This window comes from Rosa chinensis, chromosome 7 (genome assembly GCF_002994745.2).
Source record: "Rosa chinensis cultivar Old Blush chromosome 7, RchiOBHm-V2, whole genome shotgun sequence".
NCBI classification, from domain to species: domain Eukaryota; kingdom Viridiplantae; phylum Streptophyta; class Magnoliopsida; order Rosales; family Rosaceae; genus Rosa; species Rosa chinensis.
The window spans coordinates 26,194,775-26,266,863 of record NC_037094.1 but is presented as its reverse complement, the minus strand read 5'-3'; the positions used below and the strand labels follow the sequence as shown (position 1 = coordinate 26,266,863).

General features: G+C 37.2%; 3 protein-coding genes across 3 annotated transcripts; 2 read left to right on the top strand and 1 right to left on the bottom strand.

Moving 5' to 3' along the window:
* The first annotated feature begins 31,143 nt into the window (after positions 1-31,143).
* Positions 31,144-35,872, top strand: LOC112176513 (protein NRT1/ PTR FAMILY 7.3). Its single transcript, XM_024314470.2, has 5 exons — positions 31,144-31,274; positions 31,502-31,622; positions 33,563-33,780; positions 33,946-34,508; positions 34,622-35,872. Exons 1-5 carry the CDS (start codon positions 31,248-31,250, stop codon positions 35,490-35,492), a joined length of 1,800 nt encoding a protein of 599 aa, XP_024170238.1. The 5' UTR covers positions 31,144-31,247; the 3' UTR covers positions 35,493-35,872.
* Positions 35,873-36,442: 570 nt separating this feature from the next.
* LOC112176514 (pyruvate kinase isozyme G, chloroplastic) lies at positions 36,443-48,697 on the bottom strand. Its single transcript, XM_024314471.2, has 12 exons — positions 48,176-48,697; positions 47,484-47,765; positions 47,147-47,312; positions 46,450-46,584; positions 44,833-44,943; positions 44,617-44,705; positions 44,435-44,497; positions 39,058-39,233; positions 38,362-38,464; positions 38,085-38,233; positions 36,847-36,955; positions 36,443-36,755 (listed from the first exon to the last, which is right to left on the bottom strand). Exons 1-12 carry the CDS (start codon positions 48,398-48,400, stop codon positions 36,630-36,632), a joined length of 1,734 nt encoding a protein of 577 aa, XP_024170239.1. The 5' UTR covers positions 48,401-48,697; the 3' UTR covers positions 36,443-36,629.
* A 1,073-nt stretch (positions 48,698-49,770) lies between these two features.
* On the top strand, positions 49,771-50,940 carry LOC112177693. The gene has a single exon (XM_024315956.1). It carries the CDS (start codon positions 49,771-49,773, stop codon positions 50,938-50,940), a length of 1,170 nt encoding a protein of 389 aa, XP_024171724.1.
* The last annotated feature ends 21,149 nt before the right edge of the window (positions 50,941-72,089 follow it).

Here is a 72,089-nt window from a genome sequence, read left to right as displayed (position 1 = left end):
GAGTCACTTGTCATAAGAATGCTTAATTTTCTTTTACTTTGTTTCTTTTTCTTTTCTGACTTCATGCCTTAGTTGGAGGAGTTTGTAAAACTCATGTCCTAGGTCTAGTAAGTTTATCTCAAACAATGTCATCAAAAAGAAAAAAAAAAAGGGTTATCTCAAACAAACAAACAAAAAATCGCAAGTTTGAAAGTATATATATACTCTCAATTACAAGAGCTACAAACTCTCACTATTAGTGTGCCTAATTCATATTTTACTATATATCCAAATATCATTTTCTTCTAGAACATTTATAACCTTTAAGAAATAGAAGAGAAAACTAAAAACATAACACCAAGAATTCTCATCCTAAATTTGGGCATCCATATACGTAAACACAATGGGTCAAATTCTGAAGTATACATAAATTCTAATTAGACTCATTCATGTAGCATTTTGAGAATGATATCTATTTCTCTCTAGACTTTCTCAAAAAAGACACATAATGTTTTTGGTTAAATTTCAATCCGTCTTCTTCACATTCATTATTATTGTTGCAACCACTATACTCAAACCAAATGACACCGACACTATTCTCTAACAAAAACGACGCAGACATGCCCACCAAAGATATATATCCACTACTCAAGACAATGTTATTAGGGAAACCAAAGCTTTATTTTCCTTCCCATGAAAGATGGAGTTACTTATTGGGAGCGTTGCCAGTTACGAGTCCTATATATAACAGGTTGCAGTGACAGTCCATTGTTAGTCCAGTTTGGACAAATTAACTTATATTAAACTTGTTAAGCAAACAAAATTATATTAAACATGATTTTTATCTTGATCAAGAATGTTGGTCCATATCTCTCTATGCCAATTACCAATGATTCAGGATGGGTAACTTGTTATCTATGCACGTATGAAAAATAAGTTTTCATTTTATGATCTGATCAAAACTGACATGGTTTCAAGGATCCTAACTGGTCAATTCCCTAAAATCTTAAATGCTGCAAACTACTTAAGGAAAAGCTATAACTAATGTGTGTGTGTGTGTGTGAGAGAGAGAGAGAGAGAGAGAGAGAGAGAGAGAGAGAGAGAGAGAGAGAGGGAGGGAGGGAGTGTTATTAAGGGAAAACTATGATACCTTCAATTACTGTCAAATCCTGACCTAAGTTTGTAAATCAGTCGGTGGAAATGTGATTCATGCCAAAATCCTAGAGCTAATATTATCCCGAAAATTGATGCTTCGAGATATGAACCCTCAACGAAATGCTTGTGTAAACAGTTACCAAGTGGTGGGAACAATTTAAATTGCTAGATATATAATAACCAACTTCTTCCATTTAGTTTATAAGTTTGCTTATGCGATTGTTGCAGGCAGCCGGTCTAGTTAGTAGATAATTGTTTTTGTCCTGACTTTCGCCCTAGGTTGCGTGTACTTATATTCCATTGTATTGTCCCTTGAACTTAATGTATGTTCAATTCAATTCTTAAAAAAAAAAAAGAAAAAAAAAAAGATATATAATAACCATGGGTTCCTTTCAAACTTAACACCACGATGTCTAGAAATCAAATTAAAACAGGTCTTTTTCATTTAAGCTTATACACCATTTGAAATTATTGGTGCACTGCATTGCAGATCTGTAGCTGCCACAGAAGCCAGAAATCCACCAGTATAGCCGTGGCACAAAGCAAAAGCCAAATATTAAGGAAACAAAGAGACATGTTTTTGCCTCTCCTTCGTGGGATGACCTAACTGAAATGATTGCTGTGAATTGGCTAATAATTCTTCAACTTCCCCCACCTTTCATATGGTTAAGACAGGTCTGTGTCTACCACTAAACGCCCATCATCTGTTACATCAATAAAATAGAATAAAAGTCATGCTAAGCTATCATCTATCATTCATTACCATGTTAATTATTAAAGATGAAAATGTAGAGGTGCTGGTGGCGGCGCTCCAAGATAGGATTGTGCGCATCTAAATCTATCCGAGTACGTATTATTTGATTCTGAGAGGTCTATACATTAGAACCTGTCTACTTCTATTTATGGTTTAAAGCTGTATCCAAACCAGATTTCCTCTATGATCTAGTCTAAGCATGCGCAAATTTAGTTAATTAATTTCCCCAAATTGGGCTTCCCACACGTGGAAGCCTAGAAGAATATACAGTTGGAAAGTTTTTTGTTTTTATTTTTTTTTTTTTGAGCATATCAATAACTAGTCTTTTTGTGAGTTGAACTCACAACCTCCCACTTACAAAGAGGAGACTTATGCCACTAGACCCTCCCACTTACAAAGAGGAGACTTATGCCACTAGACCAAATGGTACTGAGTTTTTTTTAACCTTGAGCAAAAATATCTCCCTCACAAAAAAAAATTATTATTATATTTTTTATTCACATTTTATATATTGTTCATGGTGCATTAATGCATTATCCATAAAAATATATATTGGTATAGAGAAATTGGGTCGTGACCACTTACCCAATTTTAGCCTAAAAATTGTCCACTTACTCCCCTAAGAGTTTTTTACTCACATTTACCCAATTTAAACACAAGTGACATTTTTATCCTCAGTCTAATTAATAAACTTCTCTCTCTCTCTCTCTCTCTCTCTCTCTCTCTCTCTCTCTCTCTCTCTCACACACACACACACACACACACACGTCAACTGAGCGAGTGACCACCATCTCCGTCGACTCGAAGACGCCGAGTTCACTGCCGTCTTCGTCGGACAAGGATTGGACAGCGGTTCGTCAGGAGCTAGGCGTTGGGGATTGGACGACGGCGTCCATCCATGGAGGCTTCGTCGTTCCTTAGCAGATCCGCAACCGACTCGAACAGCAGGTGTGGCTGACTCGAAATTGCAGCGATCGGAGCCGGCGCTGGAGCTTCTTCAACCTCCAAGAAAGTCAAGTTAACAAATCGATCGACGACTTATATGATCACCGACTCGTCGTCCAGACCCGAATTCGGGTCGACCCGAACGTCGACCGACTTATAACCTTCGGAAGTCGGAGACGAAGCCACGGTGAGTGATTAATTGGGAAGCAGAGTCTTGATTTTTGTGCTGCGGTGGAGGTAGGGTAGGATTTTGGTGCCTCGGTGGATGTAGGGTAGGTTTTTTTTTTTTTTTTTTTTGGGTAAACTGTGAGCTCCGATGATGGGGAAGGAGAAAAAAATGAACATGTAGAACTGAACATATAAATTGATCAATTATGCCTGTATTATATTCATTTTGGTTTTGGGAGTTTATGCAATTCAATGGAGGGCAAATAATAAGATTATTGGGAGGCAATAATAAGATCACTGGGAGACAATAAAATATTTATTGGGGCAATAATAAGATTATTTATTTGGATAAACCTCCTAAATCTTTCCAAATTAAAAACATCTTCATTTTTCAGTTTTCACTAATTATTGATCCCCAATGAACTTGTTATTGGGAGGTAATAACTTTTTTATTGGGGGGCAATAATATGATTACTGGATATTATTGAGAGGTAAAAAATCAGACGCTGGAATCCAGTCACCGATCCGGTAGTCCGATTCGGAATTCCAGTGACCGGTTGCAGGATTCTGGTCACCGGAGTCCGGCAAGGTCTCATATGACTTCTCTCTCTAAGTGACAAAGAAGGAGAGGCCAAAATTGTCCCAAAAATAAATAAAAATGAATAAAAAAAAACTTAATTGGGTATTAGGGAAATGATCTCTTAGAGTGTTTGGGTAAGTGGACATTTTTTAGTCTAAAATTGTGTAAATGGTCATTATCCCTAGAGAAATTATGTTATTTCAAGAAGAAAAAAAATTATGTTATGGACTGCACCGTCATGCATACTTTGATATGGATTAATGTGATTGGTAAATATAGCAAACACTTGTTTTTGATTAGTGCACTTAAGATATAATTTTTTTTTTGTCCCATGTATATCTTCACCTAAATATATCATCCTATTGGCCCAAACTGATAAAGTAATTTGGGGTTTGCATCCAAAACCAATTGGCAATGTCCCAATTTTCCCATGTGAGATTTATATTCACAACACGCCCCCACATGTGTGATGAATTTTCAAGCCATACACGTGAACAACTTATATTGAGTGCACACGTGTGATAACCCGCTCTAGTACCATGATAAAATAATCTGGAGTTCGCATCCAAAACTAATTGGTAATGTCTCATTTTTCCCATGTGGGATTTATATTCTCAACACAAACCACTATTTGACAACACTAACGGTTGAAAAATGTAAGATTATGGTATGTTAACATTTCTTATACATATCCAATTTTATATAATATTTATAATTTTGAGGACTCATGTTAACACTTCAACTAATGTGGTAAGTAAGAAAAAAAAATTCTTAAGATAAATAAGGTTCTCATTTGAATAACTAAATTATAAAATTAGTAATTTTATGTATGTGATATGTTAACATAATAAAGAATTTCCCTCCAAAACTATAAAATAATTATTTTGATAGATACATCATGATCCATAGTTAACAGAAATCAACCATCGAGGAGAATTAATGTTAAACTAGTACGTAGCTACACCTATCAATCACATGAATTTGGATGCAATTAGGATCGGGAAACCAGAGCCGGACCTGACATGAGGCCCGTGACTCTGCCTTCTCAGGCTCAGTGTCTCGTCGGGGCCTAATTTTTTTTTTATGGGGATATTTAAAAAAAATTATTATGTAAATAAAATGTATTTTTTTTATTAAAAAAAAAAATGGTTTAGTTTGCAAGTTGCATTCCTTTCTTTTATGTTACTCCTAGCCTACATTCAAATCCCTTTTATGTTGTGTATTTACTTTTCTTTTCAATTTTTTAAAAAATATTTTTGAGCCATTTTTTTCTTTTCTATAAAAAATGTAGGCCTATTTTTATTTTTTGCCTCAAGCCTCAAAATCTCAAGTCTGGGCCTGTCAGAAACACACCGAGTAAGGTCATTAAACTATTTGCATGGGGGTTAGCCCTAGCTCGCCTTTATGTCATTAGAGACAACAAACAAGAAACAACCAACAAGGTAACAAGCACGAGCGAAATGCACAAGCCCCCCATTACAGATAAGGGCACAAGTTTGTTTATGTCAATTGCAGCTCCCTACAATTAAATTGAGAATGGGTAGTGATAAATAGGATTGAGATAGCTCAAGATAGGTAGCTAGCTAGGTGCATGTAGGATAAGATTAGTGGTAATTATTGCTGAAATATTTATTTGCAAACTAGTTAATAAGATATTTGGGATATCACTTAAATAGCACAAGAATGTGAAATTGTGAAAATTGTTCAAGTAAATCCTATTTGTGTGTTTGGCCCAAACTCTAGGTTACTTGACCTAGTGGTAATAGAGTTTTAATTAGAGAGAATCTCGGAGAATATCTTAGAGATATCCATTCATTGTACGGTTACCTTTCCTTGTACAATTCAGATTCTATGCATTGTAATCCTCTATATAAAGAAGCGCCTATTATCAATGAGAAAAACAGCAATTCTCTCTCAAATATCATTTCCCTAAAACACGTTATCAGCATGTAGCCCTAACCTTGAAACCCTAAAAACTTAGCCTTCAAAACCCCGCAGCAGCCCCCGCGTCACAGCTCATCACTAACCCTACCTGGTTAGCCTCGTTGCCCTTGTAGCGCCCGCGAACGCTCGCTACCCCGCGACCCTACGATACTTTGACCACGTGACCCCACGAGTACGAATTGCATCTGCTGCCCCACAGCATCCTCGCCGCCACGCGGTATCTCAGCAACATCCTCGCAGCCCCGCGGCATCCCCGCAGCATCCTCGCGGCCACGCGGCATCCCCGCAACATACTCGTGGCCTCACGGCATCCCCGCAACATCCCTTCAGCCCCTGCAGATACCCAGCAGCATTGCTGCATAGCCCAGCCACCACCTTTGGCCACCAGATTCCAGCAACTTTTCAAGGTAAACTTTTATAAAAGTTCCCGTTTTTGAAGTTTTTCATTTTTTTTCTTCTTTTCTCGGGGACTTGCAACCTCCCTTCTTCTACCCCCCCCCCCATTTTCTCCATCATAGGGGAGACCAATAGCCGAACTGTGGGGGTTCGTGCTCACTCCAAGCTTGCAGCTTGTTGAGATCTCCAAACATAGAGTTTGTAGAGAATTTATGATCGACCACTTGCGTCATTGTTTCGATCTAATCCAATATCTCTTGGAATTGACTTTCTTGAAAGCAATTATGCTCAGAAATTCCTAATTCTTGGAAGTGATTACGCTCAGAAATTTTATATGTTTTCGTGGTAGCTTTACGCTCCGAAAGTAACCCTAATTTCTTGTTCTCTTTCAGGATGAGTAACCTGAACAAACTGGACTTCGCTCCATTGGGAACAATTGGCTCTGGATATCACAGGTGGGTTCGTGATGTCCGCCAACATCTCAATTCCAATGGAATTTTGGATACGATTCTTGAGCCTAGCCAGAACGTGCTGACTGTTGAGCAAGCTCAAACTTTAGAAGCAAATAGAGCAGCCTTAGAGGTAAATAAGGCGAAAGCCATCATCCTAATGACTTGTCATATGGATGATTCGCTCCAGTATGAGTGTATGAATGAAGAAGACCCCAGGAGGTTGTGGGTCTTACTCGAAGAAAGACTTGGCAACGTCTGCGACTCTCTGCTTTCTGACCTAGAAGTGAGATGGCATAGCCTCTGCTTCTGTGATTTCAAGTCAGTTCTCGACTACAACTCGGAAGCACTTCGCATTAAATCCTTAATGGAATTCTGTGGTAAAGAGATCACAGATGCGATGTTAATTGAGAAGACTCTCTCTACCTTCCCAGTCTCTGCATTGATGGTTGCTAAGAACTATCGAATTGAGGGTACTGCAGGATGGATCACAAGGTTTCATGAGATCATTGGAGCTATGAATATCGCTGAAAAGCATGACAACATCCTTGTGAAGAACTATAATTCGAGATCCGTGGAAACAGAACATATTTCGGAATCCAATTATAGTCGCACCCCAAAGAGAGGGCGCCAAGAGTGAAACCCTAATCTTAGGGATACTTTTGGACTTTCTGGTCCATATAATCGCTCTACTTGGGAAGGTAATCGCCAACATAGGCGAACACAGAACCGAAGAGGACAACGTGGAAAGAGAGAAGGAGGCAACGCCTCTGGTCATGTTGGTGACGCCACCAACACTAAGAGCCATCTAAATGATACTTTCAAAGTGCCTCAATCAATGGAGTCTGAGCAAAGAGATGTATGTTCTCGATGTGGAGTGTCTGATCATTGGGCACACATTTGTAGAGCTCGTGAAGAACTTGTCACCACCTACAAAGCATATTGTGAAGCAAGAGAAGCTCACTATGTGGAACAAGAAGATCAAGAAGATGATCTACAGTGAAGGGTTGAAGACTAAATTTGGCTGGGATCAATAGATCGCCAATTCTGTTTAAGTCTTTATTTTTCCAAGATATGTAATAGGCAATTGCCATATACTTTGTAGTAAATGCCAATGGCTTAGTCTTTCTTCAAAGTAAACTCACCCAAAGTAAGTGTGATGTCTAGGAAGGTTATGAGATTAGTGGTACTTAAGCGAGCCTTGCTCCACCGGTATCTCTTTACTCACCTGGTCATATTTATTTTGGAATTATCGAAATAAGTTAGACGACTACCATTGTTTTGCATTAGCTAGCATTTTGGATTAGATTTTCTTTGGTTAAAGAGACAATGATGTAACTCCGTTGGCTTATGAATAAAATTTCGAGTTCTTTTCATTATGACTCAATTTTGATTATGAGCATATTACTTTTGTGACTATGATGGCTGGGTCATCAGTATTAATTCAAGGACATGGAATAGCCCAAGTTCCCCTTGCCAAAAGGCACCTTTATTACTGTCGTAAAAACTCTCTACGCTTCTAGCGCAAATCGCACCTATGAATTGCCAACGGATTCCATGCAAAAACGCATGTAGAGAACGGAAATGAGTTCCTTTGCAATACCTCTAATGATTGCGAACAAAGGCGCATCTTAGAGAAGTTTATGTGTCTCTCTAGTGGACTCTATGTCACTATTCGAGCTATTAAATCCAATAAAGTTATGAGAGAAGATCTCTTGGATTTAGACACATATTGGCTTTGTCACGACATGATAGGTCATCCTAGTCATGATATGATGATCCATCTACTAAAGACTTCACATGCACATCCCTTCTCTCGAGCGACATGAAGCATGAATCAAAAGCTGATTCCTGAACTAAGTGTGACCGACGTTGCTGCCTAGGGCACCACCTCTATCCACCACCAGCCTAGGGCTGGCGCAGTCCCTATCTATAATGCCATGGATGGAGTCCATCATGGTGATGGCGCCCCAGGTGATGCTGCAATCACCAACTTACTTCAAATAGCGTTTCAGACACTCATGCCTAACCAAAATTCTCATTGGTTGCTTCTAAAGCCTCTCGCTTGTTTTACAAAACCAGTTCCTTAGGGAAATTAGGACTAAGACCAGCCTATGCAAAGGAAATGAACATACTCATTCTGTTCTTACAAAGAATCCATGGGGATTCTGTGGATTGATTCAACCAACTTGCGGACGCTTAAATATTTCATGATGTTGGTTGACACGCAAACACGCTGGTCACGTATTGTGCCATTGTCCACCTATAAATGCTGCTTATGCTACACTCCTAGTACATATCATATGACAACGGGCTCACTCCCCGGATCATCTTATTCAGTCAATTGGATTTGACTATGCTAGAGAGTTTACATCGAAAGACTTTCGATGGATATTGTAATGGGACTGATGTTGGACATCATATTCCCATGTACACACCCAAATGGTCTTGTGGAAATGACTATGATGGTAGTCCGGACATTGGTAATGCTAACCAATCTCCTTATATCCGCTTGGGGTGATGCAATATCGCATGCAGCTATGCTAATTCTTCTACAAACCACCTCCATTCACTGTACCTTTCGTTACAGCTAGTGACTGGGTACAAGTATCGTACTTACGCATATTTGAGTGAGCCATTTATGTACCAATTGTGCCACCACAACGCTCTATGATGGGTCCTTACAGATGAATGGGCAACTAAGTTGGATTTGAGACTCCAACAATCGTCCGCCACTTAATGCCCTTGCAAGGCTATCTCATTACCGCTAGATTTGCGGGTTGTCACTTTGATGAGACAGTCTTCCCGTTGTTAGGAAGAGATAAGAACACGGATGTTCAGCAGGAACGACAGGAATTGTTGTGGTCTGTCCCCACTATGTCTCATCCCGATCCCTACTAAAGTGACAAGATCACACAAATATGCTGCAAACATGCCTGCAAGGAAGGACATCCCTACGAGTGGACGTAGCGCCACCCTACACAGAGGTAGGCATGTCGTCAATTCCAAAGAGAGTGGCACTCCGGCGTTATAGGCCATGGCCCTAGCTAGGATGTATGGGAGGCTCGTGATTTCGAAGGATACTTTGGCACATTCCAATCCTTTGATCATCGACACTCAAAATCCGTCTCATGAGTATCTTCCGCGTTATGGTTATCGTTGGGGGACGCCTCAACGTCAGAACCTATTCTTGAGAATATAGAGCTCTATGAAACTTACACTAGTGTACATGAGACGCGGGATAGAAACTCCATCATAATGGATGATGTAGTCACGCATTTCGTTGCCCATGAGTTTGTTGAGTCTGATGATATCGAACCACCATCCGTTGATGAATGAATGCCAACGTAGAGAAATTTGGCCTAAATGGAAAGATGCGATCCAGGTTAAGTTAGATTCTCTAACGAAGAGGAGGGTTTTTGAGCCAATGATGCCAACACCTCCTAAATAAAACATGTTGACTAATGGGTCTTCATTAGAAAGCGTAGTGAGAAAAAGAAATGGTAATCTCGCCTTATGGAGCAAGGCTTCTCATAAAACGCCCTGGAATTGACTACGATTAGACACAGTCTCTCGTAATGGATGTCATTGCACTCCACTACCCTATCAGTTTGGTAGTTTCTGAATAACTGATTATGCAGTTTACAAATGTGGTCACTACGTATCTCTATGAGGGTCTAGATACGGAATATACATGAAGGTTCATGGTGAACTTCATTTACCCAAGTCAAGTGGCTCTAGACCACAGAGAGCGTTTACAAAGAGGTTGAAACGCTCGCTAAAATGACTACTTGATTGCGAAGGGATATGCCCGCACGTTTCCATAACAAGTTTTTAGATTCCATTGCGGTTCATGTTGGACATGATCTTCATTAGAAGCCTTTAAAGAGTTAAGGGAAACCGCTTAACACTTCAAATCCGAGTTTTAGATGAAAGATTTTGGGAGAACACGATTATGCCTCGGTTTGGAACTTGAGCATCATGTTGATAGATGCTTAGGCATTTTGACAAGGTCAAACCTTCAAGCACCCCCATGATCGTCCTTAATCTTGATCCTGAAAAGGATCCTCTTCGTCTGAAGGATGATGACGAAGATGTGCTAGAAGCATAAGTGCCCTACTTGAGTACAATAGGCGCATTATTGTACTTAGCTCAATGCACAAGACCGGACATCTCATTTGCAATGAACATGTTAGCTAAGGTATAACTCTGCGCCAACGCGACGCCATTTGATTGGTGTAAAAGATATCTTTCGGTACTTGAGATGTACGATTGATATGGGCTCGTTCTATCTCTACAGAGAGATGATGGATTCAGACTCATCACACACCATGAACGCCGCCAACATTGGCCTGCGTCCACTATCCCCATCCCAAAACAACATAAGTGTTATGGAAGGGTATGCTAATGTTGGGTATCCTTTTGATCCATACAAATGTCATTTCCAAACTGGTTAAGTGTTCACCATGGGAAAAGACCGTGATATCTTGGAGGTCTACAGAACAGGCCTTAGTCGCTATATCTTCGAACAATGCAGAGATTATTGCTCTTCACGAAGTGATTCGTGAATGTATATGGATTGGATCCATAGTTACGCATGTTCGAACAATTGTGGTTTGAAGTCTACCACAGATGAGCCTACGAGCATATAGGATAATGCTACTTGTTTTGAAGCTAGGCTATATCAAAAACGACCACACCAAGTATAATCAGCAATAACAAACTCTCCTCAAGATCAAAGTGAACTAGGTTCGATCTGAGGACAATATGGCAGATTTGCTCACTAAATCATTGCCTAAATTTCACTTTCGAGAAACATGTTAGTAGCATCGTTTGCGGAAGTTATCCGAACTCCAATGACTGTAGTCGTCAGGGGAAGATGCAGACATCAAGGGGAGGTGTTTACATGTATGGTCTCAAAACGTGAAGGATGTGTTGTGCTCTTTTTCCCCTTCGACCGAGGTTATTTTTGTCCCACTGGGTTTTTATTACTCGGCAAGGTTTTTAATGAGGCAACGAGAGGAGCACCACGTTTGGGCGACACAAGGGGGAGTGTTCAAGTAAATCCCTATTTATATGTTTGGCCCAAACTCTAGGTTACTTGACCTAGTGGTAATAGGGTTTCAATTAGAGAGAATCTCGGAGAATATTTTAGAGATATCCATTCATTGTATGATTACCTTTCCTTGTACAATTCAGATTCTATGCATTGTAATCCTCTATATAAAGAGGCTCCTATTATCAATGAGAAAACATAGCAATTCTCTCTTAAATATCGTTTCCCTAAAACAAAAATTCAATTTTCAACCAAGAGCATCTCTAACAATGTTAGCCATTTTTTAGTCAAAATAGCTAAAATGTCATTTTGGCTAGCCATTTTTAAAGTATGTCTGTATCAGTTTCTCTTTTTTAACTAGTTTTGTATTTATATTATTGACTGAATGAAGAAAAAATAGTTTAAATGTATTTATAAATTACATATATATATATTTTTCGAATCAAGGCAGAAAAGCCACTATATTGATTACAAGCCAAAATGACCATTACATACCCTCCTGCTACCAATTAGAGGCAGGCAAGAAGTTGTGCTAGTACCCACAGTGGTACGTAGAAACTAGAGCACTCATTTGACATTAAATACATTCGAAATAGCACGAATCTTCCTTCGGTACTACTCCAGAAGATCCGCTAGAAGCACAAAAATTGCATTGGTCCCTAAAAAAACTTAGGGAATTATTGGAAGTAAACTAAGCTACTAACATAATGCAAGCCTAAAGCAACTAGGCCCAATTTAATCAAGCCCAAAAGGGAACAGCCCAAGGACAGCATCACCCAAGTCATAACAAACCAGCCCAAACTAGCCCAAGTCGTCATCTTCTGTACGTGCCGCCGCCCCTCACCATCTCATCTGGCGCCGCCGTTATCGTTGCTACTCGAAGCCCCGTCACAACAATTCTGATCACCGTGAACCCCAGACGCCTGAAAACCAAGCAAACCCGAGACGCCATGCCCTAAGATTACGCAGAAACCATATCAATACAGTTCACCTAGAACCACCATCGCCGTTACCGACCTCAAATTCACAGTAGCCAACCAAGCAAAATGGAGATGCCGCACCACACCTCCATGAACATAGAGATGCCGCACCCACCGCCGAGGTAAAATCTGCCAAAACTTCGAGCACGCCATCCAACAAAACTACCGCCCTAGAGCCCGCCCTTAGGTCACCCTTCCGGCAGCAGCATAAAGAAGCCGGTAGAGCCCGGAGGCCCACTCGATATCGTGCGCCCCCGGACGAGCGCAAATTTGCAGAAGGAGTCAGTCACAGAACGAAAAGCTCTCTACCGCTCTCTCTCTAGGATAATCGATAAAAATTACATATAATAACTTAAACGGAATGTTTTAAATTAACAAAAATAATAGAGGACCTCGATCATCTCACTCTGTATATTTAGGAGCGAGATATCTAAAAGTTAAAATAGAGAGTCACTTAAGAAACTGGTGCAGCTGCTAAAATTGATTAAAAAAACTAAATATACTCTCCAAAATAGTTAAAAAGCTAAGATAGAGATTCTGCTAAATATGTTCCTAAGAGAGATGAAACCTTAGCTAAATGTTTGTATGTGAAGATGGACCAGACTGCGATCCAATTAGGCCTCAGGAGACATTTGGCGGTGGAATATATGGTACCAACTGTCTTGGGTCTAGTTTTGGCCTAGTTCACTCTGGTTCAACTGAGTGACCACCTCTACCCTTCCCTTGGTAACAGACGGGGTTGCCCATTGAGAAGCAAGAATAACTCTAAGGAGTTCGGAATCTCTCAAAGACTTAGCGAGTGATAGTGGTCATTGCTCTCAGTCTTGGTGATAGGGTATTTCTATCCACCTAAATAGATGCACAAAAATGCCTATAACTTAACCCTACAAGAATGTCAAAAGTAGTATAGATAGATAGAGATCGTTCCCGCAAGAGATTGTGGTCTAATCACTAATCTAAAACCAAAACAATGTCACAAAAGTGACCACCATTCCTAGCGAACAGCAGCCGAAAACATAAATAATTACCTTACCTAGACAACTCTAAAAATTACGAAATTAAATAAAGACTTAATACACACATAAAGAAACCAGCACAAAAAATTTGGGGTTTTTAGGAGTTGATTTGATATGGAAATAAAAATAAACAATAACGAGAACAGAAAGTTAAAAACAGAAAACAGATTTTATGGTTGAGAGAAGACAATGAAGAAAACTATATAGGAGTGCTTCCACCCCCAAACAATCATTCCAAGGATAATATATTCTAATCTAAATTCAAACAGTTGGATGACTATGCTCACGATAAGCCTAGTGTGTTATGGTCAAATCGTTTTACGTTTTCTTACTTACCTTGCTATGTGAAGGGTGTTATCAATCATAGCTCTATTCCCAATTAATTGACCTAGAACGGTGTTATCTGAAGCCTAATTAACTGAATTCATGAAGTTCTGAAAACGTTTGAGTCGATAGCAAAAATCCTAGCACAGGGTGTTAGATAGTAGGTCATTAAGAACTTGGTTTACACAAACAAGGCTGAGTTGCTTAGTTGTTTCTTGTAAAACATGCATCGATAATGTGGTTGCCTACATGCCTCAAATAATAGATCCTAAAATATGCTTCTATATATGCATCCACAGAAAATAGATAAAAAATTCATCAATGATAAACTAGTAAACCAAATTTCATCCAACTATAAGTATTTAGAAAAAGAAATAACAATCATCCTATGAAAATCAAGTCTAGGGCTTCCACAACCCCAAACCTAATAACTTAGTTAAACATAATAAAATAAATTAAAGAAGAATATGGAGGGAGAGGGAAGAGATAAAGGGCTCCTCCCTTCAGATGTTGAACAGCCTTTTTATATATATTGCTCCTTGAGTCCACTTTCATTCCTTTTTTGATTAAGATTTCTTGAATCGTAGAGAAAGCCAACTTCTTGATTCTCTATTTGATTTAGGATTCTCCACATCATCTGTCCAATGAGAATGCCATGTCATCATTCTCCACATCATTGTTCAAATGAGAATGACATGTCATCATCAATATTTTCTAAATATTTTCTCATTTTTATCTTCTTTTTGTATATTTTCTCCAAAATACCTAATAAACACAAAAATAAATAAATAAAATAAACTAACATAGATTAATATAGAGATTAACATTATAAGCGTTACATAAAATGCTCTTATCACTTGGCTAAGTTTGCTAGCTTATTGTTATTTTAATATACATTGCGTACTCATATTCTAATACATTAATAGCGTCAATCGATCATGTAATACGGTATGAAAGTTTTAATTAGCATCGTCCCATCTCATCATCTGGAGAATTAAGTTCTTAAACTTCTGTGTTTACGGACAACTAAAACTTTAGAATATCATAATATTAGGAAGAGGGATCAAGGTAGATAACCCTCATCACGTATGTGGTCACAATGCTACTTGTCGAAAACAAGATAGAATTTTTAGGTTAGGATTCTTAGTGGCAAACCAAAGGTCGCCCTAATTTACCCAGGTCATAATCTTAATGATCAAGTACTTTATGATCTCATCGATGTTATGGCAGATAAGACACGACCTGTCACAAGAAACAAAAAATCCGATCAATTCTCGGTGGCCTCTTGTCAAAATAGAGTACATATATACGTGGCTTTATATTCAAGTTGATTGATAAGCGAATTCAAAGATTGGCACTTTACGGGAGTGCTACTGCACCTACAAAAACTAAACTGTCAGTAGTGGTGAAAACAGGGAGAGGAAACAAATATTGACTATTAATTAGTAGAATAAATGGAGGCCACAAGAAAAATTGCTCCCTCGGTTGGAAGCTTGGGGCACACGACCAATGATCTACAACCAGTGTGCTTGTAAACATGGAGGAGAATGAGAACAGGTCGTTGTCTGCCCCACTATATATTATCCAAGGCTGATGTTGATGTTAATTGGTACATGATGATCTGACGCTCAAGAGTCAAGCTTATATATCATAGAAGCTAGAGCTGTTACAGAGTCAAATGTGCCAAAAATTTCAACGCCGAGCATTTTATATGAAGACGAACGATGAACTGACATGGTAATTAATGATCGAGGGATAAGCTTAGTTTTTGGAAATTAAACTTGATCTCCTAAACCTGCTAGCATCTGTACATCCATTCTCAATATCATAAAAGAGGTTATAGAGAACCACAATCAAGCAAGGGCCTCGGTACCTCTCCCTTATGTGGCTCCGTCATTGCACGCTAGCCCAACTAATGGATTAGCTAAAAGTGAAGAATTATGAATTGTTTGATGTTAACGTAAGACTTGATGCAAATGAGACTTTACAATAAGCCCATAATTATGCTTAAATTGTTGATGAATGTGTCATCAACGATTATTAAACCAATAGTGTATGGATTTGGATAAGTGATGATACTTACACATGAGTTCGTCGATCATAAAAGACTGAAAAACCACGTCCAAATTTCAGAAGAAAACAAAATCGTATAAGAAAATATCCACATGATATTTTTGGAACTAGAAAACAAGGAAAAAATTCTACGTGAGCAGACCTTAAATATAAGTTAGTCAATCACAAAGACACAGGATCACCTCGCGCAAACTTCGTAAGAAAATTCAGTTAATATTCTTTAACTAAAAAATGGTATTGCCCATAGATTGGCACACCTTACTAGTGCTGATTATTTAGATGATTATTGGTTAGATAAGACTCCTGTGATTATTCAGAATGCACTGTATGAGGATTAATGTACCAATACCCGAGGTTTAGGTAATATGTCCCCATCGTTGTACAATTATCCTTCAATTATTAATAATAATTTTGAGTGTGGGGTTGAGTCTTCCAGTTAAGCTGAGTTCCAAACTCCTAAATATATATATATATATATATATATATATATATATTATATATATATATATATAAAATAAAAATAATAATAAAAAAGGTGTTGACGTGAACATTAAATAGTTTGAAGTCGTCGGTTATTTTGCCAGATTTTCTCTCATGACAAGAAAACATTACTCTTGTAACATCAAATTGGATATTCGATTAATTGGGTAACGACCCTGACGCTTACTTAAGCAAACTGCAAGGTGGGATCTGACTCGCGAAAGCAGACTACATATAATAAGCCACGAGAAATGCAGCAATAAACATGGCTACAAATGATAAGCCAATCTCTCAATTTTATATCACTATATGCTACTTTTGTAGTGATATGCATGCGTAAGACAATCCCAAAATGTAATACAGGATCTTATGAGTAGTTACTGTAATTGATAAGTCAGTGCATTGACAGAATACGAGCCATTGCGTTTCACACTCAAAAATTAGGTATTATGTCATCCCTAATATTCTATGAGAACTAATCCATTTGAGCAGGTTTACTTTTGATATATACGTATAGCTTCAAGTTTCACCTACTCACTTTGCTTTTCTCTACTCATGCATGAATGATGGAATGGATTAATTTAGCAAAGCTGGTTTAGCATTGCAAACACCAAAAATGGTTAAACTGGCGAAATGGCACGCAAAATCTGAGTAAAAAGTGATATTGCCATACAGTTCAGATCTTGTCATTACATCCACACAAATTGTATGTGAATGATTGGCCCTAGCTAGCTTAGAAGAGTTGTAGAAGATTGAAATTAATTACGTCATGTTTAATGGTTGTACGTCTTCCTCTTAATAAGCTTTAGTTTCTTGTCCCCATCTATATATTGATTTATCCATAAAAAATTGTTTAATAACTGTTGAAATTTAAAAGTTTAAATTGTTAAAATGATGATGCATTGTATCTAGAGCAAAAACTTTGAAATCATGGTAAACAATCACTAGATATAAAGAAGAAATTAACAATAACATCGAACCAAAAATTTAAATCTCATCATTTTAGTATGGGTGATCATTGTCCTACTTGAAATAGAACAGTTATGGTAAAGCTAAATCTTTGATTTAGACAGTTACGATGAAGCTAAATCTTTTATTTAGGTCCTCTCATCCTTTGAAAGGATTGATGTTTTCAATTTAACCTTTTGTCATTTTGTTTTTGCCAAAGGAGACTTGATTTTCCGTTTTCACCCCCCCCCTATGTTCTACTTTTTAGCTTCTTTTTGTTTTTGTTCTTTAATAAAATTTTAAATTATAAGTAAACAAAAAAAAATCACTCGGCGTCTAAAACTCAGATTACTAGAAATTAGTGAAGGAAGTGAAATTGACACCCCCATTATTACAAACCACACTCCCCTCTATGCACATGAAAGAAGGTGTGGTTTGTAAAAAAGATCGGTCAATTTCATGTCCCATTAGTAAATACATGTAATTTGTGTCAAGCTGACAAGTTATCAATTTTTTTTTAATAGAATAGATAATTTCATTACTTATCCATGGCCAGAAGGCATGTACATCAGATGTTGTCTTATACCAAAATCATAAATAGCACAAACCCTCAAGTAAAAGATAGGTAACCCTCATTGCAAACAAAATGAGCTCACTTATTCGAACCTAAAATCAAAAGGACCCAAACCCTCACAACTAACTCCCTTTGATAGTAAATCTAGTCACATAGAGATCTCAATTAATGTACAACTAGAGAAACTAAGAATTAAGCTGACAAAGGCCCAAGACCATTTGCAGGCAAAAAAACTTAGACTAAGTTAGGGCGAAACCCACTAGAACCACCAAATAAATAGGTGCTAGACAAACTAGATTTAATGCCTAAACTCCAACTCAATCAAAGATGGATCAGCAACCCACAAACAGACCAACAACCTCTGCTCTTGCATCGCCTTTGCACCATCCCTACTGGACAACTGCCTTCGTCAGAGCAAAGCATTGCTGCAAAACTGTCGTTCCATCGATCCAAACCAAGCGCCACCTCCACCATGATCGATCTGAACAGATCATCCTCACCTTTGAAACCCCTACATATGCCCTGTCAATGAAAGACGGGAGAAGCATGCCCTGCAGCCCAAACTCAGGAACCTAGTCTGACTATTCTACCATCTCTAGACCAATCAGCGAAAACAAGACGCAGGCTTCGCCGTCTGCTGTAATTGCGTCCACCATCCTTGACCAAAGAACTTGAATGTTAACTTCCCTAGCGCAACACCTAGAATCCGTCTGTCCAAAGTCGAGTGATGCTGCCTAGATGCTTGTCTGGCGACGACATCCCAAAAAGTGCGAACGGGAATTGGAGATCACAAAAAGTCTTTTGATACCTGTGGCGTGTATGGTTTCTAGAGAATATTTGGACCTCTCCTTTCCTCAGTTCATAGTCAGTCATCCGGTGTTTCTTTGTATTGTGCTGACAAGTTATAAAATTTATTAGGAAGATAAGGTGCATATATGCATGATATGCAAGGATAATTTCAAGTGTCAGTATGACTTCAAGTTATAATTGTAAATCTGTAATATCTTATCTTATATAATTAAGCCAATTCTTGAGAGAATGGTTAAATTTTTGAACTACCATATATGCCCTCACATAATATAGGTATTAATAAATAAATTATTTCTAGATGTTAGAAGCTATCAGATGAATATGGGATATTATGGATATCTTGGTGCTCCAAAAAATGGTTTCGATCAGCTCTTTGTAAGGGTGCTCTTGCTAGTGTCCGATGAAGGATTTTAAATCTACGCTAATAATCTGGGGGATAATTGTTTGGAAAATGTTGTCTTCTCCTCAGCTAAACTGTTAATACTTTGCTAATGAAGTTGTATGTAAAAGGCACATTATATATCTCGTGTGCAAGAGAATGTCTTGGCAACTTGAAGCATATAAAACGTAGGAAGATATTTGTGCATAATTTTCAAATATGATCGACTTAAATTGACATTGAGATCGGTACCCTTTAAAAAAAGCCAACAATCCCTTCAAGAAGAAAGTGAAAAGTATATGAAAATTTTAATTAAATATCTCAAATTTTTTTTATCTATTTTTTAAAAAGCGACTGAAAGTGCATTGAGCACTTGATTGTTGATCTGGTTACCCAATGAATGATTTCATATTTTCTTTTGAGAATTAGTGTGATACAGTAATTTGTAAGCTTGATTGAATTAGTGAATTGTTGTCTTCTCCTCAATGGTACAGTAGTATATACCATATATTTATTTTTCTAAATGAAATATTGAAAGTGATAATAGCGCCTCAACAAAGTGACTATAACACTCAGAAAGTTATAGTTGTCAAAGCACAAAAACAAAAGTAAAAAATAAAAAATGAAAAAAAGATATACTCTAAAAAAAATTCTTTTTTTTTTTTTTATCTAAATAGGCCAGCTCTTTTATTAAATTCAGCAAGCAGTACAAAAACGAAACACCTCTATGGGGTCGACAGAAAGAATCGTTCCTCAAAACCTCATGAAAAGCCTATTCTAGCATAATAAAATCCCAAAAAGTCCCTAATACAGCCACCTTTTAGGAAGTCTACGCACCATTATTCTAACCAAAAACAAGAAACCTCGAAACAAACATAAAAAGATTCAACTATGACACTAATTTTTACGACCCAAACATAAATTAAACAATACTATGGGCCATAGAGACCCTATTCATAGAGGGAGTAGAAAGTGAATAATCACACTCAACCTCCATTCCAAAGACAGACCAGGCCTTAAAAAACTTAGGACCCCGTCCTCCCATATCCAGCCATGCATCAAGCCCTCGAACCAGTGCCAAGCACAGTGGGTCGGAATTGCTAAGGGCACCCCAACATTTCCACCACAGCCAAGCAAGCCGCCGCCATAATGGGTAGCCACCGAAGAGACTGCACCGTCACCAGGATCGAAACACACCCAGGTCAGCACCAAGCTCAGATCACTCGGGATCGACTATTGGTCAACATACTCCACAAACTTCAATTCCACGCACCTAGGCTTCATCGCTGCCGGTAGTGAACAGAGGATGGCAGAACCCAAGAACTTTGAGGCGCCGCCACCCCCATTAGACACTCTGGTCCCTTTCACAGTAAGACCAGATCTAATGGCCACACAGTCATCGTTTGGCCAAACGACCCCAACCGCCGTTGGAAGAAAAAGCCACACCTAGCCAAGGCAGCGCCATCTCAGTGAAAAACCAATCCGATCTAGACCACTCTAGATCTAATGATCCGCTCCCAAAGCCAGGGATTGAAGCAGCCCATGACTCAACCCGGTCAAACGTGCTCTGATGAACCACACCATGCACGAAGAGAAAGTAAGAACAAAAGCCGATTAGACAAGTAAATCGGAATACAGCCATTGAAGTCGGTAGATGTAAGGAAGAGAACATACGTCCTCCCAAAACCCTGGCAGAGGGGCAGAGCACTAGGTCAAGTTACTGTCTAATAAAAAAAAATAAAGATATATTATGGGTGGTGCTATTCACACACCATTTTTCTCTATTCACACACCCCCTCTATTTTTCTTTTACTTTAATTCAATTTTCTTTTAAAAATTACCCTAACTACCCTTCCTTATAATAAGGTTTTTTTTTTTTTTTTTTCCTATTTGGCAAGTCAATCATCCTTAAATCCTAAACCCTTATTTTCCCGCAGATACAGAGGACTTCAAAACTCTTTTCGATTTCCTATTTTCTTTTTCATCAAAAACTTCTCTAGCATGATCATTCTATCTCACTAATATGATGTTTTGAAGTTTAATCATGGTAGAACAAGAAACTTTAGACCCATCTTTTGAGAAAATTTTACATTTGATTTGCAATGAAGACATGGAAAAAAAAAAAAGAGTTCAATGATCATTCGAGCCACTTTGAATCCATTATTCCTGGTAAGATTCTAACTGAAATTATTTGGTGTATTTGAATCCATTGAGCAATTATAGAACTTTACAACAGCCTAATAATGATGGCCTTATGATTATAAACATGATTTGTTCTATTATATTATGCTAGTAGAGCATAATTTTTCCCCACATGAAGATTGCAACTCATTGCATTCAATATTATGGAGAGCATCTCCAAATTTTGTGTACATCATCAGCTGCAGTGTAGAAGCTTGTGGCTGAAGTGGATAAACCGCTGATTTCATACATACATACATACATACATATATATATATATATATATATATATATATATTGTTTTGAGGTTGATGCACCATGTATTAAGAGTCATAAACAAACAATCATTGAGTTTGGTATTTTACAAAGTATGAGGACAAACTTTACAATTTGGATTCAGTTGGCTGAAGGTGATTACCTGTGAAACATATTCTTTGTCTAATAATACAGGTCATTTCACTTAATAAATGTATTATTTTTCCTTCATTTATAAGTAAAAAAAATTGATTTATTGTATAATGATGTTTGATTCATGATTGAATTGCCAAATAGAAAAAAGAAGAAAGAAAAAGAAATAGATTTACAAAGGATGGTAGTTAGGGTAATTTATAAAGAAGATAGAATTAAAGTAATAGAAAATTAGAAGGGGTGTATGAATAGAGAAAAATGGTGTGTGAATAGCACCACCCTATATTATATCTCAACTACTATAAAGCGAGGCTTTCTTTGGTGTCAAAAGTTTTACCAAAATTTGATTTTTCTATAATGGTCATTCAAACATGCATATTAACTCACCAAAATTTACTTTCTAAGGATGAAATTATCAAATAAGAAAATGAGGCAAACAAACAAAAATTATAGTAACTCTCCAAAAAATACCCACTATAATAATCACAATTAAACTTTTGTCACGTAGTAGATACAATTTTGTCAAGATGCCAGCAGTTAACCATATATATCAGCCTTGCAATGTAACCCCAAGAGAAATTTTAAATACACACACCAAACTACTTAATACACATCCCTATTATTTTATATTTCAAATCAGATTTTATAGGTAGATTAAATGACCAAAATAGACATCTATATATTAGAAGAAAAAAATAATAATAATCATATCTTCCTTATATGATTCTATAATTATAAACAAGAATAAAGTTAGAAACTATCTAATTTAAATTTTCCTTAAATAAATTGTAATTAAATGGGGTGAGAAACCATATCATTTATAAAATCAATGGCATTAAATGTTTTTAAAACAAATCGCTTTACTCCCACTTTTAGTTTTTTTTCTTTTCTAAAAGTTATGATTAGTCAATTTATTATCTAATATAAAAAAAATCACAGGTATAAAATTTTGTAATTGTTAATTTGTTTGACCATCCAATGACAATTTCGTAGTTCCGCCATTGTGAAGAAACTACTGATACTGGTTGAATGTTCGACTCAAAATTTTATACTTGATCAATATAGTGTTTGGTGGATGAGAACTTAAATAATACAAAACCTATTTCTAAACATCTATTTGAAGGGAACAATAATAATTTCTTATGGATTTCTCAATAACTAACACAAGTAATTAATATGGTCAATTATAAAATACTAATATGTTAATATATACTAATCAAATTAAATAGTAGCCTTAATGTAGTTAAATAATAGTGTATTTCATGGTTTTTTTAGGTTAAGGATATTTTAGGTAATTTGGGTTGTGTATTTAGTAAAATCTTAGAATGAGTAATTAAATGGTTGGTGCATTGAGTAAGGCGTGTGTATTAAGTAATTAGGGATGTGTATTTAAAACTTCTCTAACCCCAAACTCTCAAAGCATAATTACTGAAAAAATTAGGTAGATCAGCAGCAGTTGATGTCTTCATTGCTCATATACAAATTTTTTGCATGAGGCTGATATCGAAGTAAAGAGGTGGAAATAAATGAATTACATCATTTTTAATGGAGAAGAATTAAAAAAAAAAACACACACACACACACATAAAAAGAAGTGCAAAAATATTGTAACCAAATCCTAAAATGCTATTCCTATATGAGGTACATGGATATAATATATTATGACTAAATACTGTTTAGTTCTTAAGCTTTTGATCAAAAAATACTTCAGTTCCTGGCCTTCTAATTTCACACGTTTAGTCCTTATACTTCAAAATTTCGGACCAATAGGTCATTTCCGTCCAAAAACTCTGTTAAGCTAGGCGCTGATACGACACTCTTTCCGCTGCGAAATGTCTATTGTACCATCACTTTTTTAATTAATTAATTATTTTTTGGAAAAGGATTATTTTGTTTTTCTTTCTTTTTGTTTGTTTCTTCATCTACTCGACTCGATTCCTCCTCCTCTCTCTCTCTCTCTCTCTCTCTCTCTCTCTCTCTCTCTCTCTCTCTCTCTCTCTTCCTGGTTCTCAGAAAAGGGAAAAGCAGCTCCCCTTTTCCATCTTCCAACCCAACACAGCTAAGAAATCTCAATCCCCGATCTCCAAATTTCCCTTAAAATTAATCCAAAGTGGCGAAAGCCCAATGCATTTCAAGGATGAGGCTGAATTGGGGTGAGTCGATTTGGTAGAGTTGGGTGACTCAAAGCCTCAAACAATCAAACTCATCTCGATCTCAATTTAAAACCCAGAAAGTCACCTCAAATTCCCAGACTTTATTGGTGCCGACATTCATCCTCCGCACTCTCTCACAATCTTACTCTCGGCCTCCAGCTTGATAGCTTGCATCAGCGTGTTCTCGTCCAATGACAATCCATTCTTGCATAAATTATTAAATCGAGCTATCTTTCTTTCTCTTTCTCTCTAATTTTTTTTTTCTCTGTGGGTTGCTTTTTATGCTTTGGAGTTGATTTCTTTGGGCATTAGCTCTATGGTTCTGGAGGAGAGAGAGAAGAGATAAACCATGGCAAGAGTTGCTTTGGAATAGAGACGAAGAAGGGCCGAAACGGGTTGCCGGAGTTGATGAACTCAATTTGATCTTTCTTGGCTTTGATGATAGACAATTGCGGTGAAGGCATGGAGGGTGGATCGGTGACAATTGCGGTGACGGAGGGACAAGATTTGATCTTGCTTTTGGGGAGCTGGGTTTTGGGCGGTGGAGCAGTGGCGTTGGTGATGTCGGTGGGGATTGGGCCATGGATTTGGAGGCAGCAGTGAGGAAGGTGAGTAGGAAATTTCTGGGTTTTGGTTCAAGAGCATGAAAATGCTCAGATTGAAGATGGAAGGTGGTGCCGTTTCGGACAGCATGGTCTCTTAGTTCTCCAACCCAAGCCCACCGCATCTTCCACCCCTGATCATGAACGCCATCTGGGTAGGAGACGATGAGGGGGAGGTAGATGTAGATTGGGGAGGAGATGTCGGATTGAGTTTGAAGTTGCGGAACTTGACGGCAGAGATTTGGTGGAGTTGGAAGAAGGAAGAAGAAGAGATAAAAAGGAAAAAAAAAAAAAAAAGAACAGAAAAAAAAAGAAAAAAAATTATTATTTAAAAAAAATTTTGAGGGCATAATAGACATTTTAGTGTCAAAAAATTCCACGTCAGCTATTTAACAGAGGTTTCAAACAGAGAGTAACGGAAAAGAGCTATTGGTCCGAAATTTTGAAGTACAAGGACTAAACATGTGAAATTAGAAGGTCAGGGACTAAAGTGTTTTTTGGTCAAAAACTCAAGGACTAAACAGTATTTAGTCCAATATATTATGCGCATCATTGTTTCATAGGAATTGAGAAAGCAAACCTATAATTCGCAATAATTAAGGTCATCCCACACTGTTGGGAGATCCTTATTCCTATTCTATTTGATGGTTGTCTCCTCATCAACTAACTAATTCCTCATCAAGTAACTAATTAAGAATATTGTTGTCGATTTTAGTATTTGCATAATTAGCTTTTTCTCTGATTCTGCATTTCCTACTTTTGAACATAGGTCGCATAATTAATCCCTAAGGAAATTGAGAAAGTTTTATAACAAAGATTGAGATATTAATATGTTGTACGATATTGTATCAAGAGAATATGTAAAGGGCAATGCATTATTTTGCATTTAATTTTGGGTGATCATCTTTTAAAATGAACTTTTAATTAAGTTAATCAAAACAGGTTTTTAATCAATTTAATCGATCTTTTTGACAACGTTTTTTTTTTTTGGAGAATGGATCTTTTTAATAACTAGACAATAATTTTAACTAATTTCAGATGAAGATGACAACTTTTACAGAAAAAAAAAAAATATTTCAGTTAAGATCATCTTTTTGAAGTGCCCTATATCTTTTTGCAGATGGATTTTGAATCCAGACTTGTTCAGGTTTCAAAAATAGGAAATCACTGAAAAAGTTCGGATTCAAAATCCGAAGCTAGTTAAAATCTCTATAATGCATCTTGTTATGCTTAGAGAATCTCCAAGAGTTTTCTTAAAATATCCATATTGTAGGTACTCAAAAGATAAAATCTTAATAATTTTTCTTCGAAGTTTTCTTTATAATTAATGAATTATCCACAATTAAAGATGGTATTATTTTCCTTTCAAAAAAACAAGAAGATGCTATTATTTTTAAAATTAAAAAACGAGAAATTTTAAATACACACCCTTAATCACTTAATACACATCCCTATTATTTTATATTTCAAATTAGATTTTGTAGGTAGGTTGAATGACCAAAACAGACATCTATGCATTAGAAAAAAAAGAAAAAAAATAGTCATATTTTCCTTATATAGAATAATTTAGGTATAAATAGTTAGATAAATACAACAAATTTCTATACATGGCCTCCTAATTTAGTATAAGAATAAAGTTAGAAACTATCTAATTTAATTTTTTCTTAAATAAATTATAATTAAATGAGGTTTTTTTTTTTAAAGGATGTAATTAAATGAGGTTAGAAGCCATAATATTTAGAATTACAAAATCAATGGAATTAAATGTTTTTAAAACGGATCGTTTTACTCCCATTTTTTAGTTAATTTCCTTTTCTTTCTTTTTTCTAAGAGATACGATTAATCCATTTATTTTCTAATATAAAACATCACATGTGAAAAAACTTTGTAATTGTTAATTTGTTTGGCCCCTCTAATGACAACTTTGTAGTTCCACCATTGGAGAGAAACTAGTGATATAGTTTTGGTTAAATGTTCAACCCATAATTTTATACTTGATCAACATGGTGTTTGGTGGATGAGAACTCAAATAATATAAAACATATTTATATGCATCTATTTAAAGGGAACAATAATAAATCATTATGGATTTCTGAATGAGTAACACAAGTAATCCATATGGTCATTTAAAAACATCAATACAGATATTTCATGATTTTTGAGATTAAGGATATTTTAGGTACTTTGGGTTGTGTATTTAGTAGAATATTAGAATAAGAAATTAAATGGGTGGTGTATTAAGTATGGAGTGTGTATTAAGTAATTAGGAGTGTGTATTTAAAACTTCTCTTAAAAAAAATTAACAAATAATTAATGATAGAAATAAATACAATAAAAAGAGAATGACCCAATCAAAAAAAAAAAAAAAACAGAGGATAGCTAGAAGAGAGTTTTCTAAAAAGATAATTCTCTATAATTTTAGAGTTTATTGTAAGTATAGATTTTTATTTTGTTCTTCATCAATTTCTCTAAAATAGGGATATGTATATGGAATACGTTGTTGGAGCCAAAAAAAAAAAAACAAAAAAAAAATCCCTAAACTAGAGAAAAAAAAAATCTCTAAAGCTCTTAGGGGGGTGTATTGTATATGGAATTAGTGGAACTTTTAAAGAAATCTATGGAATTTAAAAGTCTGGGTGTATTCAATATAGACTTTTAACAGTCCATGAAAGTCTTGAGGTATTCAATTAGGATTTTTAAAGACTTCATGAATTCCACCAAAATCTAGGGGTATTCAATTAGGACTTTTAAAAATGAATAAAAGTACAGAGGTATTCAAAATATCATTCATACTTATGGAATTAGAAAATCATGGATAATCATGGACTTTGTAGTGTTAACTATACATACCAAACTCCAATAATTTTCTAGCCTCCAAACCAAAGATTTCAAAAAGTCTATCAAAGTTTCCTCTTAAAAAAAAAAAAATAGTCTATCAAAGTTCTTCTCTTTACGCACGAACAAGTTTGTCCTTCATCATCTCTCTTTCTTAATTTTTAATCTTTTATGATATCAACATTTTTTGATACCCAACATGTTCACTGTAGTTGTTGAATGTGATTTTTTTTTTTTTTTCAATTGTGATACTTTGAACCCTAATAGCTATAAAAATGATTTATGAAACCCTAAAACTCAAATATTGTGGTCTAACCCTAAGACCTTGAACCATACTAAATTTTATCTTATTAATTAATTATTCTCATTAATTTGAATTTATATTATGGTTCAAAAAAAGGTTGAACAATTGAATTTCAATTGATTGATTATAGATCAAGACATTGACCAATATTGCTACAATATATGTTAATCGGCGAAAACAAAATTGATGAGAATAATTAACTATAAACATCAAGTGATCTATATTGTATATTTATGTTATTGGGAGATTAGGAATGAGAACAAACTCGCTAGACAGATTAACAATCATTTATTTGAGTCAATTTCTATTAGAAGATACTGGAGCATTGCTTCAAGTTATTATTTTGTTTTGTGTTTGGGCTGCATTTGTTTTATTTTTTTTTGTTTTTTTTTTATATTTTGTACATCCTAGGAAATCTGTAGAAGTCATTCATAATAAAGTATATAGATTTTCATAAATCAATAAAAGTCTGTTGCTAAAATCAATGGTTTTAAGAAATCCATAACAGTCTATCAACTTTTTAAAGAGTCTGTGGACTTTTAAAAAAGTCTGTCATTTATAAAAAGTCTTTAGAAATGCTCTCTTACTATTGTGATTCTCTTTATTGTCAATAAACTTTGTTGTCATTTTTATCAACAAAAAAAAAAAGCTTCTTGTTTTTTTTGAGCTGAAATAGAAACTTCATTAGTCTAAAATTTAAAACGGCACTTAAGTAAGGGGAACTACTACTAGGGCTGGCCGTGGTACCACCGGATTTTTTGGCGTCAGCCGAATACTGACCGAAAGTCATCGGTTTCACCAAATGTGTTGCCGTAACCGTGCCAGAGCTTTCGGTTGCCAGAAGTTCGGTTTACCGATTTCAACGGTCAGTTTTGGCCGATATTTGAAAAGTCCGATTGTCAGAATTTGGAGGATTGCAGAGATAAAATCCGGCGATAATCTGGCTCTTATGTATAATCTGCCTCAGATTTGTAACCCAAGTGAAGGAGAAGAGGATTGCAGTATGAGGAGGAAGAAGAAACAGAAAGAAGGAAGAGTACAGAGTTGAGGTGAAAGAAGCTGAGAGTGAGAGAAGAACAGCAGCCCTCCTAATTCCAGATCTAGAATTCAGTTGGAGATCCGATTTTTGATTCATATCTAGAGGTGAAAGAAGAAGTGGAATGATGAATAAGAAAAATGATGAGAAAATGGAGGAAGAAGAACAAGAATCTAGGAAGAACAAAAGTCAGAAATGAAGAGAGAGAGAGAGAGAGAGAGATAGCAGAGAGTAAGAAAACAGAAGAGGAAGAGAAACTGAGAAAGAACGAAGAAGAGAGAGAGAGAGAGTTGTCTCAAAGTAGAAGACTCGAAAGAGTTTTTAATTTTTATGATTTCTGATTCAAGTATATTTTTTAGTTTTTGTGCAATTGACAACAAGCAAGCTTGTGGCTTAGTGGTAAGTGGCTCGAGTTTGTAGAGAGATTTGCAAGGGTTCGATCCTTGGCAGGCGCAAGAGGGGTAATATTTTCGGGGAATTAAATCCAGAAATTTCTATCTCGGCTGGTTCGGTAACACCGAACCTATGCAATTGGCCTAAAACATTGCCGACTCTTCGGGTACAGGATTTGTCGGTCCCGACACCACCAGTTCGGCCAGTTTTCGGTTGGTTCCGGTTGGTATGGTAATTTGAGCCAGCCCTAACTAATACCATCCACTAGTATACTGTTCAATAGAACACCCGGATCCCACACCGTCGCAAAATGAAGTCCACCTTGAATTGGAACCATAATCCAGCAAAGAGCACGAACATAAATCAGCAAAATAGATATGTCGGATCAGATCAAAGATTTGTATTCAAACAAAAATGACAAAGAAATATGGAGATGAAGGAGCGACAAGGCTTCCTATAATGCACCTCAATCAAAGGCAAACTAGCTAGATATCGCGTAGCGATCAAGAAAATATTGACTAACAAAATAGTGTTATCTATTGCTCGTTCATCATTCGCCACATTGATTTTACTGACGTGATCAATGCAATTTGAAAATACCTTGTACGTATCGCTTTTTAACTATTTAATCCCCGTCAACACAGTTGCCTTATCAACTTTTGGATCATTATAATTATTGTATTCGAATAGATTGTCGTGTTACTGTCTGTGGTTACATGTATGTGATTTTCGATCATGGAAGTATGTGGGATCTTTGCCTGTGGCCTAGGCGCATCAATATTAGCTCGGAATTGCTCATGGCCGATTGACCTATCAAAAAGTTGTTTCAGTTCATGGTCGTGGTATAATGATTATTATTATGTCAGAATACAAATATAACTGAAAAAAACACCGTAACGATATTGGATCATATCATAGTAATCACTCACTTAAACTAATAAGCAGTTTAACCACTTAATCAATGCAGAAGATTGAATACTGAGAAATTTAGCTGAATTCATCATTTTCAAAACAAAAAATATTGTTCCCAAAGAATGCTAAACAACCTACAATGAGTTGTCTATTGAGTTGTTTCCAACGTGCATAGAGATAGAACTATTGGCCATGAATTACTAACCTTAAAGAAATTTGTATGACTTTGAAGAGCAAGTACTCAAGAACTTAGGCATCTTTCCTCTTTAAGAACCCAATGTCATATAAAAGGATGGCATTCTGCCGGAAATAAGTCCAAAAAAAAAAAAAAAAGTATTCATCCCAAATCACTCGTTTATTATAGAATATTTTTGGACACTGGACAAAGTGCATTTTGAATTAATACCCTCATCTCCTTATAAAAATTATATAAGGCATATTATCTTGCGTGTAAGAGAATGTCTTAGCAACTTGAGGCATAAAGTATGCAGAAACATGTGCATTATTTGTGCATATAATTCAAAACGCCACCAATTCCTCTCAAGAAGAATGCGAACTCTTCAGTCTTTAACTGTGATTAATGAAATGTCCATATGATTAAGGAATCTTATCCTTCATAATAATTGAGCAGCAAATCTATGACATATATTATATCTCTAATTGTAAGAAACTAAGAAAAAACAAGTGCATGTAAGTGTTCTTATCCTCTTTTTAAATGATCCTCAGCTAAGTGACAAGCTAAATTCATTGCATTATTAAAGAACACTCGGATTTGTTGCAACTGACTAGAAAGGGATAAAATAGGATAATGTCCATATGTGCAATGAGAAAACTGGTAACGTATGAATTCAAGTAATTATGGAAGCCAAAAAACGAAAGTAATTAAATAAATGTCCAAATTTTCCAAAAAAAAATGGCGATAATCAGCATCAAATTGGGAATATGCTAAAAACAAGGAATCAAAATTTTTTCAAGGAATAACATTTTGATTCTAGAAATTCACGTGAAAACTAATGAGGTTTTATGCTACATTTCTAGAGCATTTCTTCCATACCATAATGGAAGAACTCGATTTTCAAAAGTGTTATTTGTTTTTTGAAAAACAGAGTAGGGAAGAATACAATGGAGAACCTCTCCATTTTCTCTTTTGCTATCTGGTCCAAACAGATTGCACCTAAACCAAAAAGAAAAAATGAAAAGAAAACAAAAGGATTATTATTTCCTTTGGTGTCCCCACTTTCATCTGTGAAATCTGGACCGTCAATTGTCCCCTCCTTTCCTTTATATAATACACCTCCCCCTCTCTTTTCTTTGCTCAAGTAGTTCAGAATATCGTCTCTTCCTTTTAGCACTCACAACCTTTCTCTAAGCTCTGTCAATAATCCAAAGCGTTTCTCACTCTACACATCTTCAATGGCCTGTTTAGAGGTCTGCAACGAGGTAATTTAGCAAACCCCACAATGTCCTTCTTTCCCTCACCGTCTTTGAGCTCCCCTTTTTGTTTATCTGTGTTTCATTTAATCATGTCCACCTTCTTGGCATGATTTCCTTGTTTTACCACATGCATTCTTGAGAAATGGCAACTCTTTGTTGTGTGATCATAGTATCAAAAAAAATCAGTATAGTTTATTGATTTTCATTTTCTTATATATGAAAAAAAATTTCAGGGCAAGTTCAAAGAAGATGAAGAGGGAACCACAAACACACTTGATGGAAGTGTAGACATGCATGGCCGCCCAGCAATCAGAGCAAAATCCGGAAGATGGGTCGCTGGAATCATCATTCTTGGTAAGCACCGTTTTCTCAAATCACTCTTCAAAAAAATCCAAGAAACAGGGAAAAAGAAAACTCACATATATCTCTTGGTTTTCTTGGGTTCCTCAATTGTGTTTATATGACAAATCACAAACCTCATCAAAATTGTTACTCCCAAGGTCCCCTGCTTTTATTTACCCAGTAGTAAAAAAACGGTCCTCTGGTTTTATTGCTTTTATTACTTGGTTCTGCTGCCTTAGATTTGGGTTGCTTTGTTCAAGAACCTTCAAGCAAATCTTTTGAAAATGAGCAAGAGTTTATCCAGAACTGGGATGAAATGGAAGCCTGTGTATTAGATAAGCAGTTTTGATTTTTCTTTGATAAGCTAGAAGCAAATATAAGGGAGAGAGGATTTGATACACTTGGCACTGAAACCCAGAACCAAGTGTTGCAGAGTCCTTGTTGCATGCTGGGTTTCTCTATAGCCAGCTAAACTCCACTAGTGCCCCAATTTAAAGTGCCACTACGTTCACCACCACAAGAACATGGCTGTTTTAGAGAGAGAAACTTGGAGAGAGTGGGAGTGAGAATCTTCGATAGAGAAAACGAGACTTGTTAGGTTCAAAGTGTGAGAGGGAGAGAGAAGCAGACGACATGACCAAAAAGTAGAGAGAGAGGAGCGTGAATGTGAGGGAAGCATGCACTCAGAGTAATACGTCTCAGACACGTAATCGGTGTCTGATTTGCATGACGTGGGTTTCTGCCACGTGTCCTTTCCTCAAATTTTACGTTAAAGGGTTCAAGAGTTTTCTACTCGCACTATCCCCAAAGCCAATGTGTCTTCATATTTTTGCCAAAAAAAAAAAAAACTATTTTCTTGCATTAGATTTTTTTTTGGTTTTTTTTTTTTAATTGTCCATAAGCTGGAGATTATAATTGTGTTTATGGTTTATGGTCATGTCCTAGTTTCCACTTAAGTCTGGAAGAATGCCTAATCTAAAGCATGACTGTAGATCCAAATATAACTCTATATAACACCCTAAAGTTTTTCTGCTTTGCCACATATATATCCTCGAGTTTAGGTCACTTTGGTGTCCAAAGAGGGGAATAGCCCTTTTTCTTTCTGAAATGTTTTCACCAGCAGAGAGTAGGAACCCATATCGAGAGGTACTGAACACATTTTATTCGACTCCCAGAAAAAAAAAAAAAAAAAACACCCCTTTCATATTTTCAGAAGTAGTTTTTATCAACACTATTGTAAATGAACCTAATTGATGTGCATGCTTTATCAGTGAATCATTAATTTGAGGTTCCTATATAGAGAAGGAACTGTATATGTGTGCATCTGAGTTGCTGTCAATTTGCTGGATAGCTATTTTGATTGCACATGTATATTGATCTGATGCATTAATGAGTGACCGATCGATCTTCTGGTAGAATAGTCTAATTTCAGTTGTAGATGACAATAACAGTTTGATGCGTATGTAGAGGATGGACCAAACTATGAGACAACCTGAACATGCTTGATGATGAATGCTAACCATATATGGACTTTGATTGTGTTCTCAAAATGCTTTCCGAAAGCTTCCCTTTTCACTCTTAAGAAAATTCTTGTTACCCTTGAATGTGTTTGATTTCAATGCGAAGCAACTCTGAAAACGATTTCTTTGATCATCTAAAGCATGGGATAACTTCTTTCCCTAAAAAAAGAAAGATGTCAAAGGAAAGAAAATATATATAAACTCAATCTGTTACAAGCACAATTGTTGCTATATCCCTGGTCTTTGAATTCTGTTTAGATCATATATCTTTTTGATTGGGATCTCATATAGTCAGGTACATGTATTTAAACTTGGCGTCAAGTTTTCCAACCCAATTAAATCTTCCAGTTTCAATAGTAGCTTGAAAGTTGAAACCACATGTTTTGAACCTTCTGACCTTTTTGTTATTGTATTGTTCAATTGAAAAATCAGTGAACCAAGGTCTGGCTACCCTAGCATTCTTTGGAGTTGGGGTGAACCTGGTCCTTTTCTTAACCAGGGTGTTGCAACAAAACAATGCGACGGCAGCTAACAGTGTGAGCAAATGGACCGGAACCGTCTACATCTTCTCCCTAGTTGGTGCTTTCCTCAGTGATTCTTATTGGGGACGCTACAAAACCTGTGCCATCTTTCAAATCATATTTGTCATAGTAAGTGCCATTTACTTGCATTATTTATCGGGATTCAAACAATGAGCTAGGCACCATTGTTTTCCAAGACGAAAGCATGCCATCCAAAACAAAAGGACTATAGCATTAACTGAGGATAAGTTAGTATTCTTTGCAATGCTTTGTTCCTAATACATTAACTTGCAGGGGCTGGCATCATTGTCACTATCATCGCAACTCTTCTTACTGAGGCCCAAAGGTTGTGGGAGCCAAGAAAATCCATGTGGAACTCATGAAAGCTACCAAATTGTGTTATTCTACCTCTCCATCTACCTCATTGCCCTAGGAAATGGAGGGTACCAACCAAACATTGCAACATTTGGAGCTGATCAGTTTGATGAAGAGGACCGCAGGGAAGGACACTCAAAGGTGGCATTTTTCAGCTACTTCTACTTGGCAATGAACCTAGGCTCCCTTTTCTCCAACACCATATTGGGGTACTTCGAGGATGAAGGAATTTGGGCAATTGGGTTCTGGGCGTCCACTGCGTCTGCATTTGCAGCATTGGTCCTGTTTCTTATAGGGACTCCTAGGTACAGGCACTTCAAACCAAATGGTAACCCTCTTGCAAGGTTTTGCCAAGTCTTAGTTGCTGCTGTGAAAAAAGGCAAGGTAGAGATGCCATCAGGTGGAGAGGAGCTATACACAGAGGAAAGGAAGGAGTCTTCCATGAATGGCAACCGAAAGATCCTCTACACCCATGGGTTCAAGTAAGAGCATAACATAAAACTCCACGTTCTTGATACTTTGGCTGATTCCTTCAATAGGTACCTCATTATTGTTATGACTTCAGAAACATAGAGCTAACTTCCTTTAAACACAGGTTCCTGGACAGGGCAGCATATATCTCATCAAGAGATTTAGACAACCAGAAGCAAGGTCTCCACAACCCATGGCGTCTCTGCCCAATTACACAAGTGGAAGAAGTTAAATGCATTCTAAGGTTACTCCCAATTTGGCTGTGCACCATTCTCTATTCAGTGGTTTTTACACAAATGGCTTCTCTATTTGTAGAGCAAGGAGCTGCTATGAAAACGACTGTTTCAAACTTCCGCATTCCGCCAGCGAGCATGTCTAGCTTTGATATCCTCAGTGTGGCAGTTTTCATTTTCTTTTACCGCCGAATTCTTGACCCACTTGTGAGCAAAATAAGAAAATCAGATTCCAGAGGACTTACTGAGCTTCAGAGAATGGGAATTGGCCTTGTTATAGCAATCTTGGCAATGCTTTCAGCTGGAATAGTGGAGTGCTACAGACTTAAGTATGCAAAGAAAGAATGCACCCATTGCGATGGTTCAAGCACCCTAAGCATCTTCTGGCAAATACCTCAGTATGCATTCATAGGTGCTTCTGAGGTTTTCATGTATGTAGGTCAGTTGGAGTTCTTCAATGCACAAGCACCGGATGGACTGAAGAGCTTTGGAAGTGCCCTGTGCATGACATCCATATCTCTGGGTAACTACGTTAGCAGCTTGCTTGTGAGTATGGTCATGAAGATATCAACTGAGGATCACATGCCCGGATGGATTCCTGGAAACCTCAACAAAGGTCACCTAGATAGATTTTACTTCCTCTTAGCTGCCTTGACATCAATAGATTTGATTGTCTACATTGCATGCGCCAAGTGGTACAAGTGTATCAAGTTGGAGGGAAGATTTGAAGAAAATGAAGATCAAGAAAACTTCAAAGTATGATGGAAACATCAAGGAGGCATGTTAAGACCTATGCTAGTAACCTATATTAAATAAGATGAATGAGGTCATAAACAGCGGGGTTAAGAGAATCTCTTTCTTACCAACTCTCTTACACCCGTTTTTCTCTGTATCTTAAGCAGCAACACTGTACTTTGACTGTGCAGGCTGTTCGAGTAGTGAGTGGTGTGTTGGAAGAGGTGGGTAGCTTTTGGTTTAGGTCTTAGATCTTCCCTCATTCTCATTTGTTTGTTTTATTGCTAGCTACAGAATATACATGTGCTTCTAGAGAAATCTATTGTAATGATGGGAACTCTTTGAAGCTGTCGTAATAAGTATGTAAGAGAACTGCTCTGACCTTTATGGAAGCACCTCTTCCTTCAGACTTGACTTGTATATTTCCTTAAAAAAGACCATCTATTGGAACCATGTTAGCAAAGGCCTGGCCCCAACACACCCACACCCCCCCAAAAAAAAAAAAAGAAGAAGAAAAGAAGGCTTCTTCCCAGGGAAACTAGTCCTGGAAGGTGATTCTGTGAGCATATCCTGCTTTCTGGGATGGAATCTGGTTTGCTGTTAGCCAACAACAGATGGAAAGAAACTTGATGATATTTCATTTTCTGATTCCTCTTTGGCAACATAGAGAACACCAACTATGAGGATTATGATTAGTCTTTATCTAAAGAAGGATGAAGGTTCCGTTTGATTAGATTTGCAGGTTCTGTGCACCTATTAACTTGCAGTAATCTAAATAACTACCTCACAGAAAAACAATAATTTTTTCTTAACTAATCAAAGGCCGAGTGGCCCAAGCTGATGTATCTATAATCACATGTACTTTAGACAACTGTGTCTGATGGATGGCATAGATTTACAGAGCACAATCCATGCACATCATTCTTTAACAAAATTGGTGACCGAGCTCATAAATAGTATCAAGAAACGCAAACACATAAATAAAAGAAAATTCACAATATAGCATCTAAAATTGGTAATGACATAATTGCTTTACGTATTAGATATAAATCAACTTGATCTACTTTTGCATTCAATATTGGAACTATATTCACTAGATGTCAACAAGTTAAACTCAAATGTAAATTTGACTATCAGCAACTAAAACCAACTAAAAACAAATTCTCACAGGTTCATAATACTTTCCACTTTACGAACTTGGATATGATGAGAAGATTCTTGACGCCAGATTGGTTGTGCACCACTTTGGACAAGAGTAACATGCTCTCCCTCTTTCAAATGACCCTTAACCTATGCATCAAATATATAGAATATTTTTACCACAAACGAAAGCAATATAAGATAAAAGAAGACATAGATTGAGAAATCAGTGATCACTAACCACTAATAGCTTTATTGCTCTGGAGAAAGTTTCCTCTGAATCATTTGAAAATTGCATATATATTGGGAGGACACCATGATAAAGCACCAATCTCTGCTTAATCCTTTCTCTACAAAGCAGAGAAAATGTCGAGAGTTTAGAACAGATAACAAAAAACAAGTTTAACTTGTGCTTCCATAATCCCTTACATGGAAAGACAACAGTGATTGCATTTGCAATTGGCTTATAAAGCTAAAACCAATGTGCAATGAGGGTTTCAATGCCGCAGAAAATCTTAAAATTCCATAAAAAGTCAGAATGGCAGTTAAACATAATTTAAGTTTAAAATTTGTTTTACAGCAATATTCCTCATGAAAATGTTCACAATAAAAATAGTACATAACAGGAATTAAACTCTGTGATTTGAGCTTTTACCCAACAGCCTAGGTCTCAAATGCGTTTAGCTTTTAGCTTTAAAAACCAAAATCACAAAGTTTCATGTTGTGTGAGAGGTAAATTTCCGTGGGCAAAAAGAGGGGGTTGTGTTGCTAATGTCGTGTGTTGGCTGTATTTAGTATTGATGGCAAGGAATATGAGGATCTTTTGAGGGGGTAAGGGGTGAGGAAGCGGATCAGTTATTAGCATCCACTTGGGGCGCCGGTATCTTTTCAGTTTTGGGATTATTCCTTCTGGGCTATTTTATATTATTGGAATGCTGTTGTGCTTCAAGAGACTTTACTATTTTTATTGTAACATTTTGAGGTAACTCATTAATTTAGAGTGGTACTTTAGACTATCTAGAGGACTCGTTGTCTCATGTCTGTTTCTTATAAAAAAAAAAAGTTGCATAAACGGAATTGTGCATGAAAAACAAAAGATAGAATACAGGCCAGCGTTTGACATAATTATAATAACCCAAGTGCCATACCACAGAAGACTCATTTTTTCTATCAACAGTTGTTCTGTAACAGGCTTTTATCTACAAAATTTTTTTTTGCTCAGACTCTTTTTAGGTCAAAGATAAACCTTTATAGCAGAGTGACATGATATCTCTTTTCATCAGAATCTAAACAATTTGATGTCACGGAAAGGGAACTGTTATATAAAGTTCACATTTTTCCTAGTAAGGCGATCCATATGTGTAAACCGCTCACTATAAAACTAGAGATAGTTGTGTGGACTTTAGAATAGACCAAAGTATCAAACTATAGAAGTGCCATGTTCAGACATGATGCATATTATTAGGATACTGAACTTACTCATTTGTGAAGGCAAAGATTGTTGAGCATGGCCTATAATGGCTTAAAAGTACAGCCATGGATCCTGTCCTTGTGAAAACAATGACGGGTGTATTGAGACTGTTGGCCATAGTTGTAGAGTGGAATGCAAACATTTCCCCCATATGTCTCTGTGAAAAGGGTCCACATATTAAGATTCAACAAGTACCTCACGCCAACGGCAGTATATATAGCAATCAAACGGAAGGGAAAAAAAACTCATAAAAAACAGAAAATCCAGTATATAACCAGTGCGTACCTTATAGGTACTTATTTGGATCGGAGGAATAGTGCTAATTGGTAGACTTGACTCAGTCCTCAATGCCACAGTATGCATTACTTTAACAGCTTTGAGTGGATATCTAGAAATGAAATTACAGAATTAATAAGATATGGAAGCAATTGTTGCCAGCTATAATAATTGAAGCTGGTTCAACAGGAGATGATATCTTGCTACAGCCAACACGTCTTCAGCCACAAAATGAGGGAAAGCAAAAGAAACAGAACAACCAAGGTTTTCAATTATGCATAATATGAGGCAAGTCAACAAAAACGAACCTGAATACTGGATTCTTTTGGACTCATCCTCTTCTAAAAACAATTATCATTTGATCACATGGTAGACAAACTCAGACTTCACCCAAAAATGGGGAACATAAAACCAATATAATTAATCTCAGATGTTATCGGATAATGTACTAATATAGTGAAGCCTCCAGTGGCAAGAAAATATACCACACAACAGACTTCACAGACTGACACAAACCGCAAGGATGAAGTGATATTTTAAATATTTCTATAAAACTTGATAGGGTGATTAAAACCATCATCCTGAGATGTTCAAAAAATTATAAATACAACCAGTCTGTAATAAGAAATGCGATCCCCCGATTAAAAAAAATTAGAAATCATCAACAACAACAACAGTACTACTAATGACTACTAGTGTACTTACTTTCCATGGGCAGTTTCTCCAGATAGCATGATTGCATCAGCACCTTCTCTCACTGCAATTGCAATGTCAGAGACTTCTGCCCTGGTTGGTGTAGGATGATCAATCATGCTCTCCAACATATTAGTTGCTACAATAACTGGTTTCTGCATACTGTGACACCTTCTAATGATGTCTTCCTGTTTAGATAACATAGGATTCATTTCCATAAGGACATTAGCTTCATAATCAATCACAAATATTAACAGTCCTGTAGTAAATATGCACCTTTTACCCAGAACCTTGTTTCTCTTTATAGACTTATGACTGCAAACAGTAATAGGATGATGATGCAAAATATCACAGCAAGAAAACCACAGCACACGAACACAGAATTTTATAGAGGTTCGACAAAAACTTTGCCCACGTCCTCTGTGTGATCGCTCTTGAGAATCACTAGCACTATGGATAATAACAACTTGATTACAAGTACTTATTGAAATCCCTATGCTAATCCCCAACCCCTTTGCTAGATCTCTCTATCACCCTTGGCTCTCCCTGCCCCTGTGTTTGTACGTTAACTGAGAACTCTCTGAGATCTCTCTTTGATCTCTTCTCTGATCTGAGGACACATTATATGACCTCCCTGCAACCCTATTTATAGATTATAGGTGCTGGTTACAAACATTTCACATTAGGATTCCTAAAACTATTAGAACAAGGAAAGAGAGCTAGCTTTCCTATTCCTAACTAGAATAGAACTTACTCTCCAGGTCTAAATCAATAGGAATAACACTTCCTATTCCAAAACCCATTAGGATACTAGAAGAATTCTTGTGCGCACTAATCTTCATTTACCCATTTGGTTTTTCCTTGAATCCTAATCAACTTAGGCATATCAACGAGCCAAATTCACAACAATCTCCACCTTGGTGAGTTGATACCAAACTGATTGCTGCAACCTCCAGGATATCTTGTACTTCTCGAAGTAATCCTGAAACCTTCAAGAACCTTCACCTTGGCAAAAGTCTATTTGCCTCAATGCACCTCAAGTGAGGAGGTGCTCCACCTCAACATGCTGTAAGATCGAGCAGGTTCAAGTAACACTTGACTCCATGGCAATGGTCCTGCTCAAACAATCTGAGACATTCTCCCTTAAATGAACTTTCCCAGTTGTTATCTTCCTTAAGTTGACCCAACCTTCGCTTCGATGACCATGAACATCAATATGTTTCGTCTCTGCTTGAAACACTTGATTCCTTGTCAAATTGATGACCCCATTCTTCACCACAACAACTTGTTGAATTCCAAACTCACTCAATAACCCATTAAGCCATAATGCTTGAGGAAGCTTCTGTTAGTGCCATGCAACTATCCGCTGGTCATAGAGGCAGCTATCCGCTAGTGAGATTTAGTCATAATCGACCTTTACTTTCTGCGAATACTCCTTGGTCAAAACTCGAGCTGTGAATGAGGCTTCCTTATCATGCATTCCTTCCGTTTTCCTATAAACCCACTTACAGCCAACCTGATTTCTTTCTTTGGGCTTAGGAACTGACTCTTGAACCAAGTTCTTCTGTATGGACTTCTTCATCTGTTCTAACATAGCTCCCATCCAACTTTCCTGCACATCATTTGCTATAGCTTCCTGATACGTGGTTGGATCTCCTGGACTGAAACTTAGATCATACTTGTCCAATGCTATGCTTCTCTGGAACTCCTGCACAAGTGACTGACGAACTGAGTCGTAGGTTCGGATTGCTAATTGCTCCACCTGAGCTTGTATTAATGACTGTTGTTGTTGCTTTAAGACTTCATCCTTGATAACCCCTTTATCATGCTCCACTTGCTCAATTTGCTCCACCTGAGCTGGAGTTTCTTCCATGATCCCTTTGGTTAGAGGAACTTCGGTTGCTTTCTCTACAACATCAGTCTTCTTCTTCACCTCACTTGTCGTGACTTCATTGAACGGCATTGTCTCCTCATCAAAAATGACATGTCTACTTAGAACCCTTTTCTTGCTGACAATATCCCATAACTTGTAGCCCTTTACTCCTTTCTCAACACCAAGAAATATGCACTTGCGTAACTTTGGCTTGAGTTTGGTTTGCTCATTGTCGGAAATATGAGCATATGTACTAATACCAAACACCCTTAAGTTAGAGTAGTCAACTGGTTCTCCAGACCATACCTCCTCTGCACACTTGAAGTCCAAGACTTTTGATGGTGACCGATTAACCAAGTAACATGCATGGTTAACTGCATCTGCCCAAAACGAGTCGAGTAATCCTGCATGCAGCCGCATGCTTCTTTCTCTCTCCAAGAGAGTTTTATTCATCCTTCTAGCAGCCCCATTTTGTTGGAGATTCTCTTTCACCGTGATGTGTCTCGTGATTCTTTCATCCTTGCAAAATTGTAAGAACCTTTTCATTCTATATTCACTGCCACCGTTACTTCTCAAATACTTAATTTTTCTGCCTATTAGATTTTCTACTTCTGTTTTCCACTCCTTAAACTTGGTGAAAACCTCGGATTTCTCCCTCATAATCTAGACCCAAATCTTCCTCGAAAAATCATCTAGAAAAGTAACAAAGTACTTGAAGCCTCCCATAGACCTTACTGGTGCCGGGCCCCATACATCTGAGTGAATATAATCCAGCAATCCTTTGCTTTTGTTCTCACAGTTTACTAACTTGAATGCCACCTTCTGCTTCTTAAGAGTACAATCCTCGCAGAAGTTCAGTTTGCAAATACTGATACCTTCTAGCTTATCTTTCTTGTGGAGTTCCTGCATTCCTCTGACTCATATGCCCAAGGCGATGATGCCATAGCTTAGTCTTGTCTTTTACCTCAGCAGAAATTGCAACTCCACCTATTATTGTAGTCCCTTGAAGCTTGTATAAGTTGTTAGGTTGAATGTCACCCTTCATCACAACAAGTGATCCCTTGAGAACTTTGGGTCTTCCCTCTTCAGAGCGATACCTATATCCGGCCTTGTCCAAAGTACCCAAAGATATCAAGTTCTTCCTTAACTTAGGAATATATCTTACATTCTCCAGCGTTCTAACAACCCCGTCATGCATTCTGATTTTCATTGATACAATACCTAGGATCCTACACGGTGAGTCATCTCCCCTAAAAACCTCTCCGCTGCTACTCTCCTCATATGTGTCGAACCATTCTCGGATTGCACACATGTGGAATGTACAACCGGTATCCAAAATCCAATTTCTAAAAGCATTGGAGCTGGATGTTACCACAAGGAGTTCACCGTCATCTTTATCTTGTTTGATGACTACATTGGCTGTGTTTGAACTCCTTGCCATTGCCCCTGCTCTCATCTTCCCTTCTTTGCAGTTTCTTTTCAAGTGGTCGGCAGCACCACATTTGAAGCAACCTTTCTTGTATTTTTCCTTGGATTTTGATGTACCCTTGTTACCAAATTTATCCTTCTTACTCGTCGACTGACCTGTCTCCTTGCCCTTGACATGAAGGCCTCCTTGAGAGCTTTCGGTCTCCCTACTCTTCTTAAAATAAGATTGAATAGCTTCGGTAATCTCATCGTACTTGAGAGAATCCTTACCGGAAATGAGTCTGGTGATGAAGTACTCGAATGAAGCTAGTAAAGATCTTAGCAGCATAAGTGCTTTCTCCTTATCTTTATACCTCACATCCACCTTTGATAAATTGGCCACACAAATCTGAAATTTATTCAGATGGTCCTGCAGATCCCTGCCTTCTTCCATCCAAAGACTATAGAGTTTGTCTTTCAAGAAGAGTTTATCCGCGTCAACCTCTTTGACATTGTCCAATGTTTTACTGCTGTCCATATTCTCACCAATATGAACCTTGCCCGCGTAAACCTTCTCAAGATAATCCCAGGTCTCCTTACTGTTCATATTCTCACCGGCACTAGCCAATACATGATCAACAAGATGCAGCTCTATAAAGCTCTTTGCCTTCTTGTCCATCTTCTGCCGAACCTTGTCTGCCATATCAGCTGCCTTATTCTCTATCTCGAGAATAGCCTTGTACAGACCTTGTAGAATCAGGACAATTTTCATCTTCCTTTGCCATAATGTGAAGTTATCCTTCCCATTCAACATAATGGGCATCACATTGCTGCCTGTGTCTGCCTTGTCATCTGCCATCTTAGAAACACTTTGAACCTGGCTCTGATACCACTTTGTAGTAAATATGCACCTTCTACCCAGAACCTTGTTTCTCTTTATAGACTTATGACTGCAAACAGTAATAGGATGATGATGCAAAATATCACAGCAAGAAAACCACAGCACACGAACACAGAATTTTATAGAGGTTCAACAAAAACTTTGCCTACGTCCTCTATGTGATCTCTCTTGAGAATCACTAGCACTATGGAGAATAACAACTTGATTACAAGTTCTTATTGAAATCCCTATGCTAATCCCCAACCCCTTTGCTAGATCTCTCTATCACCCTTGGCTCTCCCTGCCCCTGTGTTTGTATGTTAACTGAGAATTCTCTGAGATCTCTCTTTGATCTCTTCTTTGATCTGAGGACACATTATGTGACCTCCCTGCAGCCCTATGTATAGATTATAGGTGCTGGTTACAAACATGTCACATTGGGATTCCTAAAACTATTAGAACAAGGAAAGAGAGCTAGCTTTCCTATTCCTAACTAGAATAGAACTTACTTTCCAGGTCTAAATCAATAGGTATAACACTTCCTATTCCAAAACCCATTAGGATACTAGAAGAATTCCAGTGCGCACTAATCTTCATTTACCCATTTGGCTTTGCCTTGAATCCTGATCAACTTAGGCATATCAACGAGCCAAATTCACAACAAGTCCAAAGCTATATAAGAAGGAAATATTATCAGAGAACCCAATATATTCTACACTCTGGGTTGTCTATTATTTGTCATCTCTAAAACACAAATAAAGTCATTGTTACATGTACTACCTGGTTTGGATTCTTTTGAATTTGACAAATTTGATCATATCCAACTTAAGACGTCCTATAAATTATAAACTTCTTCAGCCACCATTCAATATTCCTAGCAGTCTAAATAGTCACCATAGTTGGAGTGATACTATATCACTTCGAAGATATTATATGTTATACATAAATCTGATAATCATATGTTAGAACATCGATTACCCTAATATACTGCATTTGGTAAGTCAATTTGATTTAGTACAATTTCAAATGGCAATTAAAAGATTTAAAATTGTCGGCACCTTTGCTTCAACTTTTGTTAATGAACCATTATGCAGATCCATCATTCACGATTGGATTACTGAAAACTTATTTCTTAAATGATTAACTATTATTGCTATATATGTCTGACATTTTGCCTCAGACTTGTATCTTTCCAAGTCAGTGCAAATATATAACATAAATCAAATTACCTGCAACAAAGGAACTTCCTCAATTGGGAGCTCAGCTCCAAGGTCTCCACGAGCAATCATAGCCTATAAAGTTGACCAACAAAAAAGAAAATACATAATATGGCATTGCTGATGGTAATAACTAACAATTGAGGATCAGATGGGCTCTTGTTCTTGAAAATAAAGTCACAAATAATGCTAACCCCATCAGATGCGGAAATTATTGAATGAAGATTTGGTATAGAGTCTGCACTTTCAATTTTTACGATAACATGAATATCTGCATTACAACCTGCAAGAAATACACAACTCAGTTTAGAAGTCAATAACATATAGAAGAGCCAAGAAGAAATTAACTGAAAATGGATAAGAGATTGAAAATAAGAATCAACTCTTGTGTATAGAACTCATAGAAATACCTTTGAGATAATTTTTCAACTCATGAACCACCGCAGCACTTTTTACAAATGAGACAGCATAGAAATCAACTCCATTGTCCACTCCAAACTTGATATCTTCCCAGTCTTTTTCTGTAGAAGAGACCGATAGAGAAGGCCATAATTGAATATTTCAGTTGGCTAACAAGATGAGAGATGTTCTGTTGACTGGATCGGAAAAAGCACTTCATCAAAATTGGATAAAATGGTTCTTAATAAGGAAAAATCAGAGTTGGTTTTGGGTACTTTCCTGGTAAAATAAAAGCCTTTTTTTGGGAAGTGGTTCTGATGGAACTTGGAAGAGGAATCATTATGGCTAGCAGTCATTAGCAGCAAATATGGTGTTAACTTAAAATACATGTCAATCCATTCCCTAACGGCTTAGTCTTTTGGACAACAGTGGTATCATAGCCTTGTTTGCAGGAGATCCTGAGTTCGAATCATCCCCCAATTTTATTGTGTATACCTGCCTGCCTTTCTGCGTGCAAGTTGAGTTTATACATAAGGGAGGGTGTTAGCTTGATATGCACTGTTGGCCCATTCCCTAATAGCTAAGAAATTTTGGAGCAAAGTATTTGTCTAACAGAAGAAGCCCAAGAAAATGGACAAGACCAAGCAAGGACTCAAGGGTAATAGAAATTTATCCAATTATGCATGTTGGTAGAGGGAAGAGGATGTGTGTTGAGAATTTAAGAAACAGGTTGCCACACCTGTTTAATACAGGTCAAAGGTAGTCATATGTGCTCTTATTTATTTATTTATTTATTTATTTTTTCTCTCCTATGGGATGGGATTTGAGCCTCCAGAGAAGCATATGAGATAGTGAGATTGGGGAGTTCTTTGTTAGGTCTGCAAAAAATGATACATTGATTCCAGATAGATTGGATATGAAGAGATAACTGCTTGAGGTATCTTGTAGTTTTCACTTCAGGTCTATATGCGAAAACAAGGTCTCTATGTGGTTCAGAGTTTTAATATGGAAAGCAAGGTACCATTGAAGGTAAAGGTCCATTTAGTTGGTAGCTCATGCAAAAGTCAACTCATGTGATTTTTTTCAAAAAATTGGTTGGACTGATTTCTCTCCTCACTACTGCATCATAAGTAAAAAGAGTGCGAGTTAAGTCAGTTAACTGATCATGTTTTTCTTGACTGTGTAAGGGGCTTCATATTTGCAAAAATTTTTAGATGAACAGGTTAAATTCTTGGGGATTGTTAAACTTTTCCGTGCAAAGTTAAAGATCTAATAACACAAAGAAAGCTAAACCTTTCTGCAGTGGCAGTGTGTTGGCCATTTTTTGGGTAATCTGGATAAAAAGTAATAAGAGTTTTTGAAGATGTTGGTAGGTTTCGGTCAGATGAGGTTTGGGATGAGCCAAAACGGCCAGATTATGATCATTGCTTGGGCATCACTATGCACATAATTTAAGGATAACTTCCTGACTCATTGCTGTTCTTCTGGCTCGGAAGGCTATAGTATGTTAGTAATTTAATATCACTGTTTTCTTTCTTTCCTAAAAGCTTGTTTTTTTTCTCAAAAATAATAATGTAGACATCAAATGGAGAAATTCACACGACTCCCACAACATTACTGAAGATTACCTGTTATTGAAGGCAGAGTTGCACTTTTTCCGCGCACATTTAAATGGCGCCTTGATTTTAGTTCTCCTCCATCCACTACTACACATTTAACCAAATCTTTTGTCTTTGACTTCACGGCTAAAGACATCATTCCACCTAGTAGAAAGATAAGCTACATGATCAGGTCTTGTCAAAGATATGAGTAGATTTATCAAAGGGAGATGGCGAAAGAACTCCCTTTGTTAGAGCATAGCTAATGAACTCAGTAGATCAAATATAAGACATATATACACGTAAGTACAGATTTATTCTTCTGTCAGATAACAGCATGCTATGATGTCAGACTCACAATCTGGAATAGATCAGGTACTTATTTGCCTAAACAATGTCCCAGCTACTTTAGGTTAACAAACACCAGCACACTAAAAGAACTAGTCTAACTCTATAGTCTGGTTTTTCCCATCAAAGTTGATCACAGAAATAAATCAATACATTCTTCAATCTCATCCCAATGACAGAGTTCTAGAATCCACCAAACCACATGCACAAAACAAGGGCATTCAATCTCTTGTACGAAATTACTCAAAAGAGTCAACATTTAACTTTCCATATTTCTAAAACTTCAGCTACATGCTTACAACAAGACCATATCAACTTAGATGACATGCAAACCAAATTAACTCATCTACCAATTTAGCACCCACAAGATACTACTTACCATCAACCAGAACTATGTCTCCAACCTCCACATCATTCACAAAGTCATCATAGTTTACACTAACGGTATCTTTTGTGCTAACTCCCCTTCTAATTGTAAAGTTAAACTCTTGTCCCTCTGTAAGCAGAATTGGTTGTGGTACATCTCCACTCCTAACCTCAGGACCCTACATGAAGAACAAAAAATCATATAACAACTATAACCTCAAAATTTGTATAAGAACCAAAATAAAGGTAGAAGAATAAGGATGATATACTAAAGACCCTGAGCTCCTAACTACAAGCTCATTACAATATGAGCAGGTAAAGAATGAGAGAAAAATGTAATTTGAATGTACCTTGGTGTCCAGCATTATGGCTATAACCTTGTCTTTGAATTGAGAGTTGTATTCTTTGACAAAATCAATAGTTTTCTGGTGCGACGTATGGTCCCCATGAGACATATTCAAACGCGCTACATTCATCCCAGTTTCTGCAAGTTTCCATATCATTTCACGTGAGCTCGTGGAAGGACCAATTGTACAGACAATCTTAGTTTTTCTTCGACCACTTGCAAATGCCCTTCCCTGACCCACTTCGTAATCATCATCAGACTGAATTTCATAAGTCGAGTTCACCCCCTGAAACAAAGCAACAACATTTCAGGATTACGACTTCAACACACTCACAACTGATACCCTTCAATGCACTCTCATGGCACACCTTGCCTCACCACACACCATATACAAAAGCTAGGCCAGTCGACAATTCAACTAATCCAAAGACCTGTATATATTTGACAAATTAGTATCCAAGTTTCTTCATTTAGCCTAAACTTTCCCAGAGCAAAGATCATAAGACACTAAGAACAGAGGTGGTTCGAGCCTGCTTCAAGTAAGAGATACACTTTCTGGTAACCAAATAAAAACCCATGATCTCACATTTCGAAAGTTTCAAACTTTCAACAGTCTAAGCAAGCAAACAGTACATAAGAAATTCAAGAAGCACACACATAAAATCAACAACCCATAATGAGACAAAGGAGACTTACAACACCACCCACAGGGCCATTGGGTGAGATAGGATTGCCTTCACTGCTCTGCTGGGTGATCCTCACTGATCCAACAGTGAACATTTGCTTCTGGCCATTTTCTCTCTTGGGTCTATATTCAAAGCCAATAAATTCACTCAGGCTCTTGGAGGAAGCCAACCGATCAGTTGTCCAAGTCCGGTCATGTTTCAGGGACATTCTGGCCGGAACATTAAGCGTCGCCATTGAGGAAAAGCTCGGATGATATTGGTAGACTAGAATGGAATACAGCAAGAGAGAGAGAGAGCAAAGGGGTGTTTATGTGGTGAAATAGAAGGGAGGGAACATAAGGACGAGAGAGAGTTTCGTTGGGAAGCAACGAAGAGAGGCAGTGAGTCCAGGTATACTTGCTACTACTAACTACTATTTGGACAGTTGCCCTGTTGGACGGACTCTCTTCTTTCCTTTGATCCTTTCTCCTCCGCCATATTGCAATTGCAGTATAATTTTATGTTTTTCTCCTCCTTTTTGGCACCATTCTGGACCAGTCCTCCTTATATTTTATATTGTAAGGGATAAAAGAGTCTTCTAACTTCAAATGACACGATACAGACTTTAAAAACGAAAAAAAAAAAACGAAATGATTGTCGACCGCTTCACGGCTCAATCTAACTCGGAATATATAGCAGTGATCACCTAACTAGAAATCATTGGAAGCATGCCAACTTCAGTTGAAAGTTATTGAGCTCCTATATCGATCTTTCATTGAAGCTCAATTGTTATGATCACATACCAAATGAAATTAATTACTTTTCTTTTATTCGTATAAAATTTTATTTATCAACTTTGTGAGAAATAGTTTATGATCAAAGATTAGGGTTTAGAGATACGAATAAAAAAAAAGTCACAATTCTAGGAAACAAAATTTTTCACCGGACTAGACATGATCCATGTATACAAGATTTCTATGGTAACAATCGCTATTGGAAGTAAATACTATAAGGAAACTCTTACTCTTGTTAAGAAAGTTCATGTATGTTCACAAATATTACAACATCTCTTGTATCATCAGAATTCTAAGTTTAATTATAATGTCTCATATCACTACATTAGAAAATTAGTGTATCACAGACTTTAATGAGATTTTGTGGATGGTTGAGTCTCGGAATCTCGAAAACAATCAATATCTTATTTGTTGAAAAAACGAAAAGTTAATACCACTGTGAGAGTCTTTTTCAAGATATAAAGAAAGGAAAAAAAAAAAAATATATATATATATATATATATAGAGCAAATTGAGGTCCGTTCAGATTATGGTAATGAGGTTGGTCTGGTGGAAATATGTTAGGCTGTAAGTGGGAGGGACGCTGCACAGTTTCTTCCAGTAATAGAAGGCCTCTGATTCGAACCCCAAGCTTGTGAAAAATATCTCTTGAAAGGAGCCATACCCAAGTTGCTCTCAATTCCGGAGTGTAACTCACTCGGCCACCATTTAAAAAAAAAAAATTAACAAATATATTGAGCAAATTGGGGTCCGTTCAGAATTTGGTGAAGATAATGTCAAGAAAACAAACCATTCGCTCAGTTGCTGCGTACTTCCAATCCCCAACACGGAAATGAAGATCTCCCTTCGTCTCCAAGACGACCAAGATACCCAACACTACTGCAACCCACTGATCAGAGCCAAAATCCCCATCACCATTTTCAACCAGCCTTTCACTTCTTCAATAGCCACCGCCCCATCCACCAACTCCTCCTCTCACCTCTCCTTTTCTCTCTCCTCAAACTTCTCTTCCGGCCCTTCTCTCAAACTCTCTTACTCTCACGCCTCCACCACCACCCCTTCTCCCTTCTCTCTCTCCCTCAAGTCTGGTTTGGGCCTCTTCGGCTCCCCAAACCACTCCCCTCTTGTTTTCACTGCCCACTTCTCTCTCTCCCACACTAACCCAACTTTCTCTCTCCACATCAAACCCCAATTCGGCAACTTTTCACTGAACAAGTCCGCCTTTTCGGACTCTGAGCTTTCTGGGTCTTGCTCAAATGGTGATTTGGATTCTGGGTCCTGCTCGAACGGTGGTTTTGTGGATGGGTTTGTTGTCTCGGAAGGATCGTCGTCCTGGCAGGAGCTGAGTTTGGAGCCTCGAGGGGGTAAAGATGTGAATGGGGGGATTGGGTCTGTGGAGGAGAGGCAGTTGGGTTTGAAGAACGGTGGGAAAGATGGGTTTTTGAATGGGATTGCTGTGATGGCCAGGACTGTTTTGCCTGTGACGAAAAGAGTGATGGTGAATATGCGGTGGGGCGTGAACTTTCCGGCGAAGTTGGGGACCAAGCTGCCGTATTTGACAGTGAATAAGATTGCTGTGGAGACAGTTGAGGAGGTGAAGGGAGAGGAGGAGAAGAGTGGTGAGAGTAGTGTAAAGGATTTGGAATTGTTGAAGGGGATGTGGTTATGGATGAGGAGGGATTTGGAGGTTTTGGACAAGGAGAATAGGGATATGAAGCAGAGGTTGGAGGATATGAAGTCTGGAGTTTCTGGGAGGCATTTTCGTGGGGAAAGTGATGCTTCGAGGAAGAGAGTGTTGCCGCCATTGGGTGAGACTTCTGGTGAGTTTGAGAGGTGGAGGAACAAGAAGGGTGGGAGAGAAGAGAATGTGCGAACAGAGTCTCACACACCGGTGAAGAGTGTCAGAGAAGAGAGTATTCGGGTGGATTCGAAGAAGTCTACCAATCAGGCAAGTGATTTGGAATCTGAATTGGAGAGAGCTATAAAGGCTGCTACGGCTTAGCAAGGTTTGGCATATCAACGCTCATTTTACTGCTTTGTTTTCAAATGTATATAAGACCCTAGCTTCAGTTTTAGGCAAGTTATTGCTATCTGCTCGGGGATTAAGTTACTATGTAAGATGGCCAGTATGGCAGGATTTCTTAGTGTAGTTTAAACTTACCACGAAACATCGGAAATATGTTGTAATGATCGCATCAATTGAGTTTATTTCTTATTGAGAAAGGAGTTGTATGTCTCTTACTTCAAGTGCTGCTACATATGAATCATATATGGGATATAATACAGTGCCAAACGCCTTTCTGAGATCAACTTAATTGCTGGCATTTTTTTTTTTTTGTTTGTTTGTTTGTTAGTTAGATGAGTTGCTAACCTTCACTAATTTTTTATCAAATGAGTTTTGTGCATAAATTGTATGTCAGTGAATGAGATATGATGGATAAATTCTAATCAGGTGAAGGTTAAAGTTCTATTGTTATTTTCTGTTCCCTATCAAAAAAAAAAAAAACAGAAGAAAAAAGGTGAAAAGGTTCAAGATTACAATATTTGAGTCTACTGCTCTGTTTACAAAATTAAGTTATTCATTGTCACAAGGTTCAAGGTAATAATATTTGACGCCCACACTATTGTTGAAATAGCTTGAAAATTTTATGTTAGCATATTGCTGTTTGAACGATTTTTGTATTTGAGATTGGAAAGTTACTGAGAAGTAAGAACTTGTTATAGTCTAATATGACACTGCCTAGAAGTCCTATGCTCACTTCCCTATTAAGATTGGAGGAGCCATGGCCTTGTTCTGTCTTTGTTACATTGCTATTCTTATTGTTCAAGAATGTCTTGTTTGCTAAGATTGCAGAACTATGGTAGCAAAAGGTGAATTAGAATTTGGGCCACTCTAATTGAAACTTACAAAGTTCAATATGCTCGATAAAAGTTTTGATTACATTTGGTTTAGGAGGAAAACTCATTGCAAGGTAATTTATTCTGATTTCAAGTTTTGGTTTGAAGCTTCGAACATTTGTATGTGCTTGTCCTTGGTCCTTATGTTTGGTGCTGACTGCTGAGACTATTACTTATCACTGGATTTCTTGAATCAATAGTTTACTGCTATTACCTCAAAGTCTTATCAGATATCTAAGATCAGTTGAATGAGTTGATCACCACCTGTTGGCTGACTTATGATGAAGTAGGTAGGAAAATCTTGCCTACTTACCAGTGAAAGTCTATTTCTTCTTCACCCATATTCTTTGTCCGTTATCATCCTCTTAACATCAATCCACATGGGATGGCTACATGTCTTGTCTAACACACTGAGTCCGGGCTCAAAAAGAAAAGGTGAAGGAGAAGTGCAGGAAGTGTGTTGAACTGTATCCTCAACCCTTCTCTTTTTGGTGACCTCTTTAGTCTTCTTAATCTCCGATAGTGGAACGAAAATTAACAGTCGTTGGTACCTTGAATGTGTCCTTTTGTTGCACGAATTGTTCCATTTTGTACAAGCATGTTAGGCACATGATTCTCACCCTATTTTAGTTGTAAGTTTGTAACATATTGGGCCAGTTGAAAATGTCTGATAACATCCCTAGGTCTTGGTAATGGGAAGAATCAGCAAGAACCAAAGGCCCCTACATTTCACTTGCAATTGCATTGGTTCTTCGAGTGTTTCTTTATCTCGTATTTTAAACTTTATTTTAATTAAGAAGATTCGGCTTTTTCGTTTCCTGGTTACCAGCAGGGGCAAGGTTGCAGTGGTAGTAATTGCGAGGTGTATAACTATGTTTTTAGAGCACTGAGCTTGATGTTGGTTTGGTGAAGTCCATTTATCTTTTGATTGCAGTGGTTTGATTAGAGCACTGAGCTCCTTGGTAATTTGATTGCGGTTTGGCTGGCCTGTGTTGATGTCATTCTGACATGAATACTCCATTTTTGTATAATGCAACCAGCCTTTGTTCCAAGATTTTTAGTCTTGGTTACAAAAGGCAAAAGAAAGATATCTAACTAATAAGAAACTTGGTCCTGACAGTGAGATATGTTGTATTTGTAGTCTTGGATGTAAAATTTGAATGATTCATCCTTAGCGAGGTCAGTAACTACAGCCAAAGCATCAAACTCCAGAACAAGATGAGAAGACTGAAATCCAGAATTAGAGAGCACCTGTAGTCCCAAAGCTGCTGCATATATCTCAGTAGCTTAAAAACAACATGGGGTGTTATGGGTAGAACAGCTTGGAGTTTTAGGTTCAATGATTCAGTCTCTATTGGGGATAAGGAGTCCATCAAACTTATCCCCAGAGGCCGCGATTCTAATTGTGCACGTTCATTCATGGGAAATAGGTACCTCCACTTGAATGTATGATAGCCACAAAAAACTGGAGTTACCAGGATGTAACAATTAAAGGAACACATTAGTGAAAGTTAATTAATTCTTGAAACTCAAAAACTATTGGTGAAAGAAAGAATAAACTCGAGGCCGTAGCTTCCAACAGTAAATATATAACAACTATATATCATCAGCTAGCAACCCAACTTACTAGTTAACTAGGGGAAGGGACTATTCTCGTTGCACCACAAAATTGAAGGACTCCAGCAGCAAATTCGGGATCAAACCTTCGGCCCCCGAGAATCCAAATCCTGCACCTTTTCGGGGTGTCGAGGATGGCTTTGCAGCAACTAGAATATATGTGAATATCACCTTTAGTTTTTCCATACAATTGAAAAATCTCTTTCTGGCATCCATCCACTTTGTCAATGTTACTCCAGCAATCTTCTGGTGTGAGTGAGAGTCGAGCATGGGAGATATCTGGGGCAATGGCTAGGGCAGCAAGAGCCAGCAGGGCTAGGAGAACCAAGTTTTGATTGATTGACCCCATCCTGAGCACAATTTTTCTTTTATATGATCTCTTTTATATCAGATATGGAGGACTCATATATAGTTGTTGATTATGGATCAATTAAACAAGGCGTAATGCAGGTAAATTAGTAACTTAAATTGCCATTGATTTTGGGTTTTTAATTGCAAAAAGATTTGTGGCCTCAACGACGCTTAAGATTTGTGGCCTCAATCTTAGGTGTCATGTCATGTCATATACACAAATCACCTATTTGTCAATTTTCTTGAAAAAAAAGATCTTTGCTCTAAATTATTTTAACAAATTACATATAAGTTATTGACAAAAGATGACTTAACAAATACATCATTTAAAGATTGAATTAAACATATAAGGACTAAATCTTACAAATAAGGACAATGTGCTCTCCATTTACCATATGTCATAAGTTAATTTACTTTTTAACCATTAACTAATTCTTTTGACTTCTAATTCCTTTATAAGGATTAAATCTTACAAATAAGGACAATATGCTCTCCACTTGCCACATGTCATGAGTTCATTTTACTTTTTTACCGTTAACTAATTCTTTTGACTTCTAATCCCTTTATGTTATTTTTTTTTGGCAGAAATATCACTTTGGTCATCGAACTATGGCTCGCTCGACACTTTGGTCATCCAACTTTTAAAAACTTCATTTTGGTCATCGAACTTTATCATCGCATATCACTTTGGTCATTCCGTTTGTTTTTTCTGTTAACTCCAATGGTATTTTGGAGATTTAAAGTTTTACTCACCATTTTTTTAACTTAATCCAACTTTTTCCGCCTAAACATAAAACTTCATCCAATTTTGCCAACTTTTCCCTCCTTTTATAATTCCTTGATTTATTAAATCAATATTTTTCTTCCTCTTATATTCCCTCCCTTTGAATCATTCTCTGACTTGATTATTTTTCTCTGTTGTATGCTTTGATTACTGATGATGAATGCATGAATAAAAGGAGGGAAAAGTTGGCAAAATTGGATGAAGTTTTATGTTTAGGCGGGGAAAATTGGATTAAGTTATAAAAATGGTGGGTAAAACATTTCATCTCCAAAATACCCCTAGAATTAACAGAGAAAACGGAGAAAATTGACGGAATGACCAAAGTGATATACGGTGATATAGTTCGATGACCAAAATGAAGTTTTTAAAAGTTGGATGACCAAAGTGTCGAACGAGCCATAGTTCGATGACCAAAGTGATATTTCTCCCTTTTTTTTTCCTGAGAATAATTCATTTATGTTACCTTTTTTTTTTTCTTGAGAATAATCCCTTTTATGTTACTTCACATAACCTCACTCTCCCACTACTCTCATCTCATAGCCTAATCCTGCTACTGCACTCATACTCGTCCAGTTCTGCTACTGCACTTGTACTCGTGTTCTGCTACTGTACTCGTCATCGCCTAATCCTGGTACTACACTCATCCAATCCTGCTACTGCACTCGCTGCACTCATACTCGTCCAGTTTTGCTACTGCACTCGTCATCGCCTAATCCTGCTACTGCACTCGTTGCACTCATACTCGTCCAGCACTATTACTGCACTCGTCATTGCCTAATCCTGCTACTGCACTTGTCCAATCCTACTACTACACTCGCTGCACTCATACTTGTCCAGTTCTGCTACTGCACTCGTCCAATCCTGCTACTGCACTCATACTCGTCCAGTTCTGCTGCTGCACTCGTCATCGCTTAATCCTGCTACTGCATTCATCATCGCCTAATCCTGCTACTGCATTCGTCATCACCTAATCTTGCTACTGCACTCATACTCATCCAGTTCTGCTACTGCACTTGTCATCGTCCAATCTTTATGAATATGAGAAATCTACCAGCAAATGACTAAAAAAACACTAGAACTAGCTATGAGAATTCAAATTTTCAATCATGATACCATCAAATCAGATTAGATCACAGAAAAATCTGCCCCCTTAATGTCTATTTCTCTAGGGTGTAGGGGACAAGCAATTAAATTTTCCAGTTGCCGCTTGCTGCAGCCACAGCGAAACCTGTAAGCCAAGTCCAAAATTGCTAGATTTCAAAGTCAAGATTTCAAAGTTACAAAGATCGAAACCTTGAAGAAGTACTATTAGACTATTATCAAGTCTATTAACTATTTACAAGTTTGAGACAACTTCCTCTTCTTCAAGCTTAAGCAAGCTGCACAATATCATCAATGGCCTGGTTCAGCAGCACATCAAGGATCAGCCCCTCAACTTCCACACAGATCTCTTCGATTTCTTCTCAAAAAGCTCCTCGGCCTTACACCCTCGTGGATTAGTAGGGTTCCATACCCCGGTCGTCGACGATCAGATCTGGGCCTCAGCCGGGACCCCAGTGCAGATCGCGCCTCCGATCTCCAACTCCCAGTGTACGGCGTCATGGTGATTATGAACCTCTCGCTCTGCGACTAGAACAAGGAGCTCATAGCTTTGTCAGGAGCAATCAAGTCTCTGGTCTGAGCGCTCGAGACCAGAAATCCAACCACGAAAGAGAACGTTGCATGCGCTCTACTCTGTCTATCTCAAATAGAAGTCGGAGGAGGAGAGGGACCAGGATTGGTTGGAGAGAGAGGCAGAGAGGTCGTCATTGGTGGAGGAGGTGAGACTGTGAGAGCGGTGTCAGGCTTGAGCGAGTTGGAGATACCTGCGGGAGCGAATATGAGGGTGGAGGTTTTGAATATTGGGTCGGTGAGGATTATGCCAGTGGCATGAACATAAATTGTAATAAAAACTAAGCATTTTAGTCATTTTCTATCAAAATTCGAAGCCAGGCCTATTTCATTTGGTTTTGGACGTAAGCTTGTGTCCTTATTTGTATAAAACTATTTGAATGTGGGTTTTCTGTGTTTATATCTTTGGTCTGGTGCTACTATGTAATTTTCTAAAATTATTTTGGCTTTCTACCTCAAAAATTATTTTGCCTTTCTTCTAAAAAAAAAAAATTTGGCTTTCTTTCATTTTTTTTTTCATTACACTCATGCTTAGATTTAAACAACAATTTTTTTTCTTCAATCAAAAGTAGAAAAAATTTCATTTAATTCAGTGAATAGATTTGCACGTACATTCGATTAATAGAATTGTATAACACATGTATATGAATTCAACCTTTGTTGGGTTCCTGCGAATTTTGAAAATACAATGTGAAAAATACATATTCATACGATTGTATTTATTCTTTTGTTCATTGTTTTCTCTTTATGTAGCTAGGGTTTAAACGTTATATCTGAATTTATTATTTTTTGTTTCTATTTCCCTTATATTTAGATGAGAGCTTCTATTCATACCTCCAAATTTGGCATTTAAACCTCTCACTTTTTCCAAGTAATAGTTGATTTTGTCAACTTATGTCAATTTTGGAGGTAGATGTTAATTAATGGCTGCTAACGTGTAATTTTTTCTTACTTCTTAATTTAGACATAAGTATTTTCCAACTTCAATTTACGAAGAGCATCTTTAACAGACTCTCTATTTTGACTCCTTAGCTATTTTGGAGAGGATGTTTAGTTTTTTTTATCTATTTTAGCAGCTGCACCAGACTCCTAAGTGTCTCTCCATTATAACTTTTAGCTATCTCGCTCCTAAATATAGAGAGCGAGATAAAACTCTCTATAATTTAAAACATTTTTTTAAAGTTATTTTATGTAATTTATAAATATATTTAAACTATTTAATCTTCATTTGAAAAATTATATAAATTCAAAACTAGCTAAATTCAAGAGCACTGATGCAGACGTATTTCTAAAGTGGCTAGCTAAAATGACTTTTTAGCTACTTTGGCTAAAATTTAACTGTAAAATAGCTAGCATTGCTAAAGATGCTCTAATGCTATATTTTTGTGGATGAAATTAATCAATATTCGGAAAGAAAAGTTAACGTCTATTTTTTGACACATAATTCAATATATTAATTTGGGAAGAAAAATTAAAGGAAAGAATTTAATTAAATGAAGAAAAATATTGATCAAAGAATCTGTAGACATATCTCTTAAATTAATATATAATTAATAGCTAATATTTTTTTTGTCACCTAATTAAATTCATTAATGTAATTGATTCACCCCTAACATCTAAAAGGAAATGTAAAAGGGTAAAGTTGGTGTTGAAATAGTATGATATGGCAAGATATATTATATGAAATTGAAAATAAATTTTTATTTACTTATATGGCATGGCGCATAGGATTTAAGGTCACAAATCTTAGGCCTCATTGAGGCCCCATGTCATTGCCCTTTTTAATTTTTTAGTTCATTTAGAATTGAATTAATTTTGGGTTACAATTTCTTTTGGTTGGAGCCCGTGTACAATTGGGGGTGATATATGTGATCATCTAAGGAAATAGAAATACGCATTTTCATTTCAAACCACAAGGCGTTTATTTAGTTGAAAATTTTTCATGAAAGTTAAAATGTTATCAACACAATCGCCATTAGGCGTTTATTTAATTGTTAGGTGGTTCTAGTTGGACATTCAAATTTGATATTTGGATCTTCATCTTTTTTCAATTATCAATAAACTTTGTCAACTCATATAAAAAGAGTAATTAGGACAAAGAGAGAACAAATACTCTTCTTACCTCCCCAATTAATTTCTATACATGGCCTCATAATTTAATACAAAAAGTAAATTCAAAATAATCTGATTTGAAATTTCTTTAAATTAAATTTATTGAATATTTTGGTGAAGTTATTAGTCATTACTAATTAAGATCCAAGCTCCTTTTAAGATTTGATCGATATATATTATTAATTTGAGAATCTTTTCTAGAATCATCCATATTGCAAAACAAACAAAAAAATTATGATCAGGAATAACAAAAAAAAATATTTGTAATTGTCTACTTGTTCAGCACCTCCAAGAATCATGTTCTTGTTCCATTACTGAAAGTACACCAAAAATGTAGGAATCTCACTCACAAAATTCTTCGTGGTTGAATTGATAGAGGAGAAATTTTAAATACACACCCCTAATCACTTAATACACATCCCTATTATTTTATATTTCAAATTAGATTTTGTAGGTAGGTTAAATGACAAAAACAGACATCTATGCATTCTAGAAAAAAAAATAGTCATATTTTCCTTATATTATTCTATTTAAATATTTATGTATAAATAGTTAGATAAACACAAAAAATTTCTATACATGGCCTCCCAATTTAATACAAGAATAAAGTTAGAAACTATCTAATTTAATTTTTCCTTAAATAAATTGTAATTAAATGAGGTTAGAAACCATAATATTTAGAATTTCAAAATCAATGGCATTAAATATTTTTAAAACATATCACTTTACTCCCATTTTTTAGTTAATTTCCTTTTTTGTTCTAAGAGTTACGATTAATCAATTTATTTTCTAATATAAAACATCACATGTGAAAAAACTTTGTAACTGTTAATTTGTTTGATCCCTCTAATGGCAACTTTTTAGTTCCACTACTGTGGAGAAAGTGAGAAACTACTTATATAGTTTTGGTTGAATGTTCAACTCATAATTTTATACTTTATTAACATGGTGTTTGGCGGATGTGAGCTCAAATAACACAAAATCTATTTATATGCATCTATTTAAAGGGAACAATAATAAATTTTTATGGATTTCTCAATAACAAACACAAGTAATCAATATTGTCATTTACAAAACGTCAATATAATAGAATATACTAATCGTATTAAATAGTAATCCTAATATAGTAAAAAAGTAGGATATTTCATGATTTTTTAGATTAGGGATATTTTAGGTACTTTGGGTTGTGTATTTAGTAAAATATTAGAATGAGAAATTAAATGTGCGGTATATTAAGTATGGAGTGTGTATTAAGTAATTAGGGGTGTGTATTTAAAACTTCTCTTGATAGAGATAAAAAAAAAATGGTTGAAGACATAGATTTAATTGTTTAAGGGTATTTTGGTAAAACTAATGAGGTGTACCTAGCTTTTTAAATACTTAAAAAAGTGAATTAGAGGTTTAATAAGTAAGAGAGATCCAAATATCAAATTTGGAGGTCTAACTAAAACCACCCTTAATTGTTTAACTATACTCTATACTAAAAGGCAAATTCTAAAAATTGTTAATTGCTATTTAATGAATAGTGATGGGATGATTTTGCCCCTGTATGTTGCAGGATTTACCTTTTTCTTTACCCCGCAGCAATGCAGGGATTTAGCAACTAGTTTTTTTTTTTTGGTGAATAAAATGGTGGCTGAGTGAGTCACCACTTCGGGGCCTGGAGCAACTTGGATATGACTCCTCCCTAAGGGATGTTTTTCACAAGCTAGAGTTCGAACTAGAGACCTCCTATTACCAGGAGAAACCCTGCAACGTTCATCCCACTTGCAGCTAGCGTGTTTCTACTAAACCAACCCTATTGGGTTAGCAACTAGTTCTTTATGATAATGCCTCTGATTTATTAAATTTTGCTCTAAGTAAAAATGTCTTCTTGGTTATTAAAAAAAAAAAAGTATTATTAGAGGTTTCAGTCGAAGTGGGCAGATAAACCCTCTTCTCTTAAGGTTTACTCATCTCTTTTTAATTCTAAATTTAGAACAAATTATTCATGTATGAAACTTTAGTTGTCGGCTAATCTCTGAGTAGGTGGCAGAAAATGTTTGTTCTTTTTTAACTCCTCATCTCACTCAAAAAAGATGACTCATCTCATCTCATCTCTCTCATCTTTGTCCTAACCCTCATCTTTTCTTTAGATGGCAACGGTGGGTATAAGGATAGTGGCGGCGGTGGGCTTTGTGATGGCAGTTGCGACTGGCTTCAGGCATCAAGGTGGCCGCGGCTAATCCCCTTTTCTCTTCCTTCTTCTCTCCCAGCAGTTGTGGAGGCGAGGATCGATACCTTGTGGAATTGGAACTCTCAACTGTTTATACCAGTAGAGAGATGATCTGGATGTCTTTGCGGTTATGCTTTTGACTGGTTTTGGGAAGGGCTTGGTGGCGTCGGGGACTGCGGGTTGGAGAGGTTCGGACAATTCTTGGGGTGCAGCGGTGGTGGCTGGCACCGTGGTCGTACCTCTTGTCGTTGATGAGGTGCTAGGTGGCGCAACCGCTATTGGTGACCTTGGCGCTGAGATTCTGGGCGTAGGCTCGGGTTTGTAGCAATGGAGGTGGTCTGGAGGCCTTATGGGTCCCCCTTGATCACTTTCTGGGTCACCATGGTGACCTGCACAATAAATATATATATAGAGATATATATATATATATATATATGTGTGTGTGTGTGTGTTTGTTTATATATATAATATATATATAGAGATATATATATGTGTGTGTGTGTGTTTATATATATGTATATATATTTATATATGTGTGTGTTTATATATATAATATAATAATATATATAGAGATATATATATATATATATATATATATGTGTGTTATATATATGTGTGTGTGTGTGTGTGTGTGTGTGTGTGTGTGGAAGTTCTTATACTTCTATTATTCTATATAGAATATGTGTATATATATATATTCTACATATCGGTAATCGGTTGACCAATTAGATCGGGTTCAAAACTATGGTGAAATTGACTAAATTTTTAACCACACGCATAATTTATTGTAATAAACTCATCCAACGGTCGGTTTTTCCATTTTCTTTGAATTGATAGGGGTTGCTCTTTGGAGTGTATGATATATAAATATAGGTTTATAAGAGTAACTAAGTTTGACCTAGTTGATCGAATTCGAAACAATAACGAAATTGGCTAGATTTTCTACAATCACCATAAAACATTACAATCTCTCCATCGAGCGGTTGGTTTCTCCGAATTCATTTTCTACTTCATGGTTGCTTTAGAATGAACCTAAACAATTTAAATGCAATGTATAAGTCATACAACTAAAGGAATAAAATTGGTATACACCAATGTGTTTGTAATTAAATTTTTTTTTTTTATCTTATGTCCACGCACATCCATCGATGGAATATATACAAACGTGATGTGAAAAAATAAGCACGTTTCGCGGTTGCCACGCCATCGGTCAACCAATAAAACATATAAGTGACTACGGTTGACCAATCCGATCGGATTCGAAAATATGGTGAAATTGGCTAAATTTTTTACCACACTCATAATTTATTGTAATAAACTCATCCAACGGTCGGTTTTTTCATTTTCTTTGAATTGATAGGGGTTGCTCTTTGGAGTGTATGATATATAAATATAGGTTTATAAGAGTAACTACGTTTAACCTAGTTGATCGAATTCGAAACAATAACGAAATTGGCTAGATTTTCTACAATCACCATAAAACATTACAATCTCTCCATCGAGCGGTTGGTTTCTCCGAATTCATTTTCTACTTCATGGTTGCTTTAGAATGAACCTAAATAATTTAAATGCAATGTATAAGTCATACAACTAAAGGAATAAAATTGGTATACACCAATGTGTTTGTAATTAAAATTTATTTATTTTATCTTATGTCCACGCACATCCATCGATGGAATATATACAAACGTGATGTGAAAAAATAAGCACGTTTCGCGGTTGCCACGCCATCGGTCAACCAATAAAACATATAAGTGACTACGGTTGACCAATCCGATCGGATTCGAAAATATGGTGAAATTGGCTAAATTTTTTACCACACTCATAATTTATTGTAATAAACTCATCCAACGGTCGGTTTTTTCATTTTCTTTGAATTGATAGGGGTTGCTCTTTGGAGTGTATGATATATAAATATAGGTTTATAAGAGTAACTACGTTTGACCTAGTTGATCGAATTCGAAACAATAATGAAATTGGCTAGATTTTCTACAATCACCATAAAACATTACAATCTCTCCATCGAGCGGTTGATTTCTCCGAATTCATTTTCTACTTCATGGTTGCTTTAGAATGAACCTAAACAATTTAAATGCAATGTATAAGTCATACAACTAAAGGAATAAAATTGGTATACACCAATGTGTTTGTAATTAAAATTAATTTTTTTTATCTTATGTCCACGCACATCCATCGATGGAATATATACAAACGTGATGTGAAAAAATAAGCACGTTTCGCGGTTGCCACGCCATCGGTCAAACAATAAAACATATAAGTGACTACGGTTGACCAATCCGATCGGATTCTAAAATATGGTGAAATTGGCTAAATTTTTTACCGTACTCATAATTTATTGTAATAAACTCATCCAACGGTCGGTTTTTCCATTTTCTTTGAATTGATAGGGGTTGCTCTTTGGAGTGTATGATATATAAATATAGGTTTATAAAAAATTAGTGTCTTTAAAAATTTATTTATCAATAAATTAGTATCTATATATAAATATAGATTTTTTTTGGTACAATATAGTTATATAGATCTATTATCTTTGGTTGTATTTGATCATTATCCATTGAATTTCCAAAGCTTGATTAAAAAAAAGGGTTAATGCTCATACACCCCAAATTTGGGAAAATACTTCTCATACACCCCAGTGTATTATTTTTGTTCCCTTTTACACAACTTTTTCTCACTTTCTTTCCTACCTACCCGTCTTTTCAAAATTTCTACCATTAGTACCCCTTTGTGGTTTTGGTCTGTTAGAGTCTGCATCTGCATATGTCTCTGTCTCTTTCATAAATTTATATATGTTGTTTTAGAAACGTGGTGGGCCCATCAGAGTTTGTTTCATTTGAATATATGTATGAAGCTGACAGTCATCCTCTAATTCGAAAGGTAAACGGTACAATTTACTATTCATAATTTCAATTGTAGACAGACTTGAGCTTGTTGCTATATGCAAACATACTACTAAAGAACTGCAGAAAGAGAGAGAAAAACTGAGAAAATTAAAAACCTATCGGGACAGACTTGATAGAGAATCTCCCAATTACTGGGATATTATTTATAGACTTCAGACTAGAATCTATAAAATAGAAGAAGAGATAGAAAATCTCCTATATGTTCTGGAAGAGGAACAAAAACCTCTGAATTATTTGAGCATTGGTTAGATCCGCACCTCACTGGTATCAGAGCTTGTAAAAGGCTCAAAGGAGAACCCCTCCTTAATGGGGACAATGTCCGAATTGTTACTAGAGAAAATAAATTCTCTACTAAAAGCTTCTGATGAGAAATATCAGAAGATGTTACTAGAAATATCTAGATGTCAGTCGACACTAGAAACAATACCTGCTATAATCCACCAATTAGAAAGATTGGAAAACAAACTGGATTATATCAAAGATCTTCCAAAAACGGAAGAAGAAAGACTGACAAGTGTCAGTAGAAAAATCAAAGAACAGCAAAAAACGCTGGAAACTATACTGAAGGACAAGAAATTGCCTACAGTAAAAAAGAAGACTAATGGGTTCAAACCATTAGAGAAACCAGACTTAAATCGTGTTCCTAACATGATTTTTCTGGAACCATCTACTAGTCAGTCTAGTATCCGGTATGAAAATCCGGGAAATACAGAAAAAGAGAAATGAAGATGTTAAGCATCTTTGAAAAAAAGAAAGGAGTTCAACTCCTAAATTCTGAAGAATTTGAATACAATGAAATCGAGCATGAGGTAAAAAACTCCTCAATTCCAAAGCTAGATTTCAAACAGATCTACCGAAGGGGAACATTTGACCTGATGGACAGCCATCATTTCAAAATACTTGAATTCACAACCCCCTCAACAACAGGAGAAACAGATCTCTTGATGATCACCCCTGCTGAAGTTGCCAGAGCACAAGCAAAGCAATACCAATTTATGCACATTGGAGCAGTCCAAGTCGGCATAAAACTATTGGCAAGAGAAGGCATCAACTGTTCAGTCCTATGTGTCCTGCAAGACAACAGACTGACAGACTTCCAAGCTAGTCTGTTTGGGACTCTAGAAGCATCACTATGCAACCAGGTAGCATATTTCAACTGCTTCCCCAACTTTTCAACCAGCTTGAAAGATGCAGCCCACTGCCTCAGACTGAGAGTCAAGACAGACGGGATCTCAATGAAAGAAGATATGCAAGAATTGGCAATAGTATACAGAGTATACTACAAACTGATGAGCACCACAGTGGAACCAAAGACAAGGATCTCCAACATCCCTGGTCTCACTACTGGATTCCTCACCAACCAAAAGAACCATTCACAGCAGATTCACAAGGTTGCTTGGAATGAAGTAACTTTTCCTCTTGAATGAAAACTGTCCGGTCCAAAAAAGCTGCCGGAAAGAGCAAAAGCAAAGATCTACGAGAGTAGACGCACTGGAGAAATCAGCCTCAACTTTGAAGATCACAGGAAAAGTGATGTCTGTCCTGAAAACATCAGGATAAACAGCAGTCTTCTGAGAAGAAGCTACAGCACCAGAGAAGCCGGTGTCAGTGGTACAAAACCCACTATTGAAGAACCAATATCAGAAGAAGATCTGGAAGCTGATCTATGCAGACCAGTCCATATGCTCGGAGCTGAGAAGCTCTATGATCTTTACAAAGAAGCTGAGAATTGTGAAAGTCCTGAACGATTAGAAAAACTAATCGAGGAAATGAAAGAATTCAAATGCAGAAAGACAAGAAAAGTCTTTCCTTACCAAGATGTTGAAATGGAAGAAGGAGGAAGCTCCAGAACTTTCATAAAAAAAGAAACAAGGGAAATAAAACTCCCAGTTCAGAAAGCCCCCACGGGTAAAAAAGGAGAAAGAAATTCTCAAAGATTCGTCCCCGAGGACAATCTGCCAAGAGTTCCGATCACGAACTATGGCATCTGGTTGAATCTAGACAAGAGTCTAGACAAAAGAAAAACTATTGACCAATGGGTAGATAGCCTGATGATGGCTTCTGCACTGACCCTTGGAAAATTTGAAGCACCAGATTTGCAGGTGTACTATGAAACTACTCTCACCGGAGTAGCAAAAAAGTACTACCTATCTTTCAAGGAAACTACCAGAGGAAGAGACTGGCTTGAAGAGATAAAAAATTCAAAGTCTCCGTATGATTTTGCAGTACCCCTGTACGATCAATTCTGTGGAGATCTCTCAAATCTGAGTGAGAAAGCCAAAGAAACGGCAAAGTCGAATATCTATGCTCTCAAGATCTGTGACATGAGATATTTCGAAGAATACCTGAATGAATTTCAGGAATATTACTGTACAATTGGTGAACTAGAGAATACTGATCTAGTTAATCTGTTGCACAGAAAGCTCCCTGAACCATGGAGAACAGCTGTGAGAGAAAGCATAGCTGAAAAACCAATTGAAAGATTTTCAGTTGGAGGAATTGCCGACAGAATCCGGCAACTACTGAAGGAGCAATGCAAAGCCAATCTTAGAGCTAAGATGGCCAAGAAGCAACTCAAAGGAGTTGAAAATTTCTGTTACGGAATACTGGATATGCCCACTAACTGGGGATGTCATGAATCCAAATTCCACAGAAAGAAGAAAAAAGAAAAATATTACTCGAAAAAATTCAGAAAGAGTAATCAGAGAAAGAATTGGAGATTCAAGAAAAGCTCCAATTACAAGAAGCAACAGGATGAAGATCCAAAAAAGAAATTCTTCAAGAAAAAGAAGAATACTCAGCAGCATAAACAACCTAGCAAGAAAGCTTGCAGATGTTGGTTGTGTAAAGCTGAAGGGCACTATGCCAATGAATGCCCGGAAAAGGGTAACAGATCTACTAAAGCTCTCTTTGAAGAATATGAGCAAATAGTAGAGGTAGCAAACATGAAAGGCTACGAAATAGCCTATTCTGATGATGAAGATGACAACAGGTCAGTCTATTCTGCCTGGTCCGAAGAAGAAGAAAGTTCATCAGAAGAGTCTGAGATAGATTCTGAAGTAGAGTACTTCGAATCCAGACAAATGAACGTTTTGAAAGTCAAAAACTGGGAAGAAAGCAAGACAGAATCCTTCATGTCTTCTTATCAGGTCAACCCTGGTTCATTCGTCTGTGACTACTGCTTATGTCACGAGAAGGATGGACTCCCTATGTTCTGCGAAGAATCCAAGAAGACTTATCACCAAGAATGCTTCATAGCTGAAGCAAGAAGAAAAACCAAGAATGGTCTTGTCAGCCAATGGGTTGAGCAAGAATATGAAGAGTATTTTGCTGAGAAAAAAGCAAAAGAAGTTGAAACTCTGTTCCAGGAAACCATGGAACAAGCAAAGAATGTTGCAGCAACTGTAGTCCAAGAAACGACTATAGAACAACCATCTTCCTCAGAAATAAAGGAAGAAATCATCGGTGAAGAAACAATCGATGAAGATATTGAACTGGTTGAAATACCAGAAAATATCCATCTCTTAGAAAGACAAGAGATAGCTGCGGATACTGGTACATGGGATCTACTTGGCCAACCTTCCGGCAAGTTTGATTACAAAGTCAGATATGATCCTCCCCCCTGGTTCAGTAATCCAGACAGCAAAGAGATAACTCCTACAGATTGGGATGATGATGACAAATCACCCACTCAGGAAAATGTTCCAGAAGAATGTAAACCATTCATTCCAACGGAACAAGCTCAAGAAAATGAGCCTCACCAATCGAAAGTCGTCTCTACAAGTAGATACAGCAACTACATAGAGGTCGGACTCAAGTTCCCTGATCACCGGAAATATCATCTACATGCTTTTGTAGATAATGGATCAGGCTTTACTGTTGCAAAGAGATTTGCAATTCCAGAAGAACTCTGGAACGAAGACAAGAAAAAGTCAGCTACTGGTGTTACATTCGATGGAAGCCATCTCACCATGAAGAAAGTAGCAAAAAATGTTCATATCACCATTGGTGGAGGAACATTTATCATCCAGAATGTTTGGCAATCTGAAGGCCAAGGATCTGATTTCTTGTTGGGCAATGATTTTATTCTCCAACAACGATTCATTCAGGATGAGGAAGCGATAGGCTTCAGAAAAGGAGAACGGGTGTTCTGGGCTGACCGCCTCACACATGCATTCAGTGTAGTCGGTCCCGGTTTTACTACTCAGTATCAGAGATCGCAACAGAATAGTGGTGATCTTACCCCCTACAAACCCAAATTTCAACCCATACTCCAAATCAAACAACAAGAAGAACTGCTTGTTGAAGAATCTTCAGAAGAAGAAGAAGAAGCTAGTGAAGATGAAGAAGCTAGTTTCATCCATGAGCACAACCTCAAGCACTTTCAGAACAAGCTTGAGTCTCAACAAACTCCCACTCTTGACAAAATCAAGAAACTACTCGAGCAGAATGTGGATACAAATCCTCAGAAGTTTTGGGAAAAAGACCCAGTGGTCTGTGAATTGAGATTGCATGACATGAATGCTATCTGCCATGTCAAAGCCATTCCTCAGTACAAAGAGGAAGATCAAAAAGAATTCAGAAGTGATATTGAAGATCTCCTGAAGAAGAGATTAATTCAACCTTCCACTAGCCCTCATCATGCTCCAGCATTCTACGTGAGAAATCATGCAGAGAATCTAAGAGGAAAAGCTAGAATGGTTATTGACTATAGAGATGTCAATAAGAAGACTGTCAAAGACGGATATCAGATTGCTCAAGTCAGAGTCCTGATCAACCAGCTCAGAGGAGCTAAAGTCTTTTCGAAATTCGATGCAAAGTCGGGTTTCTGGCAGGTCAAGATGCATCCTGAGAGTGTACCTCTCACTGCATTTGGAACACCACAAGGTCATTACGAGTGGCTAGTAATGCCTTTTGGTCTCAAGCAAGCTCCCTCAATCTTTCAAAGAAAGATGGACAACATCTTCAAGCATGTAGCAGAGTTCTGCGTCGTCTACATAGATGACATCCTGGTCTTCTCCAAAAACAGAGAAGAACACATGAAGCACCTCCACGAGGTAGCAAAGCTGATAGTCCAGCATGGAATTATCCTAGGTGAGAAGAAAATCTTCTTTATCCTCGATGAAGTTGATTTCCTAGGAATAAACATCAAGAATGGAGTCATAAAGCTCCAACCTCACATCCTTGAAAAGATCTGGAAGTTCCCAGACAAAATTCCTGATGCTAAGAGTCTAGAGAGATTCCTTGGTGTCATAAATTATGGGAGAGATTTCATCCCTAGAATCTCAGGGTTAACAGCAATGTTATCTCCCAAGACAAGTTCCAAAAGAAAATGGAACTTCACAGAAGATGATGAAAAGATCGTGAAGCAGATAAAAGACCTCTGCAAGAACCTCCCTCCTCTTCAACAACCAGAAGAGAATGATGAAATTATCCTCCAGACAGATGCGAGTGATAATTACTGGTCCGGTGTTGTTCTGGCGAGAGCGCCTGGAACTAACATTGAAAAGATCTGCAAATTTTGTAGTGGCAAGTTCAGCCCTGCAGAACTGAATTATCCCACAGGGGAAAAAGAAATTTTAGCTGTCAAGAAAACGATTTTAAATTCTCCAGCTTATCTGGGAAAAACCTTTACTGTCCGCACCGATTGTGCTAGAGTAAAGAATTTTAAAAATTTTAAACTTGACAAAGCTGCGGATAGAGGAAGATTAGCCAACTGGCAATTGTTTCTTAACCAATATGATTACACTGTTGAATTAATTGCAGGAAACAAGAACTATCTTCCAGACGCATTGACCAGAGAACTGGCAATGTTCAGCCAAAGAGAAGACGACGAAGGTCGTAATCCCAGAAGCAGAAGGACTGGGAAAGAACAGGAATCTGAAGAAGATCCAAAAGAAACCAAGGAGAAAATCCTTAAAAGGTTTCTGCTAAGCTCAAAAGGCTTGGCCTCAACTGATCAATCCCAGGGTAAAGGATTGGCTAGCCCGTCTCAAACGGCAGACGGTAAAGGCACATCAAGACCGTTGACGGCTGCTGCTTTGCCAAAAAGCAGACCAACTCCTAGTGGAGTTATAAATGTTTTTAATTACGAATTAAGAACTTTTGATACTCCTGTGTTCAGAACTGGCAGGAGACTAGCGTATCACCAGAAGGCAATCCTGGACAATCTCTTATTTGCCTTTCAAGAAAGAAGCAGTGGATTAATGTTCCCAGCTCTGTTTGCATTAGCTGAAGAACTCTACGAGAATGGTAGACCACAAGGTGAAGAGCTTCATACACAGCAGAGTGCTGTAAGGAAAGAAAAACTATCCTTCCTTGAAAGTCCAGAAAGTGCTAGGGTCCCTATCATAGCACTCAATGAATCAGACTGGTATGAATTCCATAATCTGATAGGAAGGCACAATCCTGAAAACCTAGTTCCTCCAACCCTCTTTATTGTCTCAGGACCATATGTTGGAAGATACCTGGTAAATGTTCAGAGTGAACATCCTCAAGAACACAAGCTATGGCTTGTTGAAAATGGTTTTGTCCATAATTTATGGACTAAAACTAATGATGATCTGAGAGGCTTGCCGCCTATTATTGTCAACACGGTCAAGAACATCAGAAAAGACAACTGTATGCTTCGTCTGAAGTTCAGATCCACACCTCCTGAATGGATCCAGAAGACAGATGGTGAAGTTGAATATATTCCTCCGTATCATTATGTGAGAATTATTCAAAGAAGATATCTTCAACCAGCCTGTGTAGCATACAACGGCCAACCGAATTCTAGCATTCCCTGGATGAAGGCCATGGCTCTTGACTACATCAAAAAGATCATCTCTGAAGACATCAACAACACATTCCTGGCAGCAGGAGAAAAGACAATTATCACTGCTTACGATCATCCTGACGTAGTCAGCAGCGATATATTCCTATCTCTAACCAAGAAAGAGATAGACTCGACAATGGCATGCATGCGTTGGGTGGAAAAACTTGAAAATGACAACCACTACAAGATGTATGTTGATACAGACGTCGAGGATAATGCAACAACAACTCGCATGGCCCAGACAGACAACAACTCCTTTGTCTTTGGCCACCATTCTGAAACGGACGAGAACATGTGAAGCTACAGGTGAAGAATCAGCACCAAAATAGCAACTGTAGAGCTTTAGACTTTTCTAAAGCTACTTTTGCTTTTTCCTTTTCAAAAAGAAAAGGTTAAGTGAAAAACATTTCACTTTTTCCTTTTGCTTTTCCCTGACCGACCTCCACCAGCAGGAGCACTACGAAAAGCAGAAGTCACGGAGTTGTCCTGTACATTTTTGTATTTTGAATTCTAGTTTGAGTTCCGCTCCCTATATAAGGAGCTTCAGCTTCTCTTAGAAGGCATTCGAAAAATTCGAGAGATTCGAAGAATTGGGAAAATTGGGAAAATTCGGAAAATTCGAAAAATTCGAAAAATTCGAAAAATTCGGAAGATTCGAAAAATTCGAAAAATTCGAAAAATTCTAGATTCGAAAATTAGATCAGAAAAACCTCTCTGAAAAATAAAATAGAATAGCAGTGTGCTTCCTTTCCTGTTTAGGTGTGAAGTAGTGTGCTTCAATACAAGTAAGTAACTGTTCTCATTCTTATGGATAGCTAAACAGCTTTTGCTGTTTACCTGAGAATGAGGCTCTGATTGTTTAAAGTTTTATATGTATATTTGAATAAATAAATTCAGATGGATGTTCACCCACTTCTTTAATTTATAAAATGTTTATGTCATTATCTTTACATATTGTAATCATCTTTATCATGCATAGTTTACTATGTCAAAGTTTGAACATTCGAATGCATGCATCCCATGGAAAGCTAAAGTTCTAAAGCCTTACTGTTCAGCCAAAAGAATCAGTTTTAAAACAGAAAAATTAGGACAAGCAGCAGTGATTCCGCCCTGTGAGTAGCCGTTTAGACAGGAAGTCGTTAGGCGAAATGTGGCATGTTGAAGGCTAGTCTTGTTTTTGTTTTAATGTTTTTTGTTGTTTCCTTTTGACTGAATAGAACGGTAGAAGAATCTAAGGTCAACATAGGATACAGATGGCATTTGATTGTTAAAACTATCCCTGTTAGTCTTTGTCTTTTGTCAACAGTGAATTACCAAAGTGTTGGGCAGTTGGGAAAAATACCAAGGATTTTTGGGTATGCGGGAATTACCCCTAAAAAAAAAAACTTGTGTCTTTAAATATTTATTTATAAATAAAGCCCGCAAGGCCCGGCCCAAAAAAGCCCGCAAGGCCAAGCCCGGCCCGGCCCGAAAAAGCCCGCAAGGCCCGCTTTATATGGACGGGCTTGGATCCTTTGATTTTTAATAAAGCCCGGCCCGGCCCGGCCCGCAATTATTTAAAAATATGGCAAGGCCCGGGCCGGCCCGGCCCGAGCCCGCTATGAATGGGCCGGGCCGGGCCCGGCCCGGCCCGTTGACGACCCCTAAAATACACTGTACTCATGACTTAGAGGGTAAAATAACACATAAAAGGAAGTGAATGGTAGGTGACCTGGAAACCCACGGGTAAACTTGCTCTTAGGCAAGAAGTGGGGCTATTTGT

Excerpts from the sequence above, each read along its gene's own strand:
- LOC112176513 (XM_024314470.2), top strand. The coding sequence starts at position 31,248 with ATGGCCTGTTTAGAGGTCTGCAACGAG. Across the intron at positions 31,275-31,501 it reads GTTTAGAGGTCTGCAACGAG|GGCAAGTTCAAAGAAGATGA; the intron begins GTAATTTAGCAA and ends AAAAAATTTCAG. Across the intron at positions 31,623-33,562 it reads CGCTGGAATCATCATTCTTG|TGAACCAAGGTCTGGCTACC; the intron begins GTAAGCACCGTT and ends TTGAAAAATCAG.
- LOC112176514 (XM_024314471.2), bottom strand. The coding sequence starts at position 48,400 with ATGGCGACGCTTAATGTTCCGGCCAGAATGTCCCTGAAACATGACCGG. Across the intron at positions 47,313-47,483 it reads CCATAATGCTGGACACCAAG|GGTCCTGAGGTTAGGAGTGG; the intron begins GTACATTCAAAT and ends TTCTTCATGTAG. Across the intron at positions 39,234-44,434 it reads AGGAAGTTCCTTTGTTGCAG|GAAGACATCATTAGAAGGTG; the intron begins GTAATTTGATTT and ends TTATCTAAACAG.
- LOC112177693 (XM_024315956.1), top strand. The coding sequence starts at position 49,771 with ATGAAGATCTCCCTTCGTCTCCAAGACGACCAAGATACCCAACACTAC.